Genomic DNA, 72,089 nt, shown 5'->3' on the forward strand with positions numbered 1-72,089 from the left:
ATACCAACATCTAACAGTAATATGTACAAAATGATGAAATCACTCAAAATGATGTCACCAGCATCCATCAAACGTTCTTTTTCATGTCATCTCTGCCTTTTGTTAACCATAGCATGATCTGTAGCATGGCAATTCTTATCTTTGGGAGCAATATGCTAATTCTGTAAACCACTTAGAGTGGTCTGTAAAACACCGTGAAGCAGTATATAAGTCTAAGTGCTATTGCTACTCCTTTATTTTTTCCATAACAACCATCTGAGTTGGCTGAATTGAAAACGTACTTGTTCATCCAAGCGGGACTGGCTTAATTTTAACTTTTAATTTTAAATTCTGAAATTTGAATTTTAATAATTTTAAATTCTGAAATTTGAATTTTAATAATTTTAAATTCTGAAATTTGAATTTTAATAATTTTAAATTCTGAAATTTGAATTTTAATAATTTTAAATTCTGAAATTTGAATTTTAATAATTTTAAATTCTGAAATTTGAATTTTAATAATTTTAAATTCTGAAATTTGAATTTTAATAATTTTAAATTCTGAAATTTGAATTTTAATAATTTTAAATTCTGAAATTTGAATTTTAATAATTTTAAATTCTGAAATTTGAATTTTAATAATTTTAAATTCTGAAATTTGAATTTTAATAATTTTAAATTCTGAAATTTGAATTTTAATAATTTTAAATTCTGAAATTTGAATTTTAATAATTTTAAATTCTGAAATTTGAATTTTAATAATTTTAAATTCTGAAATTTGAATTTTAATAATTTTAAATTGGGGTACTGTGTTTTATTGGGGTCAATTTGACGGTTTTGCATTTAAACTTTTAAATTTTCAAGATCAGCCAAATTTATCTGAGTAATGAAAGTTGCTATAGCATCTATCAACTTTAGGGTTTGAATCAGCAGCTAGCTAGACATTTAGAAATTAGAATATACATCTGAATGCATCCATTGATACATGCTCCATTGACATAAATTGATAGCCCTCTCATTGGGCCTTTGCAAGAGCGTGTGCAAAAGCAAATAAGTATAGATTTACTGTAGATATTTTCTATTGATAGTTCAGGTGGCTTTTTGCTTAGCTCAATCAGATGCAAATGGAAGAAGCCTAGTGCCCATGTTAGCAACCATAAATATTGGGAAGAAACAAAAAAAAAATTGACAACGGGAAGCTCTGAATCCAATATAATTTTCTCTCACTCTTTTCCTCTTTCAATTTCCCTAGTAAGACATCGATGCAAAACATTTCCCTTCTAGTTTTCCTAACCTTAGAGTTAGCTCAGACTTATTTGTGCAAAATATTAGTCAGTAGAGGGGTGATTGAGGATTTAATTAATGCTTCAAATCATTAATAGAATTAAGGGAGTCACTCATGTATTCTGAATAGAAATACAAGATTCAGGATCTTATGGAATAATTGAAATTCTCAAGAAAAACTCCACAGCATGCAGAAAGCCTGTATAAAACTTTTATTGAATGCCATTTGCCTAAGCATATCATATTTTTATGCACACATATTTACTCAGGTTTCCCATTGCAAATTGTCCAAGTTTGCAAGGGACATTGTGAGGGATAAGATACCAACATCTAACAGTAATATGTACAAAATGATGAAATCACTCAAAATGATGTCACCAGCATCCATCAAACGTTCTTTTCCATGTCATCTCTGCCTTTTGTTAACCATAGCATGATCTGTAGCATGGCAATTCTTATCTTTGGGAGCAATATGCTAATTCTGTAAACCACTTAGAGTGGTCTGTAAAACACCGTGAAGCAGTATATAAGTCTAAGTGCTATTGCTACTCCTTTATTTTTTCCATAACAACCATCTGAGTTGGCTGAATTGAAAACGTACTTGTTCATCCAAGCGGGACTGGCTTAATTTTAACTTTTAATTTTTAACTTTTAATTTTTAACTTTTAATTTTAAATTCTGAAATTTGAATTTTAATAATTTTAAATTCTGAAATTTGAATTTTAATAATTTTAAATTCTGAAATTTGAATTTTAATAATTTTAAATTGGGGTACTGTGTTTTATTGGGGTCAATTTGACGGTTTTGCATTTAAACTTTTAAATTTTCAAGATCAGCCAAATTTATCTGAGTAATGAAAGTTGCTATAGCATCTATCAACTTTAGGGTTTGAATCAGCAGCTAGCTAGACATTTAGAAATTAGAATATACATCTGAATGCATCCATTGATACATGCTCCATTGACATAAATTGATAGCCCTCTCATTGGGCCTTTGCAAGAGCGTGTGCAAAAGCAAATAAGTATAGATTTACTGTAGATATTTTCTATTGATAGTTCAGGTGGCTTACACTATTTGATGATAAATAGAAATGTTAACATTGGACCACCCTTTTTAAATTTTCAAGATCAGCCAAATTTATCTGAGTAATGAAAGTTGCTATAGCATCTATCAACTTTAGGGTTTGAATCAGCAGCTAGCTAGACATTTAGAAATTAGAATATACATCTGAATGCATCCATTGATACATGCTCCATTGACATAAATTGATAGCCCTCTCATTGGGCCTTTGCAAGAGCGTGTGCAAAAGCAAATAAGTATAGATTTACTGTAGATATTTTCTATTGATAGTTCAGGTGGCTTTTTGCTTAGCTCAATCAGATGCAAATGGAAGAAGCCTAGTGCCCATGTTAGCAACCATAAATATTGGGAAGAAACAAAAAAAAAATTGACAACGGGAAGCTCTGAATCCAATATAATTTTCTCTCACTCTTTTCCTCTTTCAATTTCCCTAGTAAGACATCCATGCAAAACATTTCCCTTCTAGTTTTCCTAACCTTAGAGTTAGCTCAGACTTATTTGTGCAAAATATTAGTCAGTAGAGGGTGATTGAGGATTTAATTAATGCTTCAAATCATTAATAGAATTAAGGGAGTCACTCATGTATTCTGAATAGAAATACAAGATTCAGGATCTTATGGAATAATTGAAATTCTCAAGAAAAACTCCACAGCATGCAGAAAGCCTGTATAAAACTTTTATTGAATGCCATTTGCCTAAGCATATCATATTTTTATGCACACATATTTACTCAGGTTTCCCATTGCAAATTGTCCAAGTTTGCAAGGGACATTGTGAGGGATAAGATACCAACATCTAACAGTAATATGTACAAAATGATGAAATCACTCAAAATGATGTCACCAGCATCCATCAAACGTTCTTTTCCATGTCATCTCTGCCTTTTGTTAACCATAGCATGATCTGTAGCATGGCAATTCTTATCTTTGGGAGCCTGCATTCAGACCTAGTCTACTGGTTTTCTTGATTTTCACCCACCTCTGCACATCATTTCCCCCCTAGGTTCAAAGTTTGTTACTTTACTTTGCCCAATATTTTATTTCTGGTCAGTCCCAGTCTCTCACAGCCAACTGATTTTCCCAGGGAACCCTCCTAATGAGAAATGAAACAGGTGAATCTGCTGCCAGTTTCCCCCCAAAATCCCCCAAGGGCGGGTAATGCTTTCTTCTTAGCAGTAGACTCACCATCTCATTGTAACCACCAAGGAGCAACATACTAGAGCTGAAGTTCACATGCAACACTATGTTTCGTGTTCTCAGAGAGACATAATAATCAATACTGAAAACAGACTTCCAGGCCTAGTGAAAATAGTATTCCCAATGCACTCCAGTTTTATTTAACCTTTGGAGCTTTGCACTGCAGTCTGTCAAGGCAATGTTATTTCAGGTAAGAACATTTTGCAGTGGAACAACTATCTTGTGTGCAGTTGCTTGATCTTAAATCTTTCAAATGTACCATAAAGTAGCCTTCTGAATCATCTACCCTTTGTGAATGAATACTATCATTTCCAGGAAATAAAACAATTGACATTTCACAGGCATTAATTCAATTGCCTCCTGAGGCAGTGCTCCTGATAAATTGCCACACATCAGATTTTCAAGTGATCTGGCCAAAGATTAAGCTCTAGAATCACACAGATGTGTGTTTACATTGGGACTGATCCTTATTCAAGAATGTAATCATGTATAAAGGAATGGGGCCAAGAAGATGGACTCTTCCCCTTCAAGTTTTGACAATATCAAGTTGATGGGAAGGTCTGAAGAGCTATGTTCATTTGAACCACAAAGTAATTCTCCACCTGATTTTGGATCCTGATAAAGCATCTGTAGGAAGTTAGTACCCACCCTCTCCTAGAATGAAATATTCTAGGAAATATTAAAAAAGGCAGAATATAATATTATACGTATTTCCCCAGATGAGAAATGGAGAAACATGTTTTTTTAGGCAGCAAGCAGACTCACTCTTAAAGCACCCTCCTCAATAGCCCACAGCAGATGTCAGCATTTAGGAGATAAAGAGGTCTATTCATAAACATTTGCCTGGTAAATCTCTGAAGAGGCTTCCAACAATATTAATTAGTAAAGACAAAAGAGAAATAGATTTTATTTCTGGTCAGTCCCAGTCTCTCACAGCCAACTGATTTTCCCAGGGAACCCTCCTAATGAGAAATGAAACAGGTGAATCTGCTGCCAGTTTCCCCCCAAAATCCCCCAAGGGCGGGTAATGCTTTCTTCTTAGCAGTAGACTCACTATCTCATTGTAACCACCAAGGAGCAACATACTAGAGCTGAAGTTCACATGCAACACTATGTTTCGTGTTCTCAGAGAGACATAATAATCAATACTGAAAACAGACTTCCAGGCCTAGTGAAAATAGTATTCCCAATGCACTCCAGTTTTATTTAACCTTTGGAGCTTTGCACTGCAGTCTGTCAAGGCAATGTTATTTCAGGTAAGAACATTTTGCAGCGGAACAACTATCTTGTGTGCAGTTGCTTGATCTTAAATCTTTCAAATGTACCATAAAGTAGCCTTCTGAATCATCTACCCTTTGTGAATGAATACTATCATTTCCAGGAAATAAAACAATTGACATTTCACAGGCATTAATTCATTGCCTCCTGAGGCAGTGCTCCTGATAAATTGCCACACATCAGATTTTCAAATGATCTGGCCAAAGATTAAGCTCTAGAATCACACAGATGTGTGTTTACATTGGGACTGATCCTTATTCAAGAATGTAATCATGTATAAAGGAATGGGGCCAAGAAGATGGACTCTTCCCCTTCAAGTTTTGACAATATCAAGTTGATGGGAAGATCTGAAGAGCTATGTTCATTTGAACCACAAAGTAATTCTCCACCTGATTTTGGATCCTGATAAAGCATCTGTAGGAAGTTAGTACCCACCCTTCTCCTAGAAAAATGAAATATTCTAGGAAATATTAAAAAAGGCAGAATATAATATTATACGTATTTCCCCAGATGAGAAATGGAGAAACATGTTTTTTTAGGCAGCAAGCAGACTCACTCTTAAAGCACCCTCCTCAATAGCCCACAGCAGATGTCAGCATTTAGGAGATAAAGAGGTCTATTCATAAACAAATGCCCTCACTCAAGATCCTTCAAGGCAAAGCCATTAAGGGCAAAGCCCCAAATGGCTTCAGAGCAAAGCCATTAAGCCATAATAGGAATTGCCCAAAGCCCCTTCATTACATCACCCAGCAAGATTCAACCAAGCTATCCCTGCATGGCCCCATGGGAGTCTGACAACCAATCGGGATACATTTCTTGCCACAGGAACAGGAAGCAAGTTCAAAGTCCAACAGAGGTTATACATCTCCCTCCCTCTCTCACCCATATGATTTTTTTGCCCAGGACCTCAAATCATGTGGTCCTGTCCACCATTAAAAATCATATTTCCAAACAGCCACCATGTCTCCAGTGTCTTTCTCCCCACTTGGAACTGAACTCAGAAGGATATTTCTTCCAACACAGGCCCAAATAACTTGCCAGAGAATTATCATGCAGACTTTACCACTTAGTAGAAGTTAGCATAGGTAACTCTTGTTAAATACTGTACTCCTGGACAAACTTATGGTTTCTGAATTTTTTTCATATAGGACTTTAAAAATAAAATCAGGGCTTTTAATTGGGCCATGAAATATACTGCATTCCAACACGTATCCTTTAGAATTAAGCTGGGCAATGTTTTCTGGGCCAAGACAACTTGAGTTGTAAAGGACATGCTGAAGAACACTTCAAAAAGAAACACTGGTGGTCAGACTATATTTGTCCTTATTTTATTTATAGATAAAGTATCAAAATCTGGTTTATCTGCTCATGAACAGTATCTCTTTTTGGCATGTATTTAATAAATTGTCATTCTATCACATTACAAAATTACATTTAGTAAAGACTTTTGGGACAGTTTGGACAGTCCTGGTGTTTTGAGGTGGTAGATCTGTTTTAGAACAGAGGCAATATTCCACTCCAGCTCGTTTTTCTTAATTTATATTTCACTAATAGATGCTAGACATCCTTCAAGAAACATATTTGAAGTCTTGTAGACAACAGGAGTTGTGAAGGCCATTAATCTTTGCAGTGATCTCTTATTGTCATTCTTTGTAACAAGATAATCTGTCAAGAAAATATCTCTTTGAAGCACAAAGGATATAAGATGCATTTTCCTCCTATTGTCCTATAAGGTACCACCATATTGCTGACTCATCAAGCAAGGAGTTTGTTTGGTTGATTGGTTAGTTTGTGACATTTGTTTACTTTTCTGGAATAACAGTAATGTGTTCAGAATTAATCCAAATGGTAGACAACCATTGCACTGAACATCTAATCACCTGACACTAGGGCAGTGTTGGCGAACCTATGGTATGTGTGCCGGAAGTGGCACGCGGAACCATCCCATGATGAATGTGCGGCCTCACCGGCTCCTCTTCCATGTTCCTGTGCTCAAACGCATGCCGGTCAGCTGGCTGTCGCACGCTTTGGAGCGGCGGACCCCGGAATAATAATATAATAATAATAATAATAATAATATTTTAATTTGTATACCGCCCTTCTCCCGAAGGACTCAGGGCGGTGAACAGGCAGATAAAATATACATACATACAATAATTAAAAACATCCCTTAAAAAACTAATTTAAATGCCCAAAATATTAAAAAACGTACTTCCCCATAAAATCATAGAATTTTAGAGCAGCGTTCCGGCACACAGGCACAGGCCAGCATCTGACCTTCCGGGTTGACGTCGTGCACATGCACGATGGTTCATTGTGCACACTTCCATGCCAGTATCTGGGTGTTTGGGTGCCAGCTCATGCATGTGCGATGGACCGCCGCTCTTCCGGGTATCACCGCTCCAGCGCGCATGAAGGCAGGCAGGGCCATGAATATCTTATGGGATGGTTTCGCGTGCCCAAAATTTAAATTGCTAAGTGAAACATTTGTTAAGTTTGCCTCATTTTATGACTTTTCTTGCCACAGTTGTTAAGTGAATCACTGCAGTTGTTAAGTTAGTAGCATGGTTGTTAAGTGAGTCTGGATTCCCCCTTTATTTTGCTTGTTAGAAGGTTGCAAAAGGTGATCCCATGGTCTCAGGACACAGCAATGTCATAACGATGAACCAGTTGCCAAGCATCTGAATTTTGATTACATGTTCATGGGGATGCTGCAAAGGTCATAACTTTGCAAAACGATCGTAAGTCACTTTTTTCAGTGACAGTTGTAACTTTGAATGGTCAGTAAACAAACTGTTGTAAATCGAAGACTACCTATATTCTGAATATTCTTGTGCCACTTGGGGAACATGTTAAAGCAGTTCTTTCAAAAGCCCATATACAATTAAAAATAGATTTTTAATGATTTGCACAATTTTGAAAATGGATTGAATAACTTTTTCCAGGGGAGTAGGTATTTTCTACCCAGATCATTTCAGGGCAGCAATCTATCATTTCTCATAATTTAAAGCAATTCAATTCTGCATGTAAGAGAATATAAATGAGTTTGTTATTAAACAATCTTTGAAAAATTAGGTAATGAGGATTAATTAAATCTGATTTAAATATGAATGCATTTCTTTCATATCCCTCCTCTCACCCTTTGCATCAATTGATCATGAAGTCCAGCTGTGGCTGAGAATTTGACATCAACACATAATATAAGAGAGGAAAATGTGTTTGTGTCTAGACCAGGCACTTGCTCAGCTAGCAAGGTCTTCATTTATCATTACAATTGTTTTGTAATGGGAAGTGCTTAACTTCATTGACTCCCATTTACCTATTCCAGATTCTTGTTTAAAGCACTACTGTCACATCTGGATCTGATGGAAAGGAGAAATAACGCTCAGTATAACCATCTCACAATTTTTAAAGATAGCGTTACAGAGGACAACAAGAAAATTAAACTTTTTTAGCACCACTGCCTCTGGTAAACATTTAAACCATCACAGCCAGAAAGACAGTTTAGAAAAGCATTATGGCTGATGATACGAAAGAGAGCTACAAGAAAATTAACAGGGTTTCAATCTTTCTGTCTCTCCCCTGACCTGTTTGAAATTTGTCCTCTGGTTTTAGTTGGAATTTCTTGTTCTTGTTCCTTTGGGATTCTACTTGAAATGCAGGAATGTAGGAATCCTGAAGATCAGCTGAGAAAATAATTGTACAATGAAAATCCATGCACATCTGTACCCTTTGGCCATTCCATAACTGAATTGAGCGCAAGAACTTCATACAGCTCACTCATTATATTTCACTAAATTGCTCTTCTCCCTGTGGGTCAAGGCATTAGAAAGGAGCTTCTACAGGAAAATGAGTAAGAATAGTTAAGAGAAAAACATTTTCAGTACAAGTGTTTATGCAGCCTATGACTCTGTTGGCTTTTTTGGCTGCTGCTGCACGCTGCTGGCTCATATTTAAATGATTGTCCACTAGGACTCCAAGATTGAATGAGACTGGTGTTTTACAGCAATTTGGCATAGCAACCATAAGCTGTTTGTCTCCCATGCTAATACATCTTTAACTTAAGGATCATTGTCTAAATTTCAAGCTTTGGCAAACATGGTGGCTATCATAATTGGAAGATTTATAACTTTTTTGCCAGTTTCAGGAGTTGCGAGGAGAAGTAGCCAGTAGTGATTTCTTTCCTTTCCATGGTGAACTTTTGAAGATATATGGTTTCCATTTGCTTGAGCTCATCAACCACCAATGGACATAGATTAATACAGTTGAAAGGGACCTTTGAGGTGGTATGGGTCCATCCTTTGCTCAATGCATCCTCCCAATGAGCTTTACACTGGTCCATTGGGAAACTTGCAGAGTTCCAGTAGATCCCACATGGACTGAATTAAAAAAAAAAGGCTTTATCATTTCATAGTCCAACAAGGCCAGAGAAAAGTATTCTGGAGGGTGGGATGGTAATCAAAGAGGGGGAGTGCCAGAAAAGGAGTAAACCAGCAGATCCTGCAGTACTGTTCATTTGGCAAAGTTTGGAAAACATGGCTGTTGATGCAGGCAGAACAAGAAGGGATGGGTAGATGTCACAGTTCAGGTAGGCTAGGAGAGAACTGAGGATGATGTCATGATTTTGCATCCTGTAAAGTAACTGTCTTTGTACAATGGAAATTACAGCAGGCAGATCAGCCCTTAATGTTATCACTTCCAATTAAACAACAGGGTTCCCACTAGGTTGCTGAACTGTTGACTTGTTGTTGTTGTTGTTGTTTTGTTGTTGTTTAAGTTTAACAAGAGAACAAAATAAAATGTCTGTTGCCAAAGTGAAAAATAAGCTGCAATCTATTCTGATCTATCTCTCCCTCCATCTTTGCTATTCTGCCTAACCTTCTAAATACCAAGGACCTTTGGATTACCTTTGGATATCTCATGACATCTAATAATAAATTTACAGGATGTGAAATTTTCTGTGACATTCCTGAATATTACCTTACCTCATGTGAAATGTTGGCATCACTTTAATTGCATTGCAATGTTCCCGTGGACTAATTTTATTTTAGTGTAATTTGCTAGAACAGAAATCATCTTATCTCTAAATATCATCATTAAGGTCACCGGAGAAGTGCGGTTGGTATTTTTTTTCCTTTCTTTTTTTTAAGCAAGACAACCAATTATCAGATGACGTTGAAAATAGCCATGATTTTCTATTTGCTTTAAAAGCCTGAATATTTCCATTTGTTTAGGATGAAATAGAAGAATGTATATTCAAATCTTTTAAAATAATACATAGGAGAATATATAAAGTGAACTGCTTAGAAAGGAAATCACAGAAAAGATGAGGAATCGTAAGAGGTCAAACCTTGTTTCATAAACTTATTGGAAGAAACACTGTGATTGCTATGAACAGAGATGTAGCAATTTTATATACTAGCATATAATTGCTAGTATATAATAATTGCATAGAGCTATTATTCACAATAAATTGGAAGGAAGAACCAGAACCAGATTCAAATTTAATTGTATTACTTAAATTAAAGAATCAGAGGACTCAGAGGACTCAGACTCATATGGGCCTCTGTGGCTCAGACTGGTAAGACAGTCTGTTATTAACAGCAGCTGCTTGCAATTACAGCAGGCAGATCAGCCCTTAATGTTATCACTTCCAATTAAACAACAGGGTTCCCACTAGGTTGCTGAACTGTTGACTTGTTGTTGTTGTTGTTGTTTTATTGTTGTTTAAGTTTAACAAGAGAACAAAATAAAATGTCTGTTGCCAAAGTGAAAAATAAGCTGCAATCTACTCTGATCTATCTCTCCCTCCATCTTTGCTATTCTGCCTAACCTTCTAAATACCAAGGACCTTTGGATTACCTTTGGATATCTCATGACATCTAATAATAAATTTACAGGATGTGAAATTTTCTGTGACATTCCTGAATATTACCTTACTTAATGTGAAATGTTGGCATCACTTTAATTGCATTGCAATGTTCCCGTGGACTAATTTTATTTTAGTGTAATTTGTTAGAACAGAAATCATCTTATCTCTAAATATCATCATTAAGGTCACCGGAGAAGTGCGGTTGGTATTTTTTTTCCTTTCTTTTTTTTAAGCAAGACAACCAATTATCAGATGACGTTGAAAATAGCCATGATTTTCTATTTGCTTTAAAAGCCTGAATATTTCCATTTGTTTAGGATGAAATAGAAGAATGTATATTCAAATCTTTTAAAATAATACATAGGAGAATATATAAAGTGAACTGCTTAGAAAGGAAATCACAGAAAAGATGAGGAATCGTAAGAGGTCAAACCTTGTTTCATAAACTTATTGGAAGAAACACTGTGATTGCTATGAACAGAGATGTAGCAATTTTATATACTAGCATATAATTGCTAGTATATAATAATTGCATGGAGCTATTATTCACAATAAATTGGAAGGAAGAACCAGAACCAGATTCAAATTTAATTGTATTACTTAAATTAAAGAATCAGAGGACTCAGAGGACTCAAAGACTCATATGGGCCTCTGTGGCTCAGACTGGTAAGACAGTCTGTTATTAACAGCAGCTGCTTGCAATTACTGCAGGTTCAAGTCCCACCAGGCCCAAGTTTGACTCAGCCTTCCATCCTTTATAAGGTAGGTAAAATGAGGACCCAGATTGTTGGGGGCAATAAATTGACTTTGTATATAATATACAAATGGATGAAGACTATTGCTTGACATGGTATAAGCCGCCCTGAGTCTTCGGAGAAGGGTGGGATATAAATGCAAAAAAAAAAGAGTCAGTCAGAAAACTCCTATGGGGAAAAATGGTGACGTATCAATGGCTAACCTATGGGTTGAAACAAGAGCCATACAGATAATAAGATTTATTTTCCGTGTTAGATTCTCTATCTACAATACAAGGCTTATATATTTCTAAACTATTCCTGGGAATATTGTAGGGAACAATATTGTATACATAGACACTCCTTACCCTATGACCGTAATGCAGCCTGCTATTATGGTTGCAAGTTGTCATGGCTGTTAAGCAAGATGACCTTATTTAATGAGCTCCATCTATTACTCTCCTGATGCAGTCATTAAAGGAATTTCCAGGGTACGGTGTGCCTCAGCAGTGGGGAGGCCCTGGGAGGCCAACACTGGGCCTCCCAAGTCTTTCCTGATCCCCTGAGACAACCCATGCTTGCCTTCCTTTGAGGTTCTTACAGCCCTTGTGCCCATTTTCCTCCTCTCCTGGTCCTGCCAGGTCTTCTCTTCTAATGAGTGTGTGTGTATCCAGGTCATGGTTGCCCCAAAGGTGCTTTTTCAAAAGGCAACTGGACTTCCTTTGTTTTTCCTTGAAGACAAGCATCTTCTAATGAGTCCACTCAAGGCCTGGGTTTATTTTCCATCTCCAGTCACCCATTGTGCATTTACATTTTGAAGATCTCCAGAGATTTTCTTAGGTCTGTGCAAACCTGTCAGGGAAGCAAAATGAAGTGGTTCATACCTGGGGCCCACAGCAGCCTCCTGCAAATGGCCAGGAATTGTGACTGTGCTGAAAATGGTGACTGCTTATGGAAAGCTACCAAGTGACCCAGGGACAAGCCTCCGTTCTACTTCCTTAACAGTCTATATAGCACTGTAGAAAACTTCAGAGCTATCCAAAGAGATAATCCCTATACTTTTTATATTTTTATTAAGAAGTCCAAAAGAAGTTTCCAAGGAATTTTAGGATTACTAAGAATGCTGAGTTTCAATCATTTTACACCTAATGCCATTAACCTAGTTCTGATCTCTACAATATTTAAGAGATCCTTTTCATTAACAAATTGCAAAAAAAATAAAAAATAAAAAAATGTTTCATCTCATTCTTTGCTAAGCTCCATTTCAGAGAAACAAAGGAGATCCTTATGTAAGATACAGCATAATGGCGAAACCTCTCACTTTTTCTTTTTCCCACACCAAATATATGCAAATGTTCCCTTCATTGGTGTTTTTTTTTTAAATTTTCTAAAGATTCTAAAACAAGATTATATTTAAGTTGATTTGTGAAAGTTTATATAAGGAAAAAGAGAACTGTACTCTCTGGTTATCTGATAATGAGATTCTCCAAGAACTTTACCTGATTGCACAATGAGCAAGGGCAAAAAATAACACTAGTTTAATCTGCATCTTGATTTTTCAATATACCAGAAGTACACAGCAAACAATTGTCAGACCAATGCTTACAAAATTGTCATTTGATCTGATAAAAATGAAAGTCGTTTACCAAGAACTACCTTGAAAGCAGATGTGTTCATTTTGATTGAAGCTGATTACATAGATATCTCTTTTCATATATCAGCAGTTAGTTAAAATTTGAGACTATTGGCCTGTTGTACCCATGGGAATAATTTAGTGTTTTAGAGTCCCTCTCTTTCTCTCTCTCTCTCTCCCTCCCTCCCTCCCTCCTTCCCCACCTCTCTCTGATGTCAATTGTTGTCAATTGATGATACATAATCCCTACAATATATGGATCATTCACCTTAATGAAAATAATTTAATCTTGCATATTAATCTACACTAATAAGTAGACCAAGCACACGAAAAGTGTTTACAACTATTTTCTTTAGCACTTTGGTCATCTAGATTGATGTGGAAACTTATAAGAACTAATTGCATGATATGACCCTTCACTTCTATTCATGTACAATTCTGAGCACCATATTTTAAGAAGTATTGCAGAGAAAAAAGGAAAGCATGAGACAAGGAAAACTAAGATGATGAGGAGACTATAAAAAGTTTGTGAAAAGAAATGTAAGAAACTGGATTTGTTCAATCTTGAGAAAAGAACAGAGTTTCAGGAGCAATTTTCAAATACCTGAAAGTATGTCACATAGCAGAAGATTAACACCTGTCTTGTCTTGTTCCAAAGTGCAGGACACACAATAACGAATTTAAGTTACTAAAAACAGAATCCAATTGAATCTACTTGATGTTGTTGTTTTTAATAAACTAACAGCCTGATGGGAGGCTAGACAGCCATCTGTCTGACTTACTTTAACTGAAATTCCTACATTGAATTAGATAGCTTCAATGGCTCATCCAATTCCAGGATGGTATAAGTCTACCACTGGGGTCAGGAAGGACAACATCTTGGTATCTACCTTAAATAAGGAGAAGAAGTTAGGCCTGAAAGCATCAACCTCTTTGGTGCTGACTACCATGAATGCATGCATAATGACCTGTGAAATTGATTCAACACAGAAAATATTTCCCAGTGAATAGGCTTAGACATGAACCGTAGCTTCTGAGGGAATAAAAGATATTGAGGCATCACATTATCTATTCATAAAACCATTACTTGGTAGAAATCCAAGCTTCAAACTCAGCTTGCTAAAGAAACCCAAGACTGAAAAAGAATCATAAATATTGGGTCTTCCTTCTGCCATCCCCAAATCCCCAAAAAATCCCCAAAGTTTTAACCAAAGACTATCTACTATTGATCTCATCCCATTCCTAAGAGGTCTGTAAGGGGCGTACATAAGAGCACCAGCGTGCCTACCGTTCCTATCCTAATGTTCCCTTTGACTGTATCCAATTCGTATGGTTATTTCATACTGTTATGTTTGACAAATAAAATAAATAAAATAAATAAATACATTTGTAAGACCTCAGATGCCTAAATACATGAAGTTGCTGGTAGCACGAGAAATCAATTCTACTCCCCCAATTTTTTAAAATAGTATATTACAACTATCTTCTTTCAGAGAGGAGAAGAAGGTGAAGCAATTCATAAACATTTGCCTGGTAAATCTCTGAAGAGGCTTCCAACAATATTAATTAGTAAAGACAAAAGAGAAATAGATATTTTTAGCAGAAAATTTAAGTACAATTATTTAGCTATATATTATTTAGTTACATAAACACACACACACACACACACACACACACACACACACACATATTTAATTTAAAGCGGTGCAAAACAGTGAACATTTAATCCAGAAGGAAGATGAAGAATTGCATTACCCATTATACCTGAAAAGTACTTTCCCTGCAAAAATATGAAGATACTAAATATTCATTGCAGCTCTACAACTGTTTAGACTTGTGACTTTATTTTCTGCTACTTTGTTTGGAAAGCAAATCCAGTTCTGTAAGGAACACAAGAAATAAAGCTATTCATTTATTCTAAAAATCCAACAGAAGCTGGTAGGGTTTTATAATGAACAAAGCAAAGAGAGAGGGGAGGGGAGAGGAGAGAGAGAGAGAGAGAGAGAGAGAGAGAGAGAGAGAGGAAGAAACAGATAAAATATTAACAGCCTTATATACGAAGGAAGAGTGATATACCCCACTGAGAAAAATCCTATCCTGAGAAATAGATTTTATTTCTCTATATTCTGGAGGGTATATTTTGCTTTTTACAATTAATTACAAACAAATTTTTTGCCAGCAGGAGGAGGCCAAAAAGAATTATTAAGAACTCCCCAGAAACTTATCATTTTCTTCAGGGACAACCAACTTGAAAAGCAATTACAAACACTTCTCATGAGGGCACATCATTATTCAAAGTCAGACAAATGAAACTATCAGTTAGCATGAGAAAAAAATATCAACTGCCTTCTGCTCGCTGTAATTATGTTGGATCCATGTGAACAAAGGAAGAACTTTTATGTGAATAGTTGTGAAATGTCATGCTTGTTTAACCCACATGTCTTTTACCAAAGGTGAAAGCATTTTTATTTATTTGTTTATTTGCTGCCCACCTCTCTTTAATTTTGGTGTCTTGCTGTCAAAAAGAACCTACTGAATGTAGCACTAAGCAGCACAATTAAAATTTATAAAAACAATATTATTAAAAAAAAACATCAATTCAAATATTTTGGTAGATGTCTATTTCAGCCAATAAAGAAAGAGTTTGGAAATGTTAGGTAGCTGGGGGAAAATGGAGCTAAACAAGGGATCTGATTCTCAATTCTAATTCATCCCATTTACAAACTGTGAGTTTTGAAGCAATAAGACAGATAATGTATCTTACAAAATCACTACTTTCATTCTGGTTAAAAAGGTGGGTGGGGGCAGGGACTATGGAGAATTCAAGGTTGTATTTTTGGGGACAATTAAGCAGCCTTGTTCAGTGGAGTAATGATCTAGCTCCATGTATTCTCACAAGTGAACCAAAGTGAGCAGGTAGGCTAGTTAAGTGACCTGCATTTCTAAATTAACTTCTCACTCATTTCACCTATTCAGAATTTGGGTTCTGTGGCACCATCAACATCAGGATAGGTGCCAAAATAATTATTTGTATGAAACCAGACCAAATACAACTCTACCATTCAATGGGATAATTCAGTCAAGTTTCAGGTAGTGAATGTATTTAAAGTACATTTTTTGAGGGGGGAAAAGTTTAAAAGGAGAAAATATAAAGAAAGCTGTATATTTTTTCTTTTGGATTACTGCAATGCTCTCTACATGGGGCTCCCCTTGAAGAGCATCCGGAGGCTCCAGTTGGTTCAGAATGCAGCTGCGCAGGTGATAGAGGGAGCCGCTCGTGGCTCCCACGTGACACCACTCCTGCGCAGGCTGCACTGGCTACCTGTGGTCTTTCGGGTGCACTTCAAGGTGCTGGTTACTACCTTTAAAGCGCTCCATGGCTTAGGATCGGGTTACTTACGGGACCGCCTACTGCCATCGACTACCTCTCACCGACCCATGCGCTCTCACAGAGAGGGACTCCTTAGGGTGCCGTCCACCAAACAATGTCGGTTGGTGGCCCCCAGAGGAAGGGCCTTCTCTGTGGGGGCTCCCACCCTTTGGAATGAACTTCCCCCAGGACTCCGCCAACTTCCTGACCTTCGAACCTTCCGCCGCGAGCTAAAGACATATTTATTCATCCACGCAGGACTGGCATAGGGTTTTAGATTTTATTTGGTTTTAATTTTAGTGGATTTTATCGTTTTAAAGATATTTTAATTCGGGCCAAATTGAATAAGTTTCTTAAATATTATTTTATTCTGTATTTATATTGTTGTCTTTTTATCTGGCTGTAAACTGCCCAGAGTCCTTCGGGAGAAGGGCGGTATAAAAATTTGATTAAATAAATAAATAAATAAAAATAAATAAATAAAATAGATGACAGTGTTTTCAGTTAATGGTAACAGCTTGAAACCTACACCCTACAAAGTCCTGGGAAATGTAAATGTCTCCAAACATGTAATGTCTCGAAGATTTTCCAATGCTATTGAGTTTACACTTTTTACTAGTTGCCACTGTTATTATTTGGGTTCCTTGTTTATTTCCAATGTACTTTATTATTTTCATGCTATCTCAAACTTACAACTTGTCCATTACATAAAAAGATAAAACCTAGACTTTATTCTGATGCTCACTATAAATGATGTGAAAACTGCTTTCCATGGTTTTATTACTAGGTTGCTAGTTAAGCCCCGCAGAGTTGTGTTGAAGCAACAGGGGTGGCAAATGAATCTAAATAAATAAATAGCAATAGCACTTAGATTTATATACTGCTTCACAGTGCTTTACAGCCCTTTTTAAATGGTTTAAGTCAGCATATTGCCCCCAACAATCTGGATCCTCATTTTACAAACCTTGGGAGGATGGGAAGGCTGAGTCAACCTTGAACCGGTCAGAATCTAACTGCAGAAGTAGCCTGCAATACTGCATTCTAACCACTGTGCCACCACAGCTCTTAAATAACATATAGAGAGAGATAAACCATATAGTATCATATATTATGGGGAGTTGGATTTGAAAAGATAATGGAGTAAGCCAAAGTAAAGATTGGAACATATGACATATAGTTTCCAGATTCAAATCACAGCATCACACTTCAGAATGAAGGCCATGATACATGTAGCTAGCTTCTAATTATGTAGGAAGTACCCAACAGTGTTGTTATTTATTGGTGGTCTGCAGAGGTGGGTTCTACTTACCTTTACTACCGGTTCACATTGTGCCCACGCGCGAAGCTTCTGCACATGCACAGAAGAGTTTTGATGACGTTTGGATCACTGGGTGGAGCCTCCCGCCGGTTTTACTACCGGTTCTATAGAACTGGTCCGAACCAGGGGCAACCCACCAGTGGTGGTCTGTCACAATTTTTCCAAAGGTATACAGTCAAAAATCTTGCTAATTCTTCATGGTATTCCACTTAGTGACCCCCAAACAATTGGTACCACGGTCCACTTTTTCCTGTTGTTGTTGATACTATTACTCCTACTATCTGCACATACAACATAATGGATTCTTTATATTATAACGTCAAGCTGAACGTCTATAGCTCAGTGCTGTATAAGAATTGATTCTGAAATCTATTTTGAGATACTTTAATGAACCACACTAGTATTTTATAACCTGGCTAGCTTGTAAAAATCACTAGCAGGAGTGCTTCTTCTAATCTTCCCAGAAGTATGTTCAAACTATAACTTTGCTAGGTACATCTTCTGAAGAAAGACAGAGGCTTTTTTCTATGACCTATTCAACTGTCCATGACTTTTTCAAGAGCTTTGTTCAGAACAAGAGTTAAAAAACAAGACCTTTGAGAATACACCAACCACAAACGAGAGCAAAAGTCTGGGTTACCTTTTAGTCTGTAATGTATAGATTCATACTCTACATTCTTCTTCTCCACTGAGACAGTGAAGAGGGGAGGTAGTAGACTCTAGCTATCCAATGTTTTAATACATTATTAATTTCTAAGGCAGACTTAAACTCAGCTACCATTCCCTTGACTTTTTTTATTCTCATCCTTGTGTTTTATAAACTCAGTGACCTTTGGAGAATTTCCCATAAGCCATAAAGAATCACAAACTAGTAAAAGAGCCATCAGGTTGGATGGAGAATGAAAGGACAAAGTCAACTGCCACTGAAGTCAACTGCCACTGAAGTCAACTGCCACTGAAGTCAACTGACAAAGTCAACTGCTACTGAAGAGCAAATTTCTTTTTATTTTTGTGACAAACCAAACCTTGACTCTGTCCTTCAAATTTAGGACAAGCAAATTTAGGACAAGCTAAGATGCTGACATCCTGAAGATGAAACTGAAATACTTTGGCCACCTAATGAGAAGGAAGGACTCACTGGAGAAGAGCCTAATGCTGGGAACGATTGAGGGCAAAAGAAGAAGGGGCCGAGAGAGAACGAGGTGGCTGGATGGAGTCACTGAAGCAGTCAGTGTGAGCTTAAATGGACTCCAGAGGATGGTAGAGGATAGGAAGGCCTGGAGGAACATTGTCCATGGGGTCACAATGGGTCAGACACGACTTCGCAACTAACAACAGCAAACATGCTGCCAAGCAAGATATCAGACTTTAGCATCATATTTCTCTGCAATAATTGTTTTCACCACCCCAAGACACCCACACAAATGATAGAGAGTGTCTTGTTCACTTCTAAGTAACTAGTATGGAGAGGAAGTTTGTGAATGATCATGTCCATCACAGCAGCAATTTTTGGAGCTTATCTAGTCCAAATTTCCCAAAACATTTCTAGAGTTCACCTCCTCATTTTCTATGTAAAGGCATGCACAGCGTTTGGTGAAGTATCCAGTTTTCCCAACTGCAATATGGGTTTTGAATCCCAAATCACATGTCATGAGCAAAGAAAGAAAATATTCTTGAGAAGAGTACGATTAGCAAAAGGAAGAGTAACTTTTTGACAAAGTGAAAAATGCAATTCATTTTTCTTCTTATTGAGCTCATTGAGATTAAATTAAACTCAATTTACATATATCTATATAACCAGTTTGGGAAATCCAGTCTCATTTTCCTAAAGCTCCCTGTACACATTTTTCACTGCAGAATGGAACTTTAAATTCCATCTCCAGGTAAAACTTTTTTTTCTTCCAATATCAACTGTTGTCCCCTGAGCCTGACAAGAGCCCTAACCTCCCAAGGCTTTTAATATCACTTGTCACTTAACAAAATTCTGTTTTACCAGAAAGGCTACACGTCATATTGAATTTTTCCAAACTCCTTTACTCATAATCAGTTTTTGAGCCACCACTCCCCCCACCACATCTCTCACATACACAGAAAGAGACACAGAGAGAAAATGACTAGAAATTTTGCAGTCATTGCACCTGGAAATCATTTATGGAATAAAAGCAACATATTATTTCAGGTTGTTGAAATTAAACTGGCTTTGTGTGAAGCTTAGAAAAATAGAAATGTAGAATTTAACCAATGTTTTTCAGTTTTGGGAATCATTTACAGAAAAAAGGAATCATTTGTAACTCAACTCAGAAAGTGAGAAGAGGAAAGTTGGGCAAGCCATGTCATAATTTGTTGAATTTTCAAGAAGACTCTGAAAATAAATTCTAACAGGCATTCACAACATTGGCTTGCTTTCCAAGTGAGCTTCAGAAAATTAGTGACATTGGAGCCATCAATTGGAGGCAATTGATTTCCTTCATCCATTCACTGTACATTCTACCTAGCCATCATCCATGCTCAGCTTCAAACACAAAATCTCTTTACATTAATTGCACTAGAAGAGTGATGCCTCATTGGTTCAATGAAGCTGGAGATAGTCACTTCTCCAGTGGTTTGAGTTGTAGCATTGCATGCCAGGGGGAGCTCCCTTCTTTTTTTATTTTATTTTTTTATTCAACATTTTTCACTTTTAAAATCACAAATACACTTTTACAGCTTTCCATTATCGGAATTTTTTCTTAAATTCAGTTTATCCTTCGGCTTGCTTTGTTCATATACATTCTTATTTCTTAAGTATTTATTTATCTAATATATACAATATATACATATCTACTACACACTAAATATTTTTTCATTATATTAACTTCTCTTAACATTCACTATACATTGATTTTAGACTTCTTTTCTAGCCAATTATACCACCTATCCCATGTCTCATAGTATACTGTTTCCTCTCTGTCCATTAATTTGTTCATTTCTGCTCATTCTAGGACTTTTTTTATAATCATTGTGTGATGGAGCATGTTGTGGTTTCCAATTTTGGGCAAATAATATTCTGGCTGCAGTGATTATATGAAGTATGAGGTATTGAATTTCTTTACTCAACTTTCCTGTTATAATACACAAAATAAATAACTAGTTTCATGTCGATTTTTAGTTCAGTAATTTCCTCCAACCACTTTTTAATTTTTGACCAATAATCTCTGGCTTTGGGACATGTCCACCACATGTGGTAGTATGTCTCTTGTTGGTGGTTACATTTCCAACAATTTAGTGGGTTATTAGGAAGCATCTTGGCCAATCTCGCCAGGGGGTAAATGCCATCTATAAAACATTTTGTAAATATTTTCCTTGTATGCGGGCGACATCGTCATTTTATAATTTTTTCTCCATAATTTTTTCAAATGCTCCAATTCTATATTATACCCAAAACATTTTGCCCAAATTATCATTGTTTCTTTCAGTTTCCTCCTCCATTTTAAATTTGAGGAGGCAGTTATATGTTTTGGTGATCATTTTTTCATCAGTCCCTGTTAATATTTTATCCATTTCTTGTTCTCATTTTGAAACCCATATTGTTCTGAATCTTTTTTATATCTTGTTTGGATCTGTAAGTAAGGCCACCAATTTATTTTAATTCCCTGTGTTGTTAATTCCTGATTAGATTTAAGTTTCCCTTGCCCATCTAGAAGCTCTTTATAGGTTACTATTAAAAAAAAATCAATTAAATTAGGGTAGACCATTGCTTCCATTCTTGATATCCATCTGGGGATTTTTGTAAAGAAATTTAATTTTCATCCAAATTTCTAATAGGGCATCTCTCACTTAGTGTCTCTGGAAATATTTGTGAGCTTTGTTCTTTCCCTCCCAAATGAAGGCATGCCAGCCCCACTGCAGATTGTGTCCCTCTATTGTTAATATTCTTCTATTTCTTAAATTTATCCACTCTTTGAGCCATGTTACTGCTGCCGCCTGATAATAGAGTTCCCAATCTGGAAGGCCAAAGCCTCTTTTAATTCTAGAATCTTGTAGGAGTTTTAATTTAATTCTAGGTTTTTTCCCCAGCCAAATAAATTTTAGAGTCATTTTGTTCAATTCTTCAAAGAATTTTCTACCTAGTTTTATGGGTACCATTTGGAATAAGTTTAAAATTTTTGGTAGAATGTTCATTTTTATGGTTGCAACTCTTCCAATCAAAGATATTTGTAGCTTCACCCAATTTTCTAAATTCTTTTGAATTTGTTTCAGTAATTTTAAATAATTATCTTCTTTTATAGAGGAAATGTTTGCTATTATCGAAATACCAAGATTTTTTCACTACTTGAATTCCCAATGTCCTCTCTAATTCCTCATTTTGGCCTTGTGTGAGATTTCTGGTTATTATCTTTGTTTTGTTTTTATTTATTTTTAAACCAGTAACCTTACCAAATTTCTCTATTTCCTGTATTAATAATTCTCCCGTTTCAAGGGGATCTTCTATTATGAAAGCCATATCATTTGCGAAAGCCTGTGTTTTATACTCTCTTTTTAAATTTTTAACAGTTTTATTTCCTGATTATCCCTAACCTGAATCAATAAAACTTCTAGCCAGAGAATAAATAAAAAGGGTGATAATGGACATCCTTGCCTAACCCTTATTTATGGTGACTTTATCTGTTAGATCTCAGTTTACCATTATTTTCACTGTTTGATTTGAATACATTGCTTTGATCATTATAATAAATTTTCTCCAAATTTCATAATGGTCAATTGTATGATTAGGAATTGCCAATTCAAATTATCGAAAGCCTTTTGTGCATCCACCAGTAGCAATGCTAATTGTTTTTCAGGGTGGGTCTCATAATACTCTAATATGTTCATTATAATTCTTTTGCTGTTCAAAAAGTTTTTATTGGTCAAAAAAGGTTTATACAAATACATATCAGGTATGGTAAATTTTCATTTTTCTTATCCAAGATAAGAATTTTACTCAAATTTTTTAACACATACAACAGCCATATGGCAAGCAGGTGACACGAAGTAGCTAAGTTTACAAATCTTAAATACGCAATAAAGAAGGGTCAAGAATAAACAGAATATCGTACAAAAGAGAATAAGGAAAACCAACACAATCCCAAATATCTTTATCACTTCCTAGTTTTGGATCTCAGAACTCTGGGTTCAGCCTGACCCAACTCCAGGGCCGCAACAGCGGCAGCCGCCTCCGCCCCATGGTCTATAACCTCCCCTTCTTCAATTCCTGGGTCATCTGATTCCAGGAGGGCTTTGTGTTCCTCCACGTAGGCCGTAGCCTCCGCAATTGTACTAATTTTTTTCGTAATGCCCTCCCGGAAAATCATCAATCCCTCTGGCATCAGCCATCTGAAGCCCACTCCCTTCTGGTACAATTTGCTTGACAAAAAGTAATATTTCTTTCTCATTTCACGTACCTGTCTGGGAATCTGCCTCAGAATGGCTATCTCCCTGCCCCTGTAAATCAGTGCCCCACTCCTATGTTTTCTAAGAATTTCATCTCGTCTCTCTTCTCACAAATTTGACATGAACCTCTCTGGGAACTGCATGCGTGCGTGCATATTGTGAATTAACTCTATAAACTCGATCCACATCCCAATTCATGAAATCAACACCTCTCCCAAGAAATTCTCCCAACAATTTAGTCACAACATCTCTCAAATCTTCTTGGTCCACTTCTTCCAAATTTTGAAACCTAAGGAAATAAGACATTTTATCCATCTGTAGTCCAAGCACAGCATTGCCTGTCGTCTCCTCTCTTTTCTGCACTGCCCGCATCTCACCCTCCAGACCTTCCACTTTCTGCTTGTTTTCTGCTGAGACTTGTTGAGTATCCTTTAAATCCTTTTGGATAGTCACAATTTCTACTCTTATTTCCGTTTGGCCTCTTTGCAAATCATCCAATTTCTTGTCCATATTAGATAACTTTTCCAGAATTCTCTCCATCTCTCCAGCAGTTGGTCTCTGACCTTTTGCCATTTGAAAAAAAAAAAATACAAAATCCTCAGGCAAGCACAGTATCCTTGTAATTTCCTCCGGATCCACCAGGGGGCACTCACAGGAGCAACGAGTCCAGAGTACAGTTAGTCAACCAGGAAGCCGAAGGGAAGTGATGTCATCAAGATTCTCATAGTGAAGGCGGAAGCTGGACTCCACCACTGTTCCCCAGAGGGAGGGGCCTCAAACCTCCCTCCTAAATTTCTCCATCACCTCTTCTCTCCAGAGCTCCACAAAACCGGTAATCTTCTTATTTTAAGTTATCCTCTCTCCAGAATGACTCGTGCTCCTTCCAGCCGCAGGGGAGAAAAACCCCCCCGCACTCCGGAGCACTCCACTCGCGTTTACCGATATCCCCTTCCCTTCTCCATTCCTCAATTCTTCTCCGTTCCTGTTCACCACCAGGCTGCTGCAGTTATAAATCAAAGCCCGGTGTCACGGGCACAGCGCCCAGGCGACACCGCAATGTGTACCTCTCTCAGGAGTTTGTGTCTGCATGCATAGCTCATGTGTATCCTGAATGCTTCATCTATTTCATTTTCGACTTCATGTTTACATTTTTGTAGAGGTTCCACTAGAAGTTCAGCCATCAATTTAGGAAGTTCTTCTTTGCTTTCCACAATATTTTGAAATCGAAGCTAAAACATTGATTTTTCCATCTCTAAATTTATTATGGCTTCTTCTAGCTTTCTATTTGCTGCCACCATTTTGTTTTCTGTTTTATCTATTTTTTTCCCATTTGTTCTGTTTTAGCCGCTACCATTTTTATCTTTTGTTCATTTTTTGTTATCAAAGCCAGCTTGCTCTCCTATAGTGCACCTTGGGAAGCATGTGAGTATATCCTACAACAGAGCTGGGAAATTGGCAGCCAAACTACTAGCCTGCAACAGCATTGTGATCTCCTGGCTAATGGAACAACACTATAAGAGATGATGATGATGATGATGATGATGATGATATTCAAATATAGATGGATCATCATTTGGAGCACAATACGTAAGATATCGCAGTTGTTGAAAACCGAAACATATAATTTATTGACATCACAGTATCAGAAGGTGCCAGAGTCAAAGAAAAAGAACTTGAAAAAATCATAAAATATCATGACCTGGCCATCGAAACTACCCGATTATGGCTGAAATATGTAACAGTGATACCCATTGTCACTAGGGTACTTGGTACCATGTCCAAGATTTTATAAGATACATCAACAAATTACAGCTTCCTGCAATAACACTGTGCTACTTGGAACATCGTACATCTTAAGAAGGTACTTGGTTGATACCTAGGACACTGGCAGCAACCCATATCAACTATTAGCACCAGTCAATGGTATTTTTGATGCATTTTTGAATGTTCAGTTGACTGAGTTCCATGTTTAATGACTAAATTATGTAATAATAATAATAATAATAATAATAATAATAATAATAATAATAATAATAATAATAATAATAATAATAATAATAGCAGCAGCAGCAGCAGCAGCAGCAGCATTTTCTTTTTCTGTTCTTTTCTATTTTCTTTTTTCATACTGTCATACTAAAGCTTAGAATTTAGGGAAAGTTACAAAAGAAAAAAATAATGATTATTTCTTAGAATTTAAAAAAAAATCCATAAAAAACAATGAAAATGAATATTGCCTAACTAATGAGAGTAAAAGAAAAATCAATGCAAACACATCCTTAATTACATATTGCATCATTAAGTCTTTGAATTTTTGCAGATGCTTTTAATAAATAATACACATATCTCTAGTTTACCCAACACCCTAGAGAGTCACTTATTTTCAATAAGGTTGCAAGTAGCTTCCATGCTCTGTTTGGCTTGAGGAGAAGCTGAGGAAAGCAAAGTTTTGTATGTAGTATAAATTCTATTCACTAGATGTCAGGAGCAGTGGCAACAACAGAAGTGTCAAGGTTCCAGAAAAACCTCTTCTGCATAAAGAAAACTCAGAAGCCATTGTCTTTAAGAGTTCTTTACTAGCATGAGGAAACTGGCACATGAGTGAAATTCCAAAACTGAACTTCCGGATTCTTTTCCCAGTTATACAACCCACAAGAGTCCCACCCCCCTGACCCCTTTGATGGTCACATGGTCCCACGTTCTCCCAGTTCATTCGAATATCCTCTCGCCACTCTTCCTGCAGATGTGAACATCATCCGACCTTGACCGTCTGAAGAATGTTACCATACCCCTCAGCCCCCCCTTCTTCCCCTCAGGGGAAAAATGTGGCAGCGTCTGGAAACCTAAAGTCTAGTATGGTTTCCAGGCCTGACAGGCGTCCCCCCTTGGAAAAGAAGCTATATCCTAGGAAAGAAAACAAAGAGTTGATAAAGAAGAGTGTCAATGGTCTACACTTCCCTTCTACCCCCCCCCCCTCCAAGAGGTTTTTTAGGTTTGTCAGGGAAAGTGTCGTGAAATTGTTTAATCAAATTGTCCGCATTTACTTTCCAACTTTTGACCCAAGTAGATTCAGATAATGGATATCCCTTCCAGTGGACTAAATATTGTAATTGACCTCTGTATAGTCTAGAGTCAAGGATTTTCTTGATTTCATAGTGGGTTTCACCTTGGATTATCAAGGGTGGTGGGGGAGCGGCAGGTTGAGGTCTCAGACCAGACTGTCTAGCAGGTTTTAATAAGCTGGTATGGAATACCGGGTGTACTTTCCCCAACATTCGAGGGAGCTTGAGTTGGACGGTAACGGGATTAATAATTTTTACAATGGGGAAAGGACCCAAAAATTTTGGACCGAATTTCCTGCTGGGTATTTTCAACCTTAGATACTTTGTAGATAAAAAGACTTTATCTCCAATGCGAAAAGGGGGTTGAAGGGAACGGTGTCTGTCAGCTTGGGCTTTGTAATTCCGAGCTGTTACAGCTAAGGCCTTTTTTGTATTTTCCCAACCTTTTTTTAACGAATTCATCCAGTCCGTTAGGGAAACGGAAGTGGGGGGTTGCACAGGGAGTTCAGGCATTGGAACGAAGTCCATGCCAGAGGTTACTTGAAAAGGGGTTAACCCCGTGCTGCTGTGTACAGCATTATTATATGCGACTTCTGCAAATGGTAACAAATTTGACCAATTCTCTTGTTGGTAATTTACATAACACCGTATGTATTGTTCTACCATCGAGTTTAATTTTTCAGCCGCTCCATTGGTCTGTGGATGGAACCCAGAACTAAGTCCTTGAGACGACCCAATGGACCGTAGGAACTCCCTCCAGAACTTGGCTGTGAATTGAACACCCCTGTCGGATATTATCCTTTTAGGAACTCCATGCAGTCTGTAGATGTGTTTGACGAAGAGCTTTGCTAATTTTCTCGCCGACGGCAAGCCGTTGCACGCAGTGAAATGGGCCTGTTTAGAGAACAAGTCCACTACGGTCCATATCACTGTATTTCCCCCACTAGATGGGAGTTCAACAATAAAATCCATGGCAATCTCTTCCCAGGGTCTGGTGGGTTCGGCTACGGGTTGTAGGAGTCCTATCTTCTGACGGGAAGTAGGTGATTTCAACTAAATTGTCAGCTTCAAGCTTCTCTGCTATTTCTACATTTTCAGCTTGCTGCTCTTCCATCTTCACTGGGTCTTTGCACCGCTGTGGAGGTTGCGGAGGCTGGGGCCCAACACCCCCCTAACGGGCCCCCTCTGAGCGGAGGAGAGGGTACCGTTAGCAAAAGAAAATTAGGAGTATTGGAATAAAGTCAAGGTTCCAGAAAAACCTCTTCTGCATAAAGAAAACTCAGAAGCCATTGTCTTTAAGAGTTCTTTACTAGCATGAGGAAACTGGCACACGATGAGTGAAATTCCAAAACTGAACTTCTGGATTCTTTTCCCAGTTATACAACCCCCAAGAGTCCCACCCCCCTGACCCCTTTGATGGTCACATGGTCCCACGTTCTCCCAGTTCATTCGAATATCCTCTCGCCACTCTTCCTGCAGATGTGAACACCATCCGACCTTGACCGTCTGAAGAATGTTACCATACCCCTCAGCCCCCCTTCTTCCCCTCAGGGGAAAAATGTGGCAGCGTCTGGAAACCTAAAGTCTAGTATGGTTTCCAGGCCTGACAAGAAGTAGCTGAGAATACGTTCTCTTTCTGCTCTTTAATGTGGGACACCAGAACAGAGACAGCCTTCCCTGAGATATAATGGACTCAAATGTAAGAAATAATTGCAATGAATGAAAATAGGACTTCATTGTGTTAAACCTGTTTTCGATTTAAAAGCTTTCATTAGCCATACAGGGAAATTATGCACAGTGACATTACTAAAGGTCTTACAAGCTAAATTAGATGATCTGATAAATGTGAAACCCAAACTAGTTGCCACACAATTTCCCCTGCATTTGTCTTAAAACATTTAACTGAAGCATAATTGGAGATGGCTGAATCTATGAATTTCTGATGACTGTAATCTTTGTGTGTATCAATGGTGGGTTGCTTCTGGTTCATTCTGGTTCTTTCGAACCAGTAGTAATGGCAGTGGGAGGCTCTGCCCACTTGGCCGGACATCATCACGGATGACCTGTACATGCGCAGATGCTTCTGCACATGCTCATAGGCATGCATGTCTGCTCCCATTGTGAACCGGTAGCGGAGGTAAGTAGAACCCACTCCTGGTGTATATGTATGCGTGTGTGTGTGCATGCATACATGTGTGCATGTACACATGTGTAAAAAAGACAGTAATCCTGAAAACAGTAATCTAAATAAGAATTAATAAACAGATTATAATTTAAACAGAAAAAAATTACATTTATTTAAGGTAATAAATTATGGAGATAGGCAAAGCCTAGTATCTATCTAGCTATTGTTCCAGAAGAAAAGTTATGGCATAGGAAAGAATTTATGTATTAAATATAAAACAGGTATTACAATGCCCTAACACAAACTCTGCTTTGTGCAAGAGTCACAAAGTCACATGTAATTACATAAGAAGCAGATCAGACAGAATGTGACATTCTGTGTCAGAATGCGCATTTCATCATTCTGACAAAATTGTTGCTGAAGAGCAAAGGTTCCTTGTATATGTACCTGAAAAAAAAGTCAGGAAAAAAAAAAGCCCTGAGACCAGCAGACTTCTCAACAAACATTAAAGATAGTGACATGTGGAAATGATCTTGGGAGAGAGGAAAAAAAGCTGGACCTCAGACAAAGACCAAGGCAAGCGGCATTTGAATCTGCAAAGAAGTGAAGGAAGGGAAATACCTCAGAAGCAGTCCTCCCTAGTTTCTTGGACTGCAAAGGTGAGGGAGGAGAGATGTACTTTCAGACTTATAAGATTCCATTACTGTAACCTTACAATAAAGGTAGAGCTAGTACTTCTACAGCATTTGGGCTTCTTGTCTGGACTAGCTCACAAAGATGACATCAACCTTGCAAGACTGAAAGTAAATTTCCCTCTCCCCCCCGCCCCCGCTCACCTTTGCAGTCCAAGAAACTAGGGAGGGTTCTTTCTGCCATGCCCCATTCCTTCTGTGGGCTCAGCTGATGATTCCCTTGTGACTCTTCTCTCCCAAGATCATTCTCACATAGCAATACAACATGAAACACAACACACATCCCCACCACTCATTGTCTTAAGTCGATTGTGAAGTTAAGTAACTTGTCAAGAGTCAGCATCTCTACAGTCACATTTCCAATAATTTTTGAATTCTTCCTGTTGTTGCCCTATGGTTTGCTCCCAGAGACAAATGCACTTCTTCCTTTTTGTACATTATGTGAGGGGTCCTGAAGACAAGGTGATGTAGAAAACTAACCAATTATCTCTAATGTCAAATAGCCAGAAGCGTGGAATATCATTCTAGCTTTCATTATTTTTATTAATTATTAAATTTACTTAATACCCATCTCATAGTTTGAGGTGACTCTGAATGGAAAATTAGAGGAAAGGAAAAGCAGTTATGAAAGAAAATCCTATCCGAAATAATGAATGGTGAAAAACAGTTATAAGACATTATTATTATTTTTAGCAAGCAACAGATTCAGCTCTTTAGCCGAACTACTAGAAACATTGTCCAATTCATGGTACACTCTCTGCAGTTGACAACATCAACTGTTTAGGCCATAAAGCAACTTCTCTTTTTGCTATGGATAATCATTTAGCTTTGACTTCAACTATCCTACTGGAGTGCTTGTTTGTGCTTATTTATTTTTAAAGGGATCAATATTGTGACAGAAACTTTATTAGCAAATTTGGTAAAATCTCATCATTTCATGCTTCAGCTGAGCTGCGACATTAAAGTATAAGCAAATAGCTTAGCAACCTGTAGTCAAAACTTAACAGTTGTGTTATGCTAAAGAAACTGGATTTAAAGGAACTGTTTCAATGACAGTGCTAAATCAATAAAGGTTGTGACTTACAGGTCATTGTTTAGACTCTGGATTAACCCAGAGAATCACTGCACTACATATGTTTCTTTCAGTTAATATTTATTTATTTGTTTGTTTGTTTGTTTGATTGATTGATTAATTGATTGATTGATTGGTTTCTATAGCTGCCCATCAAAGTAAATGATTCTGGGTGGCTTACAATTCATAACATAACTTAATATAATGAACAGATGGATAATGATGACCAAAGAAAAGATGGAAAACAAACTTACTGCATTGAACAGTAAGGAGTGCATTCACACCCATATCTATTCAGGAGTCCCAGTGATTTCAGTGGCTCTTAGTGACAAGTTTATATAAAAGAAATTTTAAAATGTGCATATTACAAGGATCCCATAATTTTCTGAAATTTTGAACTTTACTAAGGACTATGGAGATTCCCAGTCATTCAGGTCATGGTTGTCTCAAAGGTGCTTTTTCAAAAGGCAACTGGACTTTGTTTTTCTTTGAGGGAGACATTTAACTCCTCATCCAAGAAGCTTCTTCATTCAATCAGAACTGAAGAATCTGCTTGGATGAGAAGCAAAACATCTTTCTCAAGGAAAAACAAAGGCCAGTTGCCTTTTGAAAAATCACCTTAGAGACAACTTTACTGAAGGGCTAGATAAAATGCCCCCCCTTTCCCCCCCCCATTTTCTTAAAGATTTAATGTTATCCCAACCTAATCCTTTTAAAATTTGTTAAGACTACAATTACAAGAAATCTCACCTAATATGGTCAATAAGCTCATCTATTCACTGCCCCTTCTCAAAAAAAGGTTTATATTCAATGTTCTTGTTGATTGCTTATTCCAACAACCCCCCAAGCTGAATAATATAGTGATTTAAAATTGTTTCCATGTTAATTAGCTGATACTTTCTTTGATCAACCAGCCAATTAAATAGGTTAAAGATGTGATTATTTACTAGGGAATACTAAATGTAAAATGCAGTATAATAGTGACATTACCCAAATCAAGGCAGTGGAAAAAAAGCAAATGTGCCCATTCAGAACAGTATTCCACATTTCAAGTGAGAATTACAAGGTTGAATAAAGTGAATGAATTTAATTTTCTGTCATGATTGCATTTTTTGTAATTCTGCCCTAGTTCTCCTTTAAATCTGTTTGTATGTATATGCAGGAGGGAGTGAGCCAGCAAATATTTGTTGATTAAAAAAAATATCTACCAAACCATTCTAGACCAATGTGATAGATTATGATTTATAGTCTCAAAATGGGAGGTCTTCAAATGGCACTATATTGAATCAGGCTAATAATGATAATCATAATCAGGAGGAAGAGGAAGAGGAGGAGGAAAAATTCTGTATCTTTTCTCAGAATGTTACTGTGGTTTTCTGACTATAAGATGCACCTTAATTTTTGGGGAGGAAAATAAGAAAAAAAATGATTGGGGGTAGATCGGCCTCCAGGAATACCCCCAATCAGCTGTTACCAGAGGTGAACTTTAACAACAGGATCATTGGTTGCGAAATCTGCGCCTTGCTTTTTTTTTCAGCCTCTCAAATGGAGGTTTCAGAGGCTGAAAAAAGCCTCTCATAGAAAAAAAAAGCCTCTCAAACGGAGGTTTCAGTGTATAAGACGCACTCTCTTTTAGCGGGGAAAAGGTGTGTCATACTCTGAAAAATATGGTATATCTGGCTTTGAGTGAATTCACAACTTCAAATGAGAACTTGTCCTTTGGGATTCACAGAGGTCATATTCCCTACTGTAGCTAAATTGTCACACACTTTTTTATGATATGCAAGGGAGGATTGTATATAATTACAACTTGGAAAAAAACCCAAAATAACATCTCCATTAGGATTCTTTTATATTCTTTCATTTCACATAAGACCTTAATCATACAGAAGAAAGTCAAGATCGTACTGTTCCAAGCATGTGCTGCCAGGTTCATCTTATGGTCACTCACTCACACACTCACAACCCTGGAAAACTGCCAGACTCAAATCACTTGCAACCGAACACTGAGACACCATCAAAGACCCAGTGAACTTAAAATAACAGCAAAAATTTGCTGTTTACAATGTATATTTATTTGTTCTTTCACACATACACACAAACACACACATATATTCACTCATCCACATCATCAACTAGGCTAACAGACACTACTATCCAGTGGGATGGAATCTGCTAACTCTAGGTCCAAAGATGCGTCAAAGAGTAGGTGGGCTCCAAGACTCCTTTTATCCTCCAAAGTCCTTGATTTGTTTTGGTACTTGAGGAGGGGCTTCCCATGTCCTCAAGCCCAACTTCTTTTGTCCTTTGTTTCCTTAATGACTTGATTCCTTCCTAGCTCTGTCTACCCCACTTACATGCTTGCTTCATCTTTAGGTTTGGCAGCTTTGGCCTAGCCTTACACTATAAAAATGCACTTCTTTTGGAAGTACGAGGAGAAAGGAAGGTCTGAGGAAAGAAGAAAAGGTATAGTTGTGGACCTCTCTCAGTTTGATCTAACTCCTGTCTCTGGTTTAATAAGATACTTGTCACAATGAAATTCCAGTGTATTCATTGACTCCACTTATAGGTGAATGACTTAACCCTGAAGGGATTTACAGTAACTGTTCCAGATAACATACTGAAATAACACCTTACACACTATAACAATTTTTCCTTTAAGATTACTGGAAATCAGTTACAGCTGATGCTTGATTATTTAAAGATTAAAGTTAGCCTTAGTGCCATTTTCACTTAGTCTTCCACAAATGTTTTGGCCTCCAAGTTTCACCCATCCCAGTAAGCATGATTAATGGCAGAGAAGAGCAGAATGGAAAAATAACCAGAGAAACCCAGAGTGAGAAGACTAGACTTAGGTTATTGTTCATTTTCTATGTTGATTATTGCTATTCTACTAAATTAAATTGTCATTAGCATTTTTCTGATCACAAACTATTGACATAGCTGGAGATGTGGCATGTCCCTACTTTGAACAGGAAGCATGTGTGCCATCTAATTAATGGGCCTGATCTAGGATGGAGCATGTATGGAATTTAGCTCTTCATTCAGCCTGATGAAGAGTTTGATGTACCACTTGAGGCAATGCCTATTTCTTCTTGATTATTCATAATGTTCATTTGGTTTTGAAAACCACAACTGTGTGTCTCATATCATCAAAGAATGCAAGCACAGAATGTTTTTCCCCCAATTAATTACAAATGGCTTGCTGAGAAAAATAAATAAATCAATATATAAGTTGCCTTCGGCCTGTTAAATGGAACAAATATTTAATAAGGTTTCAAATATCATTGCTTTCTAACAATAAACATCCCAGCAGAATACTGATGCTATAATGTTTTTGTGACAGCAGGTTTAATGAACAGAGCAGCAGGTTTTTGCTGTCTCTTCATTTGCTTCCCTAGATTCATCAAACAAAAAGTTCTCATCATAAGAAAGATTTGATTTAAACAATTCTGTTTGTACTTCAAAAACTGTTGTTTGTCTAGGATTACTACATCTAGGCAGACAACATCCAGATGACCACTTGATGAAAGAGAAATCAATGTTTTTCCTGGGTGTATTTGCTCCCATCTAATGGTCTTCTGCATGTTGACAGCTCAGATATGGCACCCCTCATTAAATCTCCTCACTCTTACAAAGATTTTTAAATGGGAAGGAAAAATATTACCAGAATGGTATCCATCTCTTCCAGAATTGATTGGGAGCAAAATAACTGATTTATGTGTGGGGATTGTTTCCATTTTTAATACAAAAGGTCTGTTAACATTATAATTCTTTGGTGAGTAACTCCAGAGAATTCATTTAAATCAGCCAGAAAATCTGAATCTATGCTCATGGAATTGTTTATTTAGACTGTTAAAATGTTAGATTCTGGTATGGCTATCAGGCAGATGAGTCAGATGTGCCAATTAAGCAGTGTGCTTTTCTTTTTTTAAATGAAGCTTCTGAGCTTCTGAGACTATTTTATGAAACAGTTCTTACTTCACTTGGTTCTCTGTTTCTTTTGCTTTCTCCAAAATCTTCTCTGGTGTTTGCCATATTTGGAAAATATTTCTAGTAGTTGCCTGTGCCCAAGCTTGTTTGTTTGCTTTCTACAAGTGGCACTAAACTAGGTAGAGGTAAGAGACATTGAAGAAGCTATGATGTTAAGTGTTGTTGTAGTTGTTTTAGGCAAATCCAGTTGCTTCTTTACCTGCATAGTCTTAGTTTTGCTAAAATGAATCTAAACAGTCTGATCTAGACCTGATCTATTTCAGAGAAGAACATCAGACTTCATGGCTTAAACTGAAGGTCTCCAAACTTGGCAACTTTAAGACTTGTGGACTTAAACTCCAGAATTCTACAACCAGCTGGCAGACAAATCCTGCGAGTTGAAGTTCACAAGTCTTAAACTATCCTACTTATCTGGCTTGTCTACTATATAGATACTTCAATATTACTATTCTCCCAGTCCAGAGCTTTGTCCTTTCTCAAATTAATCTCCATGCAAATATGGTTTTATCTTTGCTTTTTTGCTCCTTGCCAAATTATGGTGTTTTTTTTTAAATTATCTAACAATCTTTATAAGATGACCAACTCTGTTACTTGACTGCTGAGCTTGTTAGCATGCAGACCTGCTGGTTGGAGAGATATGTTTCTGCAACTTTTCATGGTTTTGAAGTGGTTCTTTCCATAGCAGAATAACTCCACTTAGGGGTGATATACATCACCTTTATATTATCATTTGGCTTTGCCAAGAAGGAGAGAAAAGAACTGGTCTTTAGATCCAGATATAGCCTTTCCATTGCTTTAGAAGAAAGATGAAACTTTAAATTGTAGTCTATGATGTACTACAAATTTCATTTTATTCTGCATGAAAGTAATAATCGTTCACTTCTAGTGTTATCACATTCAGTAAAAATCAGCCTTAGAATACTGAGAGAATGAATGAAACAGTCCACCTATTTAAGCTGAATGCTTTTCTTTTAGCACTTTATCTTTCCACAATGAACCTCATGAGTTATGGGTCTCTCACTTGCAGAAAAACATTACCCTCATCCTTCATAGGTGAGAGATTCTGCACTCATTGTGAATTTCTCCTGCTCTTGTTCGTGATAAAACTGAAGGCTTGTCTTTCTAAAAGGGAAACCTGTGAACAAAGTGATGAATGCCACCAATATATCCCAAGTGGACCTATAAACTACAATCAAATCAAGAATTTCAAAGTGAAAATACTATTCAGTGGATAACGCAATACTGAGTTCTTCAGACAAGTGAATGGATAAATAAAATTAAGCTGCATTACCCCCAATTACATTGCTCATTGTGAGAATAAGAAGCAGAAATCCAATAGGCTAGTACTTATCTATATTTATTCATTTCCAGTGAATTCAGTTTAGCATCCAGTCTTCATCACAATTTATAAAGGTAGAAAGCTATTTTATTGATTTACACCATTGATCCACTCAACCCAACCATAGCAATATTATGAAGGGCTCTCTAGGGTTTCATTCAGAATTTTCTAGACTTATTTTGAAATTCTGACTGTTGAACCTGGGGTCTCCAGCAAGCAAATATAGTTTTTTTTTTATTCCTAGTTTGTTTGTTTCCTTATTCCATTTATATCTCAGTAAGGCTCAATGAATATCCTTTCCTGCTCCATTCTGAAGCATTTTTATATTATTTCTCTCACTCCATTGCCCTTTACTTTGGCCTGAATCTTTGAATTCTCTATATGGATAATTGGTAAATTTATCAGAATCCCTTCTGTACATTGTTCTTGTAAATGTTCTGATGTAGAAGTTGACTGGGTTTCACACATTCTGTTAGAATGCCCTCTATATAATAGATGGAGGACAGAAATTGTAACATCAATTTTTAATTGCTCCACTGAGCAGAAGGTTATCATTTTTCCCCTAAGTGGTTTAGCTTTAATTATCAATAACAAGCTTGTGTAATTTTGGAACAACAGTCATGTCTTTCAAAATTCATCTGGTGCTTCCCTTATACTATTAATTATTTCAGGCATGTTTGGATAAATTTTCTTTTATTCTTAATTTATGTTGCTATTTTATATTTGATGTGTTGTAATATCATCTTTTATACTGTACATCCTGCTCATGTTTGTGGGCAAGTTCATCTGTGAATAAGCCAGATAAGCTGACCATCAAAATTTTCATATCCTTTAATTTTCACAATTGATAATCCCTGGATTATTCATGACCTTTTGGTTAAATATTTGAGGGATGGCTTATTCATGGCTGGGCCTATTCACAATTGCAACAATACACGAGCACACAATAGATTTGTGATAAGCTTAATGTTAATAGTTAAGCTTAATAGATAACTAGTTAATAATAACTAGTTAATAGATAAGCTTAATGTTAACCGCTCCAATCTCGATTGCAGAAAATATGATTTCAGTAACAGAGTTGTTTATACTTGGAATACACTACCTGACTCTGTGGGTCTCTTCCCAAAACCCCCAAAGCTTCAACCAAAAACTGCCTACTATTGACCTCACCCCATTCCTAACAGGTCTGTAAGGGGCGTGCATAAGAGCACAAGCATGCCTACCGTTCCTGTCCTATTGTTTCCTTTCATTATATCCAATAAATATAGTTATTACATACTTATGCTTATATATATGCTTATATATTGTATAGTTATTTCATGCTTATGCTTATATATACACTGTGTGACAAAATAAATAAATAAACAGCTTCAAAATATATGTGAACATAAGCCCTCATTTGCCTCAGCAATGAGAATGGAACTGAAACAACACCAAAATGATTTAAAAATAGTTTTGCTGATCAGGTATGAAAGATGAGCTACCCTTTTAGGTTGAAGATGGACTCAAAATCAACTCCCAAACCTACTGCCAGTTTTTAGAAGATACTTTCTTCAAGCAGTGGTACAGGGAAAGGTCTGCATCTTTCAAGAAGACCATGATTTTTATGCAGGACATTGCTCCATCACATGCATCAAAATACTCCATTGTGTGGCTAGCAAGTAAAGGCCTTAAAAGATGAGAGAAGAATGACATGACCCCCTTCCTCATCTGACCTAAACCCTATTGAGAATTTGTGGGCCTTTCTTAAATGGGAGATTTTTTTTTATTTCTTTTTGTCACAACAGTATACACAAACAATTGTCATAGATAAAACAACATATTTTGAAGAAAATATAAACATATATGTAAAAAAATATGCATCAACTATATCAATTTGATATGATGAAGGGAACAATAGGAGAGGAACAGTAGGCACTTTTGTGCTCTTATGCACGCCCCTTGTAGCCCTCTTAGAAATGGGGTGAGGTCAATAGTAGACAGTTTTTGGTTGAAGATTTTGGGATTTTGAGTAGAGACTATGGAGTCAGGTAATGAGTTCCAAGCATTAACAACTCTGTTACAGAAGTCATATTTTCTGCAATCAAGTTTGAAGCGGTTGACATTTAGCTTGAATCTATTTTTTGCTCTTGTAATATTGCGATTGAAGCTGAAGTAGTCTTTTATAGGAAGGATATTGCAATAGATGATTTTGTGTGTTAAACACAGGTCATGTCGAAGTCGACGGAGTTGTAAGTTTTCTAATCCTAGGATTTCAAGTCTGTTGTTTTCGGAGGAGTGAAGAACTCTTCTAGTAAAATATTTCTGGACTCTTTCTATTGTATTTATGTCAGAGATGTGGTATGGGTTCCAGATGGATGAACTGTATTCTAGAATTGGTCTGGCAAATGTTTTGTATGCTCTAGTTAGTAGTGTAGAGTTTTTAGAAAAGAAGCTGCGTAAAATTAGGTTTACAACTCTTAGGGCTTTTTTCGCTATGTAGTTGCCGTGGGCTTTGGCATTAAGGTCATTTGATATGAGAACTCCAAGATCTTTGACAGGGTGGGGGTCATCAGTTAGGTAATGTCCATCAAGTTTGTACTTGATGTTAGGGTTCTCTTTTCCAATATGTAAGACTGAGCATTTGCTGGTTGAGATTTGGAGTTGCCAAGTTTTAGACCAATTGGAAATTAAGTTGAGGTCTTCTTGAAGGGTAGAAGTATTATTAGTGGTATTAAATAGTTTGACATCATCATCAGCAAAGAGAACACAATAACTTGAGATGAGGTCGCAGAGATCATTTATGTATAGTATGAAGAGTGTTGGTCCAAGAACACTACCTTGGGGAACGCCACTTTTGACAGGAACAGGATTAGATATAGCATTGCCAATTTTGACCACTTGTTGTCTGTTTGAAGATAGGGATGACTGTGGCTAGAGACCAGAGTTTTGGAAGGGAACTAGTTTTGAAGGCTTTATTAAAGATAATGCTTAGGGGTTCAGCTATATTAATTGAAAGTTTTTTAAAAAGTATGCACATAGTCCATCTGGTCCAATAGATAATGATGGTTTCAGGTTGCGAAGGGCTTTTTCAACATTATCTTCTGTAAAGTCTACGGGTGTTAGGTCGTTGTTTTCTTCTGTGGAGTCTATATGTGTTGAGTCATTGTTAACATTTTTGATACGATTGAGGAATGTTGGATATGAGCCATCACTGTTTACAAAGACTGAGCCGAAGAATGTGTTAAAGAGGTTTACTTTAATTGTTTCGTCAGTACATTCTTTACTGTTAGATTCTTTTAGTGGTGGAATGGTTCTTGTTTCTTTTAGTTTATTGTTTACAAAATTATAAAAAGCAGGTGAAGGAAAAGAGTATACCTCTCTGAACAGTGTCTGGGAGGTTGTGGTTGCTGTTGCACAAAAAGTTGATCATCAACAGATCAAGAAACTGACAGACTCCATGAATGGAAGGCTTAAGTCTGTTATTGAAAAGAAGGGTGGCTATATTGGTCACTGATTTTTTTTTGAACTGTCAGAAATGTTTATTTGTAAATTTTGAGTTGTTTGTTTATTATTCTCTCCTTAACAGATGAAAATAAATGAGTGAGATGGGAATGTTTTCATTTAATTGCATAATAATTCTGCACACTGCACACTAATAGTTGCCCAATAATTGTGCACACATTGATATCCTCCTAAGAAAGCCATAATCTCACTTTTACTTTCTTAAATATTCAGGTTTGAGGTTTATTAACATTTTGGATTGACCGAGAGCACTGTAGTTGTTCATTAATAAAATTAATCCTCCAAAATACGGTTTGCCTTATAATTTTGCACACAGTGTAAAACCTATGGTGGATAGAAACAAAAGAAAATCTGTAACACCCCTCTCTCTCTCTCTCTCTCACACACACACACACACACACACATATATGTCTGCTCATAATTTATAGTCTCAAAAGGGAGCAGCTGCTTTAAAGAGCTGCAGTTAGTTACTCCATTTGACCCTCTATATGCTCCAAAATACCCACACTCTTATTGAATAATCTTTTCAGTTTGCATGGTGAGGCCATTAAACTCTCTGTCCATGTATTAGCCAGGATCCATCCTTTATAGTAAATTATAATATAATCTGCCTGCTTTTCATTGTTTATGTTTTGCAAAACCAGCTAGTTGTGCTTTATTCAAGAAAGTATTGGAACAAACCAAGGGCTCCCATGGTTTGATCAATGTGACTGCAGCTATCTTACTTGAAACTATCAGCTTTACCATACCCATTTTCTCTGTGATTGGAAAGCTGTAAAGCACTTCTGAATCATCAGCTTCTTAAATTGTATTTATTTCCAAGGATGCTCTTAGAGGCACTTAGACCCCACAGGCTTTCTTAGGAAATAAATAGTTTGAGTGGTTGGAACTTATTTGTGAAATGTGTCAATCGACCACCAACAAAAAAAAATAAAAAAAAATAAAGAGGGTTAATAATGTTAGTGCATTATTAATTTATCACTTATGTAAGCTTAAATGTTAAAACCGAGAAGGACCACTGCCAAATCCACTGCCACTGCCAGAGAAAAAATAAGAAAAGACAGTGGTGCTGGTAGCCTCACTTCAAACTTCAGATTGCAATAAAACATCAATGGCATATATACAAAACACTCAGAGGAAGGAAAAGGTTGAGGATTTTATGCCTATAGTTCTTTTTTTGTTGTTTTTGTAATCTTAGTCTTCTGAAAATTGCTGGCAGATTCACTGCAATTTCTCTAGGAAAAGTGACCGATATTAAATTACACAGGTGACCTAAAGTAATATGACCTAATGTGACTTTGAAAATAACAAAAAAAAAAAAAATGGCTGACAGAAAATGTGGCTATATAGTATTTGTCCACTGAGATAAGTATTCTTACCAGATTGTACATATTCTATTTCATCAGAAAATTTTTTCCAGTGTGTTGTAGGTCTAATTTCAAATACCAATTTCATAACCCCAGAGATTATTATTTTTTTTTACAAAAGTTCAAGGTGCTTGTATTGATTTTTTCCCCTCTCTTGTTCAATTGGATACAGTTTTTCAGGTTTTTAAGAAGTGGTTTGCCATTTTCTCCTTCCTAGGGCTGAGAGAAAGTGACTGGCTCAAGGTCTCCCAAATTACTTTGTGTCTAAGGCAGGACTAAAACTCTCACCGCCCAGCTTCTAGCCTAATGCCTTAATCATTACACCAAACTTGTTCAGAGACATTGACAGATTGACACATTCAAAATTTTATGTGGAAATTCAGTATGTGTGGGATCCAGGGTGTCTCTTTCTCACTTACGCTCCTCTCATAAATTAAAATAAATTGTGGGTGCTATTCTAGATACCAGCATACCAATTATAGTATTTTTATCAGTTACAATTGGCATCCATTATTGCTGGTTGCAGTGTCAAATAAAGACCAATCTTAATCTTCTGCAGCTCAGAAATTAGAATTCTCTCAATGTATATGCTGGTTGGGAAATGGAATTGAAGTTCCTTTGTCCCTATAAACATGCTCATTAAAAAGAAAAGTAGCAGAGGCCCCACTTCCTGGCCAATCACTCAGAGCAATAAAATTAATGGGAATATATGTTCAGGTTTTTTCTCAGTGTTTGCCCCTGTTCTTAGAATTTGCATTGAAACATGACTCTGTTCTATCTATTAAAAGGGTTTTAAAAATGCTTGTCCTTCCTAACTCCTAGCTAAAGTAATGTTTGATACTGAGTGTTCTTAGCTTGTTTAATTTTAAAAACTAGATATTTAATAAATTAATATTTTATATTGTATTTATGTGTTTATGTGTTTTTTAAGTGCCTGTAAACCGCCCTGAGTCCTTCGGGAGATAGGGCGGTATATAAATATGATTAATAAATAAATAAATAAATAAATAACATAGAGAGATAGGTCTGTAATTTTCAACAAGGCATGGATCTCCTTTTTTAAAGATAGGGATGACTGTGGCTAGAGACCAGAGTTTTGGAAGGGAACTAGTTTTGAAGGCTTTATTAAAGATAATGCTTAGGGGTTCAGCTATATTAATTGAAAGTTTTTTTAAAAAGTATGCACATAGTCCATCTGGTCCAATAGATAATGATGGTTTCAGGTTGCGAAGGGCTTTTTCAACATTATCTTCTGTAAAGTCTACGGGTGTTAGGTCGTTGTTTTCTTCTGTGGAGTCTATATGTGTTGAGTCGTTGTTAACATTTTTGATACGATTGAGGAATGTTGGATATGAGCCATCACTGTTTACAAAGACTGAGCCGAAGAATGTGTTAAAGAGGTTTGCTTTAATTGTTTCGTCAGTACATTCTTTACCGTTAGATTCTTTTAGTGGTGGAATGGTTCTTGTTTCTTTTAGTTTATTGTTTACAAAATTATAAAAAGCAGGTGAAGGAAAAGAGTATACCTCTCTGAACAGTGTCTGGGAGGTTGTGGTTGCTGCTGCACAAAAAGTTGATCATCAACAGATCAAGAAACTGACAGACTCCATGAATGGAAGGCTTAAGTCTGTTATTGAAAAGAAGGGTGGCTATATTGGTCACTGATTTTTTTTTGAACTGTCAGAAATGTTTATTTGTAAATTTTGAGTTGTTTGTTTATTATTCTCTCCTTAACAGATGAAAATAAATGAGTGAGATGGGAACGTTTTCATTTAATTGCATAATAATTCTGCACACTGCACACTAATAGTTGCCCAATAATTGTGCACACATTGATATCCTCCTAAGAAAGCCATAATCTCACTTTTATTTTCTTAAATATTCAGGTTTGAGGTTTATTAACATTTTGGATTGACCGAGAGCACTGTAGTTGTTCATTAATAAAATCAATCCTCCAAAATACGGTTTGCCTTAAAATTTTGCACACAGTGTAAAACCTATGGTGGATAGAAACAAAAGAAAATCTGTAACACACCCATCTCTCTCTCTCTCTCTCACACACACACACACACACATACACATGCGCGCACGCGCACACACACACACACGTATGTCTGCTCATAATTTATAGTCTCAAAAGGGAGCAGCTGCTTTAAAGAGCTGCAGTTAGTTACTCCATTTGACCCTCTATATGCTCCAAAATACCCACACTCTTATTGAATAATCTTTTCAGTTTGCATGGTGAGGCCATTAAACTTTCTGTCCATGTATTAGCCAGGATCCATCCTTTATAGTAAATTATAATATAATCTGCCTGCTTTTCATTGTTTATGTTTTGCAAAACCAGCTAGTTGTGCTTTATTCAAGAAAGTATTGGAACAAACCAAGGGCTCCCATGGTTTGATCAATGTGACTGCAGCTATCTTACTTGAAACTATCAGCTTTACCATACCCATTTTCTCTGTGATTGGAAAGCTGTAAAGCACTTCTGAATCATCAGCTTCTTAAATTGTATTTATTTCCAAGGATGCTCTTAGAGGCACTTAGACCCCACAGGCTTTCTTAGGAAATAAATAGTTTGAGTGGTTGGAACTTATTTGTGAAATGTGTCAATCGACCAACAACAACAAAAAATTAAAAAAAATAAAGAGGGTTAATAGTGTTAGTGCATTATTAGTTTATCACTTGTGTAAGCTTAAATGTTAAAACAGAGAAGGACCACTGCCAAATCCACTGCCACTGCCAGAGAAAAAATAAGAAAAGACAGTGGTGCTGGTAGCCTCACTTCAAACTTCAGATTGCAATAAAACATCAATGGCATATATCCAAAACACTCAGAGGAAGGAAAAGGTTGAGGATTTTATGCCTATAGTTCTTTTTTTGTTGTTTTTGTAATCTTAGTCTTCTGAAAATTGCTGGCAGATTCACAGCAATTTCTCTAGGAAAAGTGACCGATATTAAATTACACAGGTGACCTAAAGTAATATGACCTAATGTGACTTTGAAAATAACAAAAAAAAAAAAAAAATGGCTGACAGAAAATGTGGCTATATAGTATTTGTCCACTGAGATAAGTATTCTTACCAGATTGTGCATATTCTATTTCTTCAGAAAATTTTTTCCAGTGTGTTGTAGGTCTAATTTCAAATACCAATTTCATAACCCCAGAGATTATTATTATTTTTTTTTTACAAAAGTTCAAGGTGCTTGTATTGATTTTTTCCCCCTCTCTTGTTCAATTGGATACAGTTTTTCAGGTTTTTAAGAAGTGGTTTGCCATTTTCTCCTTCCTAGGGCTGAGAAAGTGACTGGCTCAAGGTCTCCCAAATTACTTTGTGTCTAAGGCAGGACTAAAACTCTCACCGCCCAGCTTCTAGCCTAATGCCTTAATCATTACACCAAACTTGTTCAGAGACATTGACAGATTGACACATTCAAAATTTTATGTGGAAATTCAGTATGTGTGGGATCCAGGGTGTCTCTTTCTCACTTACGCTCCTCTCATAAATTAAAATAAATTGTGGGTGCTATTCTAGATACCAGCATACCAATTATAGTATTTTTATCAGTTACAATTGGCATCCATTATTGCTGGTTGCAGTGTCAAATAAAGACCCATCTTAACCTTCTGCAGCTCAGAAATTAGAATTCTCTCAATGTATATGCTGGTTGGGAAATGGAATTGAAGTTCCTTTGTCCCTATAAACATGCTCATTAAAAAGAAAAGTAGCAGAGGCCCCACTTCCTGGCCAATCACTCAGAGCAATAAAATTAATGGGAATATATGTTCAGGTTTTTTCTCAGTGTTTGCCCCTGTTCTTAGAATTTGCATTGAAACATGACTCTGTTCTATCTATTAAAAGGGTTTTAAAAATGCTTGTCCTTCCTAACTCCTAGCTAAAATAATGTTTGATACTGAGTGTTCTTAGCTTGTTTAATTTTAAAAACTAGATATTTAATAAATTAATATTTTATGTTGTAAATTATCTTAGCAGGAGGGAATTTCCAAGCTATTCCCCATTTAGTCCTGGGTAAAGAATCAATCTGAATTTTATCCACATACAATACTGAAAAGAGCTGACCCAGTGTTGATGAATGACATTCCTTTTAAATAGTAGAATTGGTAGAGTTGAGCTCTGACCCAGCCAAAATTGGAGGTCCCTAGGCTATAATCTCACCTTCCTCTTCACTTCCCATTCCAGGAGAACTACCTCAGTCCTTCCTAGTCCATGCCTCACCCTAAAAACTGATTTGAAAGGAAATCATGCTTTATGATGTCAAAACTCATCAACCGGTCCAATAATCCTAGGAGAGCAACACTTCTATTATCCCAGCCTCACTAAAGCTCATCAGTGTCAAATGTCCATTTGTGAAATCTAACTGAAGTCAGTTTCCCCCAGCTCCCTTTGCAACTATGGGTCCACCACTTTCTCAATGGCAAGCGAAGATAGGAGATTGGATGGTTATTATCAAAGAACCAAGTTAGGGTTTCTTGGAAAGGAACAAGCCATAGGTTCTTTCAACATATGCTAGTACATATCTCTTCTCCTGAGGATTCATTCACCAGTGTCTTCACTATTCTCCCTAAATGGAGAGTCCCATCAATGAGGAAGAACAGGGATCCAAATCATTTTTACCTTCCTTAGCATCATGGGGTAAACTTGAATCTGAGCAGTTCTTTGCATCAGGTCAAATCCAATGATTGTCTTTCTCAAATTTGTTTCATGCTTTTTTATATAAAAGTTACCTTTTAAATTGTGAATTTTAAGCATTTTAACCACATTCTTTCCCACTGTTCCATTTGACTAACAGTCAAACAGTCTTTGTCTTTAGGCACAATTCTTCCCAAGCCTGCAAGCCACCCCAATTTTCCAGCTGGTAATTAGAACTTTGACAATATTCCCCACCATGAACTCAAGAATCATGGAAACCATTATGTCTGATGGTGGACTAATTGGATAGATCCATCCGTCTGGTGTGGTAGGTGGTACCAGTAAGCTCTATGGCAGAGAGTGATCTAATCATAACAAAAGGCTGAAAGGCATTTCCCATCCGTACATTTCGGAGGTAGGATCTTTCCAGACACCCTGTTCCACAGCCAAGTTTTAATAATATAAGCCAGATATACCTCTCACAATGATTAATTCATGGTTGAGGAAGGATTGGAGACAAGGCTTCCGTCGTGAGCTAAAAACATACTTATTTATTCAAGCAGGACTGGCATAAATAGTGATTTTAAATTGGGGTTTTAGAGATTTTAAACATTTGTAAATTTTTTTAATTTTTAAATTATCGGCCATTTATTAATAGTTTCTTTTAATTTCTTTTAATTGTATATACTCTGTATTTTATTTCGGCTGTACACCGCCCTGAGTCCTTCGGGAGAAGGGCGGTATAAAAATCTAATAAAACTAAAACTAAACTAAAACTAAAACTAAGGTGGCTCAGTGACTTAATGACACTGGAGCTCCAGCAGTTTGAGTCTTAGCACTGTGCGGTGGGATGAGCTCCCATCATTCACACTGGCTTCTGTCCACCAAGCTGTTCAAAAGCATGTTCTACGCAAGTAGGTAAATAGGTTCTACTTTGGTGGGAGACAAGTTGGTGCTCCACGCAGGCAGTCAGATTCCTGCCACTTTGGATCTTCTTAGTTGTGATGTCATTTGTGAGGAGGCGTGGAGGAAGGGAGGATGTTTAGGATAACACTCAGGAAAAGTCACTCATCTTCTTTCTGATGTAACCCTCCTGTGGCGTGCCTTGGGAAGCATGTGAGTGTGTCCCACTATAGAGCTGTAAATTGGCAGCCAATTATTCTGCGATAGCATTGCAGTCCCCTGGCTAATGTAACCATGCCATATAATAACAATAACAACAACAATAATAGAAATAATTTGTTAGACCTGGCATCAAGCAGTAGCTTGCCAGAAAGAAAGGTGTCCAACGGCCATGGAAAAAGAACATTGGAGTACGCTTTATTATTTAGTTAGCAGATATCCTGGCTTATAAAGTTAATTCACTATTACTAAAGTAGAGATCACCACCATGATCTCACACTCCTACTGTGCTGATAATATATTCATCATGACACAATTTGTGGGGACAGAGAATAACATGACTCCTTCCATGAGACCAAGAGGGAATAATTCCTGAGAAAATTTCCCACATCTCATTTTTTATATGTATGTATGCGGAAAAACTACAGAACAAACCAATTGAATTGCCTTGCAGTTTATTATTGACTGAACAGCTAATTCCTTACATTATTATAATCAGGCAACACCAATTAATTCTGAGTTCCTAGTGAGTTTGATAATAAACTAATCTTCCTCACAGTCAATATAAACGTGTCATGCTGAGAAAAATTATTAAAAAAAGCAATGCGCTATTTCATTAAATGGTGACACGATACTCGGTTGCCCACAATAAAGTGTTGTTCCCTCAGTACTTGGAGACCAAACCCAGTTAGCATTCACTTTATTAACAGAATATCAGGAAAGGCAAAGTCTATGCACGCAAATCAATAGAATTATATATCTACATGTTTAAAAATGTTTCCACTGGACTGCCTTGGCTATACAAATACAGTTTCTAATATCAAGAGTAGTATTTGAAGATTGATTCCAACTTTTAAGGATGAAGTAGGAATGAAACAGCAAATAGCATCTAATAGCTGAAACTAGCCTCAAATTCTTAAATAAAATAATTTTATTTAAATACTTGCAATCTTTGATTTTACACATGGCTAACTATATTTGAAAATCGAAGTGACTAAATCAATTATAATAAAGAAAGAGGAATACTGAGGGTTTATTTCATGAAAAAGTAGGCCTAATGATAGAGTTCCAAGTCTCCCTCTTAGATATATTCAAAATTGTCAATCACCTCCTTTACGTTTTGAAAATAACTGCCATTTCAGCTTATTGTTTAAGTGGTCCTACAATCAATTAAAAGTTCTTTAAATGTTTTTCTTACTTTTATGTATCCATTCACATTGATTGAGAGAAACTGTCCAGAGTTTTGGGGAAAAAAGTTATAAAAACCAATAACAACATCTGCAAAATACTTTTCTATCCTGCATTAAATGAATACTAAATCAGAAGCACCTCCTACTTTCTATAGCCTTATTTGCATGTCATTAAATGGGGGCAGGGTTTCATTGACAAATTTGTCAAAGTCTGAGGGAGATGGGTGGTTTAAAAAATGTGAAAAATAACAAGCAAACAAACAAACAAATACATGGCAATCTTCCTCAATCACTCTTTTGTCTAACTGTACTTTTGTTTCAGCTCAAACAAAAACAAATTCTTTATAAAATACTGAAAGTTGGGAATTCATGTGGCAATGTAATCTCCTCATTCTTATATTCCAATGAATCAGGGAGAAGCCTGCCTGAGTCTTTTCCAAACATTATTTTCCTTCTCAGGACTTAAAATGTATTTCAGCCCCTCCCCCACATTCCCATTATTTCTTTCAAGGTCATCTCTCTTATACTTTACCATGGATCTACCAAAAGGAGAGTTCCTAGCTGGACTGAACATACCTTTGGCTGGTGCTTCCAACTCTTTTTTTTTTTTTAATTCAAAAAGTTTTACAAAAAATTTTTTTCCCCCTTTCCCCCCCACCCCTCTCCTTCACAAACCCCTCCCCTCCCCTGGCTTCCGGAACAAACACAAGGTATAGTTAAAAATAAAACAAACATATGCTAAAAAAAATTTTTTTCCCCAAAACTATTATACCAATTCTCCCTCTCTAGCTCTGACTTCTTCCTTACATAACCAAATCCTTCAAAAAATTAACAATAAACAGTAATAAAATATATAAATCAGTAGAACAAATTAATCCTAAAATATTTAAAACCAGCTAAAGCATAAAAATCCAATCCAGTTCAGAGAATATCTCCCTTATAGCTTCTATAACCATATAACCATATAATTTCCCCAAGTCTTCTTACATAAGATCTTTCAAGAATATTCTATTTAAAATTCAATATAACAGATTATAAAATTTATAAAATTTCAATAGAGAAAATTACAATATTATTTAATTAATTACAATATCTATTCAACTTTAGTCCTTCCTCATCAAAGTCCAGTATATCCAAATATCTAGTCTCTTATAATCACGAATTGCCTTTCGGGGACACTAATATTTTTGTCTATTAATATTTTAAAAAAACCTTGTTTCAAAAATAATACTTTTGTCTCTTGCCATTTTTTTTGGTGCATTAACCTCTGTCTTTCCTTCGTTGCTCCTTTTAAAAAATCAATCACAATATTTCCTAGTAATTCCTTATGTCCAGAAATCCAAAAATTACTGCCGTATATTCCATCAGTCCAAAAAGAGAACTGTGCTTCCAGCTCTTTATTCCACCTTTCTAGACTTCTTTACCTCAAGCCTAGAGATTATCCAATCTACTAATCCGTACAAAGATGCAAGGAAACAAAAGAATAGTAGTGTACAACTAACTGTCCCACATTACAAGTCTTTCTTGGCTACTAGCCTTCTTGGCTTCACCTGTAACCACTCTGTCCTTACTAACTACCCACTAAGCTATTCTGGTCAGTAGTTCCACCTCCTCCACTATCTGCTTTCCTGAGACTTGCCACATCCAACTGACCTAGGGACTCTATCACCTCCAGTCATTCCTGCTGAACTGTCATCTGTCCCTTTCCAGCAGTATTCCAACCTAGGAGAAAATTTCATCAGCTCCTCACATCTTCGGCACTCTAATGCACAGTGCCTGACATGATACTGTTCATTTGTGCCTAATTTAACACACTGGACTTTGTGCCATGTGTTTCACCTTTGCCAGTTCTGATCACAGATGGTTCCAAGTCTTGCCAGAAATAGAGCCTCATTCATCAACTCCAACTGATTATCTCCTTTCTCTTCCTGCTGCCATCTATCCCTCCTTTCAACAATTGCTCCATGAAGTTGCAAGGAGTTCCTTCACATATTACAAACTGCCAATATACCCAGACACCAGAACACAACCAACCTGCAATCTACAAAAACAATGAAACACAATGAGTCCTCCAAGCCTACTTGCATATCTGGACTTCATCTTGTTCTAGATGAAAATAAAATATTTTTTTAAAAAAAATGACAGTATTGGATTTGATTTAAATGGAATAAGCAGTCATTACATAATAGTTGGAGTTTTTGACATTATAGAAAAACTTTTGACACTGCCTTGAGTCAAACTTCAATGTCATTCTCGATAAATACAACTTAACTGCTTAGCTTGTAGGATCACAAACTGAAATTGCATTTTATTAGTCCAGAGACTTCATTTCTCCAAACCTCAGATTATTACAAATCTTCAATAAATATTAGGATTCAGATGCAGATTATTTGCATTCGATTGCTTTTCCTGGCACTTTTTCCACATCTCATTTTTATATGTATGTATGCGGAAAAACTACAGAACAAACCAATTGAATTGCCTTGCAGTTTATTATTGACTGAACAGCTAATTCCTTACATTATCATAATCAGGCAACACCAATTAATTCTGAGTTCCTAGTGAGTTTGATAATAAACTAATCTTCCTCACAGTCAATATAAACGTGTCATGCTGAGAAAATTTCCACATCTCATTTTTATATGTATGTATGCGGAAAAACTACAGAACAAACCAATTGAATTGCCTTGCAGTTTATTATTGACTGAACAGCTAATTCCTTACATTATCATAATCAGGCAACACCAATTAATTCTGAGTTCCTAGTGAGTTTGATAATAAACTAATCTTCCTCAATCACTCTTTTGCCTTTTGTTTCAGCTCAAACAAACAAATTCTTTATATAATACTGAAAGTTGGGAATTCATGTGGCAATGTAATCTCCTCATTCTTATATTCCAATGAATCAGGGAGAAGCCTGCCTGAGTCTTTTCCAAACATTATTTTCCTTCTCAGGACTTAAAATGTATTTCAGCCCCTCCCCCACATTCCCATTATTTCTTTCAAGGTCATCTCTCTTATACTTTACCATGGATCTACCAAAAGGAGAGTTCCTAGCTGGACTGAACATACCTTTGGCTGGTGCTTCCAACTCTTTATTCCACCTTTCTAGACTTCTTTACCTCAAGCCTAGAGATTATCCAATCTACTAATCCGTACAAAGATGCAAGGAAACAAAAGAATAGTAGTGTACAACTAACTGTCCCACATTACAAGTCTTTCTTGGCTACTAGCCTCCTTGGCTTCACCTGTAACCACTCTGTCCTTACTAACTACCCACTAAGCTATTCTGGTCAGTAGTTCCACCTCCTCCACTATCTGCTTTCCTGGAGACTTGCCACATCCAACTGACCTAGGGACTCTATTATTATTTATTTATTTATTTAAATACTTGCAATCTTTGATTTTACACATGGCTAACTATATTTGAAAATCGAAGGTGACTAAATCAATTATAATAAAGAAAGAGGAACACTGAGGGTTTATTTCATGAAAAAGTAGGCCTAATGATAGAGTTCCAAGTCTCCCTCTTAGATATATTCAAAATTGTCAATCACCTCCTTTACGTTTTGAAAATAACTGCCATTTCAGCTTATTGTTTAAGTGGTCCTACAATCAATTAAAAGTTCTTTAAATGTTTTTCTTACTTTTATGTATCCATTCACATTGATTGAGAGAAACTGTCCAGAGTTTTGGGGAAAAAAGTTATAAAAACCAATAACAACATCTGCAAAATACTTTTCTATCCTGCGTTAAATGAATACTAAATCAGAAGCACCTCCTACTTTCTATAGCCTTATTTGCATGTCATTAAATGGGGGCAGGGTTTCATTGACAAATTTGTCAAAGTCTGAGGGAGATGGGTGGTTTAAAAATGTGAAAAATAACAAGCAAACAAACAAATACATGGCAATCTTCCTCACAGTCAATATAAACGTGTCATGCTGAGAAAATTTCCCACATCTCATTTTTTATATGTATGTATGCGGAAAAACTACAGAACAAACCAATTGAATTGCCTTGCAGTTTATTATTGACTGAACAGCTAATTCCTTACATTATCATAATCAGGCAACACCAATTAATTCTGAGTTCCTAGTGAGTTTGATAATAAACTAATCTTCCTCACAGTCAATATAAACGTGTCATGCTGAGAAAAATTATTAAAAAAAGCAATGCGCTATTTCATTAAATGGTGACACGATACTCGGTTGCCCACAATAAAGTGTTGTTCCCTCAGTACTTGGAGACCAAACCCAGTTAGCATTCACTTTATTAACAGAATATCAGGAAAGGCAAAGTCTATGCACGCAAATCAATAGAATTATATATCTACATGTTTAAAAATGTTTCCACTGGACTGCCTTGGCTATACAAATACAGTTTCTAATATCAAGAGTAGTATTTGAAGATTGATTCCAACTTTTAAGGATGAAGTAGGAATGAAACAGCAAATAGCATCTAATAGCTGAAACTAGCCTCAAATTCTTAAATAAAATAATTTTATTTAAATACTTGCAATCTTTGATTTTACACATGGCTAACTATATTTGAAAATCGAAAGTGACTAAATCAATTATAATAAAGAAAGAGGAATACTGAGGGTTTATTTCATGAAAAAGTAGGCCTAATGATAGAGTTCCAAGTCTCCCTCTTAGATATATTCAAAATTGTCAATCACCTCCTTTACGTTTTGAAAATAACTGCCATTTCAGCTTATTGTTTAAGTGGTCCTACAATCAATTAAAAGTTCTTTAAATGTTTTTCTTACTTTTATGTATCCATTCACATTGATTGAGAGAAACTGTCCAGAGTTTTGGGGAAAAAAGTTATAAAAACCAATAACAACATCTGCAAAATACTTTTCTATCCTGCGTTAAATGAATACTAAATCAGAAGCACCTCCTACTTTCTATAGCCTTATTTGCATGTCATTAAATGGGGGCAGGGTTTCATTGACAAATTTGTCAAAGTCTGAGGGAGATGGGTGGTTTAAAAAATGTGAAAAATAACAAGCAAACAAACAAACAAATACATGGCAATCTTCCTCAATCACTCTTTTGCCTTTTGTTTCAGCCTTTTGTACTTTTGTTTCAGCTCAAACAAAAACAAATTCTTTATAAAATACTGAAAGTTGGGAATTCATGTGGCAATGTAATCTCCTCATTCTTATATTCCAATGAATCAGGGAGAAGCCTGCCTGAGTCTTTTCCAAACATTATTTTCCTTCTCAGGACTTAAAATGTATTTCAGCCCCTCCCCCACATTCCCATTATTTCTTTCAAGGTCATCTCTCTTATACTTTACCATGGATCTACCAAAAGGAGAGTTCCTAGCTGGACTGAACATACCTTTGGCTGGTGCTTCCAACTCTTTATTCCACCTTTTTTTTTCAAAGTTTTAAAAATTTTTTTCCCCTTTCCCCCAACCCTCTCCTTCACAAACCCTCCCCTCCCCTGGCTTCCCGGAACAAACACAAGGTATAGTTAAAAATAAAACAAACATATGCTAAAAAATTTTTCCCAAAACTATTATACCAATTCTCCTCTCTAGCTCTGACTTCCTCCTTACATAACCAAATCCTTCAAAAATTAACAATAAACAGTAATAAAATATATAAATCAGTAGAACAAATTAATCCTAAAATATTTAAAACCAGCTAAAGCATAAAAATCCAATCCAGTTCAGAGAAAACCCAAAGGAGTTCACAGCCTGGTAAAAATACAAGATAATACAATATACATATGATTAAAATATAATTAAAAACTTATTGAATTGGCCACGGTTAAAAATTTAGAATAAAACCCATTTAAAACCCATAAGTTTAAAACTAACCCAGTCCAGCGCAGATGAATAGATGAGTTTTAAGCTCATGACGAAAGGTTGGAGGTCCGGAAGTTGACGGAGTCCTGGGGAGTTCGTTCAGAGGCGGGAGCCCCACAGAGAAGGCCCTTTCCTGGGCGCCGCCAGACGACACTGTCGCTACCGACGGCACCCTGAGGAGTCCCTCTCTGTGAGAGCGCACGGTCGGTGAGAGGTATTCGGTAGCAGCAGGCGGTCCCGTAGATAGCCCGGCCCTATGCCATGGAGCGCTTTAAAGACGTTCACCAACACCTTGAAGCGCACCCGGAAGGCCACAGGTAGCCAGTGCAGCCTGCGCAGGATAGGTGTCACGTGGGAGCCACGAGGGGCTCCCTCTATCACCCGCGCAGCTGCATTCTGGACTAACTGAAGCCTCCGGATGCCCCTCAAGGGGAGCCCCATGTAGAGAGCATTGCAGTAATCCAGACGAGACGTCACAAGGGCGTGAGTGACTGTGCATAAGGCATCCCGGTCTAGAAAGGGGCGCAGCTGGCGCACCAGGCGAACCTGGTGGAAAGCTCTCCTGGAGACGGCCGTCAGGTGGTCTTCAAAAGTCAGCCGTTCATCCAGGAGAACGCCCAAGTTGCGCACCCTCCACCGGGGCCAATGCCCCCCTCCCAACAGTCAGCCGTGGACTCAGCTGACTGTACCGGGATGCCGGCATCCACAGCCACTCCGTCTTGGAGGGATTGAGCTTGAGCCTGTTTCTCCCCATCCAGACCCGTACGGCTTCCAGACACCGGGACAGCACTTCGATAGCTTCATTGGGGTGGCCCGGTGTGGAAAAGTACAGCTGGGTGTCATCAGCGTACAGCTGGTACCTCACACCGAAGCCACTGATGATCTCACCCAGCGGCTTCATGTAGATGTTGAACAGAAGGGCTGAGAGAATTGACCCCTGCGGCACCCACAAGTGAGGCGCCGCTGGCGACCTCTGCCCCCCCGCCAACACCGTCTGCGACCGGTCGGAGAGATAGGAGGAGAACCACCGATAAACGGTGCCTCTCACTCCCAATCCCTCCAACCGGCGCAGCAAGATACCATGGTCGATGGTATCGAAAGCCGCTGAGAGGTCTAATAGGACCAGGGCAGAGGAACAACCCCTATCCCTGGCCCTCCAGAGATCATCCACCAACGCGACCAAAGCCGTCTCAGTGCTGTAACCGGGCCGGAAGCCGGACTGGAACGGGTCTAGATAGACAGTTTCCTCCAGGTGCAGGGGAAGCTGATATGCCACCATACTCTCTACAACCTTCGCCGCGAAGCGAAGGTTGGAGACCGGACGATAATTACCCAAAACAGCCGGGTCCAGGGAAGGCTTCTTGAGGAGGGGCCTCACCACCGCCTCTTTCAAGGCGGCCGGAAAGACTCCCTCCAACAAGGAAGCGCTCGTAATCCCCTGGAGCCAGCCTCGTGTCACCTCCTGAGTGGCCAGCACCAGCCAGGAGGGGCACGGGTCCAGTAAACACGTGGTGGCATTCAGCCTACCCAACAACCTGTCCATGTCCTCGGGAGCCACAGGGTCAAACTCATCCCAGAAAATGTCACCAAGACCACCCTCAGACGCCTCATCTGAATCGTCACAATTTTGGTCCAGGCCGTCCCGAAGCTGAACGATTTTATCGTATAGATAACCGTTAAACTCCTCAGCACGTCCCTGCAACGGGTCATCCGTCATCTATCACCTCCAGTCATTCCTGCTGAACTGTCATCTGTCCCTTTCCAGCAGTATCCCAACCTAGGAGAAAATTTCATCAGCTCCTCACATCTTCGGCACTCTAATGCACAGTGCCTGACATGATACTGTTCATTTGTGCCTAACTTAACACACTGGACTTTGTGCCATGTGTTTCACCTTTGCCAGTTCTGATCACAGATGGTTCCAAGTCTTGCCAGAAATAGAGCCTCATTCATCAACTCCAACTGATTATCTCCTTTCTCTTCCTGCTGCCATCTATCCCTCCTTTCAACAATTGTTCCATGAAGTTGCAAGGAGTTCCTTCACATATTACAAACTGCCAATATACCCAGACACCAGAACACAACCAACCTGCAATCTACAAAAACAATGAAACACAATGAGTCCTCCAAGCCTGCTTGCATATCTGGACTTCATCTTGTTCTAGATGAAAATAAAATATTTTTTTTAAAAAATGACAGTATTGGATTTGATTTAAATGGAATAAGCAGTCATTACATAATAGTTGGAGTTTTTGACATTATAGAAAAACTTTTGACACTGCCTTGAGTCAAACTTCAATGTCATTCTCGATAAATACAACTTAACTGCTTAGCTTGTAGGATCACAAACTGAAATTGCATTTTATTAGTCCAGAGACTTCATTTCCCCAAACCTCAGATTATTACAAATCTTCAATAAATATTAGGATTCAGATGCAGATTATTTGCATTCGATTGCTTTTCCTGGCACTTTTTCCTTAACAGCCATGGTCTTCCAAAGATGTTCAACATTAGTAAACAGTTGATATCACACCTCATATAATGAATTTATTTTAGCATGAATAAACATGAAAACACTTTGCTGGTGTTAAAATTTAAAAAAAATCTGGAAATAACGTGCACCAAAGACATTCCCCAAATGAAATAGTGGGAGGTGGGGAATAGAAAACATGATTTTTGCTACGTTCTATTGAAATTTTATTGTGAAGTCTCTGGGAAATATTTATTCCTCTTCAAAGTTCTCAAGTTCAGAACTTTAAAATGATTCCTTTTCCAACAAGACTCTGTCTGTGTTTGTATGAACTAAGGCTAAAACATTGTAAAGACTAACTAATGGAACACACCAATTTCTGTATGTAAGGCATGTGCAAATCAGACTGGATTAGATTCAACTTGAAGATTCAAAGAGATATGATTCCATTAGAATTTTCAATTTCAGATTGAAAGGACAAGTGATTTGATCTGAGCTACTTCAAGTTTAGAGAGTTAAAAAAAAGAGATATTCTTTTATTAGCTGCAGTATAATGGGAAAACAGCAAACATATTTCAACTGCTTCATTCTTTTTATTACAGTAGTTTTTATAAAATGGGATGGCAAGAACAGGAATGGAAGACTATTTCATTCTGGAAAGTTTTGACAATATAGTTTCAATTACTTTGTTAAAGAATATATGTAAAGTGAAGCAGGACACTTTGGAATCGGATCAAATCAGGCAGTTATAAATTCCATTTTTTTAAAAAAATGCTTCACAGATTTTTTTTAGTTTTTCGGCATTGGGTCAGTCCAAATTGGATTCAATCATTGTTTGAACAAAAAATAGCAGGAATGAGGAAGGAACAGCACAACAGCCTTAATCATGTGCAGCAAAAAAGTCCAAATTGGACTGACTCAATGCAGAAAAAAAATGTGATGCATTTAAAAAAGAAATTTAAAACTATCAGATTTGATAGGATGCCAAAGTGTGCTGCTTCAGTTTATATAGGTTCTTTAACATAGCAATTGAACTGTAGCTGCAATCAAAGTGAAGCTCCCCTTTGAGGATCTGCAAATACTTAATCTAGGTGCATGAGACAACTAGACACAAGAACAGTTTTTTCCCGAACGCCATCACTCTGATAAATGAATAATTCCCTCAACGCTTTCAAAGTATGCACTGCTATTAATCTTCTCATCATTCCCATCACCCATCTCCTTCCACTTATGACTGTAACTTGGTTGCTTGTATCCTTACGATTTATACTGATATTGTTTTCTGATTGCTTATTTGTAGCCTATGATTATCATTAAGTGTTGTAAGTGTTGTACCTGGATTAAGGTATCTTTTCTTTTAGGTACACCGACAGCATATGAACTAAGACAAATTCCTTCTGTGTCCAATCACACTTGGCCAATAAAAAATTCTATTCTATTCTATTCTATTCTATTCTATTCTATTCTATTCTATTCTATTCTATTCTATTCTATTCTATTCGGATTTCAAATCTTCATTCCGTTCCATAGTTGCCCACTTGGACTTGCTTGGATAAATTGTCTTTCTCTTCTTATGATTTCAAAATGTCTCCTTCATTTCTCTATTCTGCCCTTTTTTATGTTTTGATATTAGGGGAGGCGAATGCATCCATTTTGGTTCTCCCCTTCATTTGCTAGGGAAATTTGCTGAGATTTTACTGAGTTTTATGGACTTTCCTTTCAAGTAGAATGACAATGACATCTGCAAGTGCATTTAGCCATATTTGACTACGGCATATTATGCCAGGGATATTTGCAGTTGTATCTAGCCTAAATCAAGAAGCTTGTCTGTTTTATGATGGCAAGATTCTTGCTATAAGATATGTGACAAAGGACATAGAAAAATGTGCAAATATGTGTCTTCTGAAGGTCTGCACTCATAATCATATGGGTCAACTCTGTCTTGCAGTAATACGAAAGCATCAGATTTTGGACTTTAAATAAAGCGGAATTGCATTTTTTCTGACTATGTTAGAAACCAGAGCAAACTGTGAACATTTTTTTCCTCATTTTTTTCCATCTGAAACCAAGTGCAGCCCAAATATTAGCTAGGGTTTTTTTCCCCTTGTCTTTATTTCCCAGTTCCTTCACCCTTTTCAGCTATTTTTCTGAAGGATCAAAGAGACACTTTGTTTTATAAATGTACTTTTGATTGCCACATTCTGCCATGCTGAATGTGTGGTTTTCTTACAGTGGCTGATATCAGACACACCTTCTAAACAATTAGGATTTAAATCCCTAACAACAACCACAACAAAGTTTCTATACAGTCTGTATTTATTTACTCTGTGCTGATTATTTGTGACTTTTATTGTGTATTATCTTGATTTTATTGTTTTCTTACATCTGGCAAGAGAACTTTAAATTATTTTAAAGAACATTTAAAGTATAATAATAAGTAATATATGATTGATTTATTGATTTATTGATTAATTGACTGATTGACTAATTGACTGATTGAGGTTACTTTGGAACTTCTCATAATTTGGATTAAGATTTTTTCCCACTTCCTATGTGCAATGTTCAGATATATGATCTCAACGAATCATGGATCACATAATAAATGACTTAGTATGGCAATTGCATGAAATCATTTTACATCTGAGTATATATTGCAACTACTGAAAAAATGAGTCATTTCAAAGAGTTGACAGCTCATCTGAATACTTTTAAAAAAATTAAAAATTGAAAGGAATGCATTTTTCAATGCTGCCAACATTTTTCACCTTAAAATGTAAGTACTTTTGAGCTTCAAAGACAACGATAAACTTACATGAGAAACATTGATATCTATATAATATTTCAGAAGTTCAAGGTGGAAAACTTGAAAACAGAACTGACCATAATGGGAGCAAAGAAGAAACTATAAATCTTTCATTCATTGTGTACGTGTGTGTGATTAGAAATAATCCTTACAATTGTCAAAAAGGTTTTGTTGCTGCAATGGACAAAAGGAATTTGTTTCCTGGAGATCTTTGAAAGAACTGGGTTTTTTTTAAAAAATCCCTGACTTTATCTTTTTAAATATACAATAAACAGCATAACTGGATGTTACTCTGTCCATATTATAGTTATACTGTACTGAGAGGATGAATTAATTTGCTGTCATTGTTCTCTTTGCTATTTTTTTAGATTCTGAAAGGTACACAAACACTCTAACATCATAGCACTCTATAAATTTATGTTCACTCTACTACACTGACCTTTTCAGTATTCTGTGTATAGACTTGTTGACCATTTTGTGTCTCCATTAATTACATCCTTTCTACTTAGTGGAAAACAGGAAATACCGAGTAAATGGGATTCTAAAACATTTTAGGTTGTGATTAATTTAAAGCAGACTGAGAATAAATTGGGCTTGGATTACATTAATTTGGATATGCAAAAAAGCCTTTCCCAAATATTTTCCAGCCCTTTCTCAGGGCCAAGTCTTCATTTTGGATTATCCTACTTACCAGTATGACCCTTCATTTACTTTACTCTTGAATCCTGAGCAACATTCTCTACCCCCAACATCCAAAATAATATAATATAAACTATGTACTGGATGTTGCATGCTTCCCAATAAAGTAAATACCAGTACTGGTATAAGATTTTATCTTGGATTTGAAATCTTATATCTAGCTCTCAGAAGATTTGCTACCAACTGCTGGGTTTAAATTGGCCTGGTGATTTTCTTTTACTAACAGAAAATGGAAGGCATTTTCTTCCTTTCATCTTTGCTTTGATGTCTCTGATTGAGGAGAGGAAAAGTGGGAGGAGGCAGCAAATATCATTGAAAACAATCACTGCTGCATTCACTCTGTGGTTTCCTGGCTGGGTAGGCAGAGCCTGTGATGAGAGAGCAAGACTCTTACAAAGCTCACTTGAACTACAGGTCTGGAAAAACAGTTTTTCAGACAGAGACCTCATCAGAGCCAAGCAGGAAGATTTGACAGAAAGAAGCATGTTTTGTATGATACACAGCACAAAATGTGCTGATTCTTTCCTTGGCTCTACCTGGTCCTTAGGCGGTGTAAAGACAAGGTATATGAGGATTTCATTTAGCTGTCATACCAAGGCGATGTTTCATAGAAACTCTGATAAAGCTTTCTTCCATTAATTGTTGGCTGCTGGCTTAAATGGCTTTAAAAGATGATTATACAATCTGGCCATGGTCCCTATAATCACAGCCCATCTGTCTTGCAATGATCACCTGGGAAAATGAAATTGAGGTGCACATCAAGTGGCACATAACTGTATTTCATGTATTATTAACAGGGAGGCTTTTCTTTCTTGTTTGCCCTTTATAGTCCATTCCCTTAACAAGTTTTTGTTTATTTGAAACTTGCTCCATCACCGAGTTATTTAGATTTTATTCTCGAGGCTTCAGTAAATGCATGGCTGGCTGATGCATGGCTGGCTGATGTTTCCTTAATGGAAGCTACCATAATAATTATGGAGATGAACCTTGTTGATTTGGTCCAACCCCAATAAACTAGATTTAAATGGGGTGGAAATCCTTTTAAACACATTCTGTTCTCCCGTGGACAACACTTGGGACTCATTGAATGTATGAATACCTCCAACATATTTAGTGTATTTGTCTTCAGTTTATGAGCAACTTTGTCTGAGAAACTTTATTATTTTTGGTTCATTTTGTATTATTGAAAAGGATTTTCAGAGTGTGAACTTGCTGCAGTGGAATCACCAGAGTCTGATCGAGCCTTAAGAAGTAACACATACATCAGGCCTTTCGTTGGTCGCATCTGCTTCATGAGATACATCTGATTAAGTAGATTTAGCTCACAAAACATTATATCCTAATAAATGCATAACTTCTTAAGATCCCTTGGTTCTTTTAATTCCTGGAACTGCTTTAAGAGTGAAGCAGAATTACAGAATCTCATGCCAGCTTCTCAACATTTTGAAATCAAACCAGGAGCTTTACACATCTTTTCCAAAATGTGGATATTTTAGTTAAAATAGATAATTTGAACTTTGTTCCCCTGCCAGTTTTGCCAGGCTGAACTAAATATTCTCAAACTTTGATACTTTAGAGTGTAATATTCATCTGACCAGGCATGTGAATCTAAACCGGAGAAAAGAAGATAAGAAATTGAGCTTTATATAAAAACTTTAAATTTTTTCACACTTTCTATCTTATTTTTGTCTTCCTGTAACAACTCCTTCTTCTCCTTCTTCCTAATATGGATGCACATGATGAGTGTTTTGAGCAACAGTACTGAAAATCCTCTTAAGGGTATGAATTTGCTTAATTCGGCAGAAAAAAAAGTAAGAGTTCCAGTTATAACTAATCCAGATATAAGAATTACAAATTAAAATTGAAATAAATTCATTCATTCTGGATTATTTCAACCAAATTTATGTATTTTTAAAATCTCGTTAGGATTATTTGCCATTAAAAAATAGGAAAATGTGTAACCTTGAAATTGCTGATGGGCAAATTAAGAATTGTAGCTACTTTTGCAAAATGGCTGCAGGGGACAGTTGCTTATTCACACAATGGCTGGCATGAGGAATATAACTAGCAACAAAGCACCAATTTACTATACTGCTATCTGCCAATTTTCTTGCTTATGAGATCCAGAGGCACCAGAAACAAGCTTTTTTTTGGGGGGGGCAGTATTCCAGTTTCCCTTTTATTTATAGAAACAAACAAAAGTTCAATAGACAGGTAAAGCAGGAAACCTTGAATGGAAAGGAAGACATCCATGGGTAGAGTAATGCCTTCAGTTGTCAAGTAAGAGATCAATCATTCCATCAAAATAGAGCTGGAAGGGACTTTGGATGTCTTCCAGTCCAACCCCTGCTGAAACCAGAGACCCTATACAACTTGAGACATGTGACCTCCAGTGACAAAGTATTCACAACTTCTGAAGGCAAACTGTTCCAATGTTATGAGGACAATATTAATTGTTAATCCCAATGTTAACTGTTAGGAGCTTTCTCCTTAATTCCAAGTTGCTTCTTTCTTTGATTAGTTTCCATCATTTTTTCTTGACTTGACTTCTGGTGCTTTGGAAAATAAGTTGACCTCCCTTTCTTTGTGGTGGCTCCTCAAATACTGGATTACTCTTATCATGTCACCCCAGTCCTTCTTTTTTCTAGAGTAGATCCCAGGGTAATTATTTTTTCAATTTCAATAATTTTTCAATAAGCATTAATTAATGTCGCTTATTTTTAAAAAATGTTATTTACTTTATCTTTATTGTAAAGTAATCAATCACAATGGACCCTGAGCAGTGTGCTAAGTCAGAGATTTTAAAATTCAACAACTTTAAGATGTGTGGACTTCAACTCCCAGAATTTCTCTGTCATCATGAAGTTGAAGTCTACAGGTCTTAAAGTTGCCAAGTTTGAAAAACACTGCTAATTGAAAGTTTATGCTGCCTCTTTGCCATAACTGCCAATACAGAAAGTGAACAATGAAATTCAGGGGAGAAAATAATTTATTACACAAATGGCATATAATTAATGAACATTGTGCAGTAGTAGGAAGATTCTTTTATTATTATTCTTTTGGAAATTCATATCTAGGATGGCATCAGTTCAGAGATGGTATTCAGCAGGTTCTGACCAGTTCTGAAGAACCGGTAGCGGAAAGTTTGAGTAGTTTGGAGAACTGGTAAATACCACCTCTGACTGCCCCGCCCCCATCTATTCTCTGCCTCCTGAGTCCCAGCTGATGAGAAAGAAATGGGGATTTTGCAGTGACCTTCCCCTGGAGTGGGGAAGGAATGGATATTTTATAGTATCCTTCCCCTGCCACGCCCACCAAGCCGCACTATGCCCACAGAACTAGTAGTAAATTTTTTTGAATCCCACCACTGCATCAGTTTATAGAATATTTGGTTCCACACTTCTTGTTCTGGATAACGGATGCATATTTCAAAAATCTAGTGGAGAAAAAGGCATCTCTGGCTCATTTTCCCTGAAGTAGTAGGATAACCAAGGGATGCAAGGAGAAGCAAATCAAAGATGCCATGCACCACCTTCTGCTGCACTGAGCAATAGAGCTGTGCTGGGACTGAAAGCTTCTCATCATTTTAAAAAAGTAATGCCAGTCTTGATAGGTGGTTTGATTCCACATGGGAGAAAACACTGTTCTTCAGCATTAAAAAGCTAAATCCTGCTATTTTATTGCAATGTCTGATTTGGAAATGTAAATTATGTTCTATCAGTAGAAATGCCATTGTGCTTAACAAGTAAATGTGCACATATATTTTTAGGGAAGACATCAAGGAATGCTTACCTAGCCAAGAGAATTAGACTGTCATACATTGCAGTTGGTGTGTGTGTGTGTGTGTGTGTGCATGAGTGCGTGCGCACATGCATTCAGGCATGAAAGAGAGAGGGAGGGAGGGAGAGAGAGGGAGGGGGAGAGAGAGATTGAGTGTTGTGTGAAATATAAGCATATTAAACTGCATTCAATACTACTAAGTAATCAGCTGTTTATTTTTGCTTTGTTGTCTAGCTGGATTCTAGCTGTGTGGAAACCTACAAACTTTATTTTATATCAGTCAAACAAACAAAACTATTGATTTCCACCTGCTAAGCATTTGTTAAACATATAAGAATTTTATTGGGGAAAAGATTAGCAACATTCAGTATAAAATCCTAACAAATATTTATATTTCTTTCACAAGGAAAAGCTATTTTCATTTAATGAAATATTTGCAACATTTATTTTGTGAAGTCCAACAGTTAGGGTAATAGCAATAGCAATAACACTTAGATTTATATACCACTTCTCAGTGCTTTACAGAATCAGTATACTGCCCCCAACAATCTGGGGCCTCATTGTACCAACGTCAGGAAGATGGAAGGATGTATCAACCTTGAGCCAGTGAGAATTGAACTGCTGAACTGCTGGCAGCCAGCAGTCAGCAGAAGTAGCCTACAGTACTGCGTTCTAACCACTGCACCATCACGGCTGTTTAAATTGAATGAAACATAGCTTTAGTCCTCAGTTTTGTTTTGTTTTTTATTTTATTTTATTTTTTGAATTTATATCCCGCTCTTCTCCGAAGACTCAGGGCGGCTTACACTGTGTTAAGCAATAGTCTTCATCCATTTGTATATTATATACAAAGTCAACTTTTATTGCCCCCAACAATCTGGGTCCTCATTTTACCTACCTTATAAAGGATGGAAGGCTGAGTCAACCTTGGGCCTGGTGGGACTTAAACTTGCAGTAATTGCAAGCAGCTGTGTTAATAACAGACAGACTTAGTCTGCTGAGCCACCAGAGGCTGGTTAATTTCAGTCCTTATTTGGTTTAAGATGATAATGCAGTTTTTCAACTTTTATGAAATAAAAGCACATTAACTTGTGCTTCTTACTTTTCTTTAAATTCTATAAAAAAGAAATTCACATTATCAAATCTGAGGCATGGTGGCTCAGCAGTTAAAACCCTGGGCTTGTTGGCTAGGAAGTTGACAGTTCAGGTTCAAGACCTGGGCATCACAGGATGGGATGAACTCCTGTCCTTGCCCTAGCCTCTACCAACCTAACAGTTAGAAATGATGAAAATGTGAGTAGTTAAATAGGTACCACTTTGGTGGGAAAATTACAGTGCTCTGGGATGTCATGTGACTATATGACTATGGAAACATCTTCAGACAACTGGCTCAATGGCCTTTAAAAAAAGAAATGAACACTATCCCTTGTAATTGGCAATGGAGCAAAATCCGCAAGAACTCCTTTACCTATTGACAAATTAATACATAGCTCTAGTATGAAACCTGTTTGTGATGGAAATCTTCTGTCAACTATGATTTCACTTATGCATAGACATCAGGCAAGCTATTAATATTAAAACATCCGTGTATTTTCCAGGGTATTGCTCTTTCAAAGGACTATTTGAGAAACCAGAAATAGAATTCATAATATATGAAAATGAGATTTCTTTTCCCATTTTCCTATAAGAAATGGGTTTGCAGACTGGTTTCATAAGAGGAAAATGTCATGTTTTCAAATTAACAACATTGAAACTTAATGAAATATTGTAGACTTTGAATGTTTAAGAAAAAAGAATTAAACAAGCTAGATATTTTAAATATGAAATATACTATATTTCATTCTCCTTTTCAAATTAATTTCAGGTAACAGTAACAGAGTTGGAAGGGACCTTGGAGGTCATCTAGTCCAACCCCCTGCTTATGCAGGAGACCTATACTAGGGATTCAAACTGCCAAACTGCTGACCTTTCTGATCGACAAACTCAGCATCTTAGCAACTGAGCCACCTAGCTAGGATTTAATAGGTATTATGCTATATATTATTCTATATATGTTGATGAAAGCAAAATATGAGACTCAGAAGACTTTATTTATTTTATTTTAATGACTATGCAATCCTTTGCTTAAGGGTGGGGCTAGGATAATTGATTGGAGTTTAGCTTTTACTGGCCAGATGCCCTTCCTGATGCCTATGTGGAGTTTGCAGCAGACAATTACTCATTGTGCCTAGAGACAGAAATATCTGCCCCTGCCTAGGATCAAACACAGGGTCTCCTGATTGTGAGACGAGAACTCCACATGTATGCCACCAGACATACTCCATATGTATGCCACCAGACATTGTCAGACTCAGCAGACAATAATTGTATTAAAATAATTTTCATTTAATTCTAGAGTATATAGAAAACAGAATCTAAAATACTATCTAGGTATATAAGTCTGCATGATTAAAGTCATAATAGTAAATATATGTAAGCTATTATCCATACTGTATGGTACATGCTGTGATTTATTTTGCTAAAGGTGGTCCAGACAAAAAGTACTGAGGCTACAGTAGCAGAATCTTGAATATCTAAAAGTTCTTTTTTCCCATTTTACCTTTACCATCCAAGAAATTAGGTGGGATCCTTTCTGATGCATTTGCTATGTTCAGCTGGGCTCAGATGCCTCTGGTCTGTTGCCTACTCTGTCACTCCTCCTCTTGTCTCTCAAGGACATTCCCACATATTAGTTTTCAATTACTTATGTTCAGTTCAAGAAATATATACAGTACTATGTAAAATGCTTTGGTCACCATTAGATTTGTTGTTGTAGCAATGGATAATGACCATATATAATTATGTCCCAGTTTCCTTAGTACAACACAACCAGAAAATATAGGAAATCTGTATACAGTATTCAAAAACAGGAAAAAGCAGAAGAAAACAACAACAACTTCCATAAGATAATGTGACAAGCAGGGGTGAAATACTACCAGTTCGGGCCGGTTCAGCCAAACCGGTAGTAAAAAATGCTACTGGTTCGCTAAACTGGTAGTAAAAAAATATTGGACATACCCGCAAACATATTCATTTTCTTGTATGCACTCAAATGTTGCATTTGATAGGAAGCTTCTTCATGTTTAAGCTCTCTTGTTTTGAAGTGCAGTTATTAACATTACTGTTTTTGCTTGCAGCTGAAATCATGTAAACCTGATCTTCAGTCACAAATGATATGATAACTCAGGTTAATTTATCAAAAAAATTCCTCCTTTTTATTGTCTTTTCTGTGCTTTTTTCTTTTCTTTTCTTTTGTTTTGTTTTTCTTTCTTATACTGATTGACAGAGATTAGTTAAAGCATAAGATTTTCTCTTTTTAAGGGCATCTTGATCTATAGCTATACTGTGAGTTATTATTTTGTGAAAATCTTCACGGGGGGTGTTTTTTGCTTTGGTGTAATCTCCAACAAAACTCTCCCCTGAAGCTGTTTTGGGAAGCAGTGAGTGAAGTGAATCTTCCAGGTCCCCATACTTGCCTTGCCTCCCTTAACATTTGCAGTAGCTTGACTTGTGAATGCCAGTCAAGACCAATTATATTGCCTTTTGTTTCAGTGGAACTGATATTATCTCCATGAGAACAGAAGGGGGTTTTATCAAAGCAAATTGAAGCCCTGTGATCCAGACCCCAAATAAATAGATGGAGATATATTTTTATTTTTATTTTATTTTATTTTATTTTATTTTGTTTTGTTTTATTCATCAACAAGTACAAGGAAACAAGTAACAGTATAAACATAGACATGAACACATGGAAAAAAAAATGGGCACAAAAAAAGGATATAAATAGGCAAAACATAGCCATAAACACATAGAATGATTACATATAATTGGGAACAGTAGGACAGGGATAGTAGGCACTCTGGTGTGCTTATGCATGCCCTCTTAGGGACCTCTTAAGAAACATGAAAGGTCCACGGTAGACAGTTTAAGGTAAAAGGTATGGGGATTAGAGAGACTAACAACAGGATCAGGTAGAGTGTTCCAGATAGTTACTACTCTATTGCAGAAGTCATATTTCCTACAATTAAGATTAGAGTGAATTACATTGAGTTTAAATCTATTAATAGTCCTTGTGTTATTATGGTTGAAATTAAACTACCAATTAAAGTAAATAATCTTATGATTCATGGAGATTCATTCACACTAAAAGCACAGTGCATCTTCAGATTTCTAAGCTTTAAGAATTTATAGGCAGGGTTGGATAATGGTACTTTGGTGTGAACCCATAACCATGAAAACCTCTCTTGAAAGACAATAACTTACCTTCTGTCCTGAGATTTGTGCTGCTAACATTGTAGAAATCCATCTAGCAGACAGAATTGCAATAGAATAGAATAGAATAGAATTTTTATTGGCCAAGTATGATTGGAGACACACGAAATTTGTCTTGGTGCATATGCTCTCATATCAAGGTGATATCAAGGTGATGCATTATGGGTTAGGTTTGTTTGGAGTGTAATAATAATAATAATAACAACAACAACAACAACAACAGCAACAAAACAACAACAACAACAACAACAACAACAGAGTTGAAAGGGACTTGGAGGCCTTCTAGTCCAACCCACTGCCCAGGCAGGAAACCCTACACCATCTCAGACAGATGGTTATCCAACATTTTCTTAAAAATTTCCAGTGTTGGAGCATTCACAACTTCTGCAGGCAAGTCGTTCCATTTGTTAAGTGTTCTAACTGTCAGGAAATTTCTCCTTAGTTCTAAGTTGCTTCTTTCTTTGATCAGTTTCCACCCATTGCTTCTTGTTCTACCCTCAGGTGCTTTGGAGAACAGCCCGACTCCCTCTTCTTTGTGGCAACCCCTGAGATATTGGAACAATGCTATCATGTCTCCCCTAGTCCTTCCTTTTATTAAACTAGACACACCCAGTTCCTGCAACCGTTTTTCATATGTTTTAGCCTCCAGTCCCCTAATCATCTTTGTTGCTCTTCTCTGCACTCTTTCTAGAGACTCAGCATCAGCATCAATAGACTTAGAAAGAACAAGTTTAATATTCAGCATACTACCAGATAAGCCTTTTATTTTTCTTGTTGATAATATTGAATTGGGGAGGACAAAAAGAAAAAAAAACTGGCTAGGTGGCTCAGTGGCTAAGACACTGAGCTTGTCGATCAGAAAGGTTAGCAGTTCTGCAGTTCGAAACCCTAGTATAGGTCTCCTGCATGAGCAGGGGGTTGGACTAGAAGATCTCCAAGGTCCCTTCCAGCTCTGTTATGTTTGTTTGTTTGTTTGTTTATATTTTCATGCACCCTTTGCTTAATATTTGTATTTCATGTATATTTTTTTAATATCAGATTTCCAAACATGCATGAGAGAGAGAGAGAGAGAGAGAGAGAGAGAGAGAGAGAGAGAGAGGTTTCCCATTTATTCCCCCCCACTCCCGGGAAAGTAGGTTTTTTTGTGTGTGTGTGTGACTGTATACATTTTTGATATACATTTTCCATCTTTTTCTGAATTTTTAATGTTGCGTTTACTCATAAAGCCAATTTAGCATGGGGAAAAAAGACCATATCCTTTGTATTAGACATTACATTTAATAGTTTTCTAATTGATATAATTGTTTCCAGAGATAGTAGAGTTTTATTGTATTTAGATCCTGTGCACTGAACTAAAGATGTTATATGTGTTTATTCCAAAGTGGCCTAAATCAGAAAATTATTACCAATTGATAGCTTCCAGTCTTTAATACGTGACAATAGCCTAATTATATAGCTCCAGAGATGGAAAACCAAAGCTCCTTCATTATTTTGTAACTGATTTTCTTTAAAGATATTCTTAGAATTAAAGGACCCCATAAACATTTTCTAAACAGTTTATTTTATAAAAAATGTTTTCCAGTTATCTGAACAGAAATTCCTTTCAGAATATCACTTAATCTGGGAATAATATTCATTTTGACAGCATCCATATTTCCCCAAAGGGGAAACGCCAAAAGTGAGATTTACGTACCCCATGTATGTATGTATGTGTCTGTCTGTCCGTCCGTCCGTCCGTCCATCCATCCATCTATTATATGTTTTGATATATACATAGGCCTCTGCCAGCTTGTCCAGAACAACCTGCATTTTCAGTACAAGACAGCTTTAGATGGGTTCTATAAAAATATTATTCAAGGAATAGTTAAATATAATTCAGGAAGCAAGTGTAGTGTGAAAGATAAGCTCCTGAGTAAATGCAAGGAAGAGCTCAAAGGCATTTATGTGGATAGTATGGGAAATTTATTAGAAAACAAATTTAGGAGGAGTTCATTAACTTCTGAGAAAACAGATGTTTGGACATATGTCCAAGAGTGTGTGATATGCTTATAATGAGAGTCTCCATCTGGGTATGCTGCTTTATTAACACACAGTACGCATTATTTAGAAGGTTAGGTTATGAGTATGAATGGAAAATGTTATAATTCAGGTAGTTATAACTAATTTGTTTATACATCCTCAAGACCTCCACGGTGACACATGATTGGCTGACAGTTGGCACCAAACCACATTACTGCACAAACACAGTAGGATTTTGCACTCTGCACAGTATACCTGCCAATGTTATGCACATCAGTCTTTTATCACATCAAAGAATCAGCTTACCTCCAATGACATCTCAGTAGTTTGAGTAGTTAATGTTTAGCTAGGTAAGTAATTTGTCATTACAGACAATCTCACTGGTATTGGAAAATTTATAGACAATCCATTTTTCCCTCTGGGTTAGAAACTTCTTCCCATGTAAATGGGAAAAGATGTTTGAATAAAGGATAGCCTGTGGATTGCAGATAACCTGTGGCTTATGTTTGTGGATTCCAGAGCCCTCTTTCCTTTGTCATTCTTGTTTCTGCTGATTGTAAAATAATGCATTGTGTTGGTTTTCATCATACTTCCCCACAACCATTTTAGAACATTGCCCATCCAACACAACTGTGTAAAAATAGTGAAATATGGTTTTCAGATAATAAAAAGCAATGATACCAACAATGTGTTCTAAAACTGCAGGAACTCTGTGTTTGGAGAAACATTTGAATGATCGTATGGAAACATAAAAGAAGAAGAGAATTGAGCTAAGGATATCTATACCCTTGGGGGGGATTTCTTCTCCTACAAATATTATTTCAACAGTAATGGGCATTTTCCTTTTTCTGCTGAAAGGATAAGAGGAAGTAATCTCCAACAAGGCATTATATCCTTTCAAAACCAATATTTCATTCCTTAAAAACCTCTGGTGACAGACTGAGAGAACTGGTTTAGGGTGGAAATACCATTCCTCCCTAATGGTAAGGGTAATGCCATTATTGTGGCAAAAATTATCCAAGGGGTGGAGAGTCAGAACTGGTGAATATCTGTTTTTGGCTTGTGAATCCTCTGGTACCAGTTGTTCTCTTTTCTACACAGGATGAGCTCTCTCTTCTGATATAGATGTCGGTCATTATTATTAGTCAACTGGAAAATTGAAATAAAAAATTTGGCTCATTCAGTGAATTCACTGAATTCAGGAATACTGCCAGGATTCTATTAATTAAGTGTAAAGAGAAAGTGTATGTTTATAAGAGCCAATGGTAGATAGATCAAGCGCTAATTCAATTAATGTAGTCTTGTATCCAGAGAAAAGCAATTAGACCCAATAGGGGTAAACTTAGCAAGATATAATCAAGCCCCAGAAGCTTTCTTAAGCATATAATAGAATCAAATCCTTTTAATTTTCAGACAGATTATCTCCTGATAATCAAATCCCTGGGGTTTTCTTATTGCACTTGCTGTATATCTTCTAAGAGTAAGCAGTACATTTTACATTCAAGATAAATATAAATTAATATTCTGAGGATCAACTTCTGAGGGGAAAAAACTGTATTTTTTAAAAAAAATTGATGAAGTTAATGTGCATTAACTATCTTCCCATTTACAGCTTGATTTGCCAGAATGAGCTGAGGAGCAAGTACTTGTGTATTATTTATCAGCACTTTTTTTTTTTTACATTGTTTGATGTTTGAAAGCACACAGAAACTATATCCCTTTTGAGGTGTGGCAACCAGAACTGCTTACAATATGTGGCACAGTCACACCATTAATTTATATAAGAGCTTTATGATATTTGCACATCTATTTTCAGTGATGTTTCTTATTATCGCTTATTATCTCATTATCGCTTTGACCTCTTTTTCTGGTGGATGCACACTGCACATTGTGTGGACACCTTCATTGAACTGTTTATGATTACTTCGGTATTTATTTCCTCATTAGTTACTTCTACTTCTTGTAAATTTCTATGAGCAGTTAGGATTTTTGGTACCAATGTGCGTCAGTTTATACTTGTACATGTTGAACAACATCTATCATTTTGATGCCTGTTCTCTTAATGTGCAGAGATTCCTTTGGAGCTGTTTGTGATCTCTTATTGCATTTCCTGAACCATTCTTTTACACTTTTCTCTGTCTTCAACTTCTGACACTTAGTTTCACAGCTTTCAGGAAAGGGATCCTTATCAAAGCACTTGTTCTCTCTTTAAAAAAAAATAAATCCATCCATATGCATATTCCCTTTTTTTAACATCACATCTCATTAATTTCATTGCATTCTCTCTTAAAACACAACAATAAATATCACTTTTAAACAAAAATCAGAATGTATAACTTGAAAACTTGTATAGCAAATTTGACACAATTTATTTCTTAACAGTAATCTAAGGTTCTCCTAATTTCATTTTTAAAAAGATGTTATAACATGTTGGAAAACAGATTTTGAGAATAGGTATATTAAAGTTATACAGCTCATACCATCTTCTACTGATTTCTTGTGCCAATATAGGATAATTGGATAGGATAGGATAACTTACGGGACCGCCTGCTGTTACCTCATGCCTCCCACCGACCCGTACGCTCACACAGAGAGGGACTTCTCAGGGTGCCATCCGCCAGGCAGTGTCGGCTGGCGGTCCCCAGCCCCATCCTTCTCTGTGGGGGCTCCTACTCTTTGGAATGAACTTCCCCCTGGTTTACGCCAAATACCTGACCTTCGGACCTTCCACCGCGAATTGAAAACATATTTGTTTGTTCGCGCGGGGCTTTCTTAAATTGTCTAGATTTCGAATTTAAATTCTATTTAAGTTTTAAATTGGGGTTTTTAGATTTTTAAATATTTTAATCTTTCGGCCAAATTGTATAATAAGTTTTTTAATTTACTTTTAATTGTACATTGTTTATTTTTATCTTG

Source organism: Ahaetulla prasina, chromosome 3 (genome assembly GCF_028640845.1).
Source record: "Ahaetulla prasina isolate Xishuangbanna chromosome 3, ASM2864084v1, whole genome shotgun sequence".
Lineage (NCBI taxonomy): Eukaryota > Metazoa > Chordata > Lepidosauria > Squamata > Colubridae > Ahaetulla > Ahaetulla prasina.